Genomic DNA, 72089 nt, shown 5'->3' on the forward strand with positions numbered 1-72089 from the left:
AGCATATTATAGATTTTCTTAGGCATAACGGAAATACTTGCACCAAGATCACATAAAGCATTACAATCAAAGTCATTGATCTTCATCTTAATGATGGGCTCCCAACCATCCTCTAGCTTCCTAGGAATAGAAGCTTCGCATTCTAGTTTCTCTTCTCTAGCTTTTATGAGAGCATTTGTAATATGTTTCGTGAAAGCCAAGTTTATAGCACTAGCATTAGGACTCTTAGCAAGTTTTTGTAAGAACTTTATAACTTCAGAGATGTGGCAATCATCAAAATCCAAACCATTATGATCTAAAGCAATGGGATCATCATCCCCAATGTTGGAAAAAATTTCAGCGAGTTTTATCACGGGCGGTTTCAGCAGTTTTAGCAGGTTTCGAGGCAGTTTTTCGCGCTTTGCATTAGAAGTGGAAACATTGCTAACAACAATTCTTTTACCATTATTAGTAGGAGGTGCAGCAACATGTGGAGCATTAGCATTGCTAGTGGTGGTAATAGTCCAGACTTTAGCTATATTATCTTCTTTTTCATTCTCTTCTCTTTCCCACCTAGCACGCAATTCGGCCATCAATCTTATATTCTCATTAATTCTAACTTGGATGGCATTTGCTGTAGTAACAATTTTATTATTATGATATTCATTAGGCATAACTTTCGATTTCAAAAGATTAACATCAGCAGCAAGACTATCGACTTTAGAAGCAAGTATATCAATTTTTCCAAGCTTTTCTTCAACAGATTTGTTAAAGGCAGTTTGTGTACTAATAAATTCCTTAAGCATGGCTTCAAGTCTAGGGGGTGTGTTCCTATTATTGTTGTAAGAATTCCCATAAGAATTACCATAGCCGTTGCCATTATTATAAGGATATGGCCTATAGTTGTTACTAGAATTGTTCCGGTAAGCATTGTTGTTGAAATTATTATTTTTAATGAAGTTTACATCAACATGTTCTTCTTGAGCAACCAATGAAGCTAACGGAACGTTATTAGGATCAATTTTAGTCCTATCATTCACAAGCATAGACATAATAGCATCAATCTTATCACTCAAGGAAGAGGTTTCTTCGACAGAATTTACCTTCTTACCTTGTGGAGCTCTTTCCGTGTGCCATTCAGAGTAATTAATCATCATATTATCAAGAAGCTTTGTTGCTTCACCAAGAGTGATGGACATAAAGGTACCTCCAGCAGCTGAATCCAATAGGTTCCGTGAAGAAAAATTCAGTCCTGCATAAAAGGTTTGGATGATCATCCAAGTAGTCAGTCCATGGGTTGGGCAGTTTTTAACCAAAGATTTCATTCTTTCCCATGCTTGTGCAACATGCTCATTATCCAATTGTTTAAAATTCATTATGCTACTCCTCAAAGATATAATTTTAGCAGGGGGGATAATATCTACCAATAAAAGCATCCTTGCATTTAGTCCATGAATCAATACTATTCTTAGGCGAGAGATAGCAACCAATCTTTAGCTCTTCCTCTTAATGAGAAAGGAAACAATTTTAATTTTATAATATCACCATCTACATCTTTATACTTTTGCATTTCACACAATTCAACAAAATTATTGAGATGGGCAGCAGCATCATCGGAACTAACACCGGAAAATTGCTCTCGCATAACAAGATTTAGTAAAGCGAGGTTTAATTTCAAAGAATTCTCGCTGTAGTAGCAGGTGGAGCAATAGGTGTGCATAAGAAATCATTATTATTTGTGGTTGTGAAGTCACACAACTTAGTATTTTCAGGAGTTCCTATTTTAGCAATAGTAAATAAAGCAAACTAGATAAAGTAAATGCAAGTAACTAATTTTTTTGTGTTTTTGATATAGAGTGCAAACAAGTCAGTAAATAAAGTAAAGCTAGCAACTAATTTTTTTGTATTTTGATATAATACAGCAAACAAAGTAGTAAATAAAGTAAAGCAAGAAAAACAAAGTAAAGAGATTGGGATGTGGAGACTCCCCTTGCAGCGTGTCTTGATCTCCCCGGCAACGGCGCCAGAAATTTATGCTTGACACGCGTACAGCACGCGACCGTTGGGAACCCCAAGTGGAAGGTGTGATGCGTACAGCGAGTAAGTTTCCCTCGGTTAGAAACCAAGGTTTATCGAACCGGTAGGACTCAAGAAGCACGTTGAAGGTTGATGGCGGCGAGATGTAGTGCGGCGCAACACCGAGGATTCGGCGCCAACGTGGAACCTGCACAACACAACCAAAGTACTTTGCCCCAACGAAACAGCGAGGTTGTCAATCTCACCGGCTTGCTGTAACAAAGGATTAGATGTATAGTGTGGATGATGATTGTTTGCGAGAAAACGAGTAGAACAAGTATTGCGGTAGATTGTATTCGATGTAAAAGAATGGACCGGGGTCCACAGTTCACTAGAGGTGTCTCTCCCATAAGATAAATAGCATGTTGGGTGAACAAATTACAGTTGGGCAATTGACAAATAGAGAGGGCATGACCATGCACATACATGATATGATGAGTATAGTGAGATTTAATTGGGCATTACGACAAAGTACATAGACCGCTATCCGGCATGCATCTATGCCTAAAAAGTCCACCTTCAGGTTATCATCCGAACCCCTTCCGGTATTAAGTTGCAAACAACAAACAATTGCATTAAGTATGGTGCGTAATGTAATCAATAACTACATCCTCGGACATAGCATCAATGTTTTATCCCTAGTGGCAACAGCACATCCACAACCTTAGGGGTTTCTGTCACTCCCCCAGATTCAATAGAGGCATGAACCCACTATCGAGCATAAATACTCCCTCTTGGAGTTACAAGCATCAACTTGGCCAAAGCCTCTACTAGTAACGGAGAGCATGCAAGATCATAAACAACACATAGATAGATTGATAATCAACATAACATAGTATTCACTATTCATCGGATCCCAACAAACACAACATATAGCATTACAGATAGATGATCTTGATCATGTTAGGCAGCTCACAAGACCCGACAATGAAGCACGATGAGGAGAAGACAACCATCTAGCTACTGCTATGGACCCATAGTCCAGGGGTGAACTACTCACTCATCACTCCGGAGGCGACCATGGCGGTGAAGAGTCCTCCGGGAGATGATTCCCCTCTCCGGCAGGGTGCCGGAGGCGATCTCCTGAATCCCCGAGATGGGATTGGCGGCGGCGGCGTCTGCGGAAGGTTTTCCGTATCGTGGCTCTCGGTACTGGAACTATTATCGACGAAGGCTTCTTATAGTCGGAAAGGTAGGTCAAGGGGCGACGCGAGGGGCCCACACACTAGGCCGGCGCGGCCAGGGCCTGGGCCACGCTGCCCTAGCGTCTGGCCGCCTCGTGGCCCCATTCGTATCATCCCCGGTCTTCTGGAAGCTTCGTGGAAAAATAAGATCCTGGGCATTGATTTCGTCCAATTCCGAGAATATTTTCTTACTAGGATTTCTGAAACCAAAAACAGCAGAAAACAGCAACTGGCTCTTCGGCATCTCGTTAATAGGTTAGTGCCGGAAAATGCATAAATATGACATAAAGTATGCATAAAACATGTAGATATCATCAATAATGTGGCATGGAACATAAGAAATTATCGATACGTCGGAGACGTATCACCCTACCAAAGCACTCACAAAAGTGAGGTGCGTAGTGAAAGAGTATGCCCGTCTACCTCGAACGGGCAGTTCTTGACCATTTTTTGAGGTAGCTAACTTGAAATGGACTGAAATTTGGCATAAGGGTGCATCAACATGTGGGTAATGACGCTAGCATGCTATCTTGGCAGTTTGGTTTGAAAATTTTCAAAAATTCATCCCCTAAACTCAAGAAGAGGCATCACTTGTGAAGCATGTACATCTTAGGGTATTGGGAAAATTGGGAGCACGTGTTGGTCTGATTTGGCATCACCACATTACCCTAGAACAGAAGTTTCAGTTTGAAAAAAGTTTGACAACCTCTTAGTACAATGAGGTCAACCTAGGTTTTACCAAACACTCAAAATTCCAGCCCTAATCATGGTATGAAATTCTTAGAAATTTGAAAGAATTTACATACTCGATTCATTTTTTTTATTTCTTTCTTACTTTCTTCGTATGGAGACTCCATGTTAAAGGTGGGAAAGTTTTGTAAACAAATATCCTTCACTATGTGTGATCACTAATTCGTATTTCAAATATTTTATAGTTTTTAATACCCATACTGAAAATTCCGTGCCTGCCCATCCGTCATGCGTGGGACCCATGTCAAAGTAATGTGAAAGTGGACTGACTACATGCAGGAATCCACGTTTTCACACGCATGCGTCAGACAGAGGAACCCAAACGGCAGCACCTACTGTATATCCATCGGCCCCATCGTCTCTCCCACCCGCAACTTCTATTCCCCAATCTCTGGCGAAAAACCCTGCTTGCACCTCCACCAGCGCACCACCGACCTCCCCTTCCACCGAAGATCCCGAAGATGAAGCGTGCTCGCGGAGACGAGCCGGAGGCGAGTGCGGTCGTCAACGTTGACAGAGGCGAAGGCGATGCTCCGGTAGTAGTCGACGGCGCGGAGGCGGGATCTTCTTCCGGAACTGGAGCCGCTCTTCGCCGCGCCGTGACCGTGGAGGGCTCCGCCCAACCGGCCGTGGTCGTCGTCGCTGATGAGGCCAAGGGAGACGTCCTCGCTCCCGCGGCACAAGCAGATGACCAGGGCTTCGATCCGAATGACCCGTTCTACCGCCACTCCAAGCGATGCCGCGAGCTATATGGCCCCGCAGAGTGCGACGAGTTCGAAGAGGAGGCCTCCGACAAGCTGCAGCGAGGTACTCTACTATTCCGATCGATCCCCTGTTTTTCTTGATCTTACTGTTCACCATAGGGTTTGCTCATAGGGTAGATTGATTTGCCATGTCTGCTACTTCTTGTACAAATTGATGATTCTGGGTTCTTACCCATCTGATTTATGGTTTGTAGTTACTAGATTTGTAATATTTGATGCACATCTTGATTCAACTGTAATGATTCCTTTTGTGTGATGAATCATACCTGCTTAGTGTAATGCTCACTGCATTTCAAACTTAAATTCATCCGAATATGAATCATACCAGAGTGATTATGATTACAAGAATTATATTATAGGTACTATTAATTGATCTGATCCATGGATTTTATAATCACTATTTGTCTTAAACTGGTGCTTATTTATACGATGAAACCATAGTGTGTACATCATTTTTATTTGGGGAACAAATGAATTATCAGATGCATGTAATTTATGACCACCATTTTTCTTGAATTCCTGCTTATTGACGTCATGAATCCATATTGTTTTATGAATCAGTACATCTTCGAGGGAACAAATGATTGATCCCCGATCCATGAAATTTATAATCACCATTTTCTCTTAAATTGGTGCTTAGTTATATTACTTGAAATAATGATTGGACTACCCATGAACAATTTGTGACAACAGTTTAAATTGGTGCTTATTTATATTCGTGAAGTAATTATGTATGGTTGGATCTGGATCATAAATGTTGATTCTACATGATGATTAATTCTTAATAATGTTCATACAAAAATATTTAATGCTTGAATTGTATTTCAGTTAATTTCCTTCTCTCACTTCTTCTTTACTTTCAAAATCGCAGGAAGACTCTGAGGACGTTGACGGCGACAAGGAGGACCGGAACCGGAAGAGCCGCTTCGTTCGAAGAAGCCGAAGACCGGCCGGATCCCTTTCCGTCGGAACGGAAAGCCTAATTGCCCATTCTGCGGCAGGGTTTTCCCGAACGATGTCGAGTGTCTGATCCAGCACGCGACGGGAGTTGGAAAAGGTAGCAAGCACAAGCACAAGCCTGCTAGCAAGGCGAAGCACGCTGCCTTTGGCAAGTTCCTCAGGGACTACGTCAAGACTGGCCTCATCCCGCTCGTCGGTCCAGTACCGTTGGCCCTCATGTTCTCCACTAAATTTAGTTTCTGTTTAGTTGTTCCCCTGGAGGTTGATGGTTAAACTATGTCATGTTTCAAAGACTATGTTCTACTTTTGTTATTTGGAACCTGGGCAATCATACCCAGTTGGTTAAGACTATGTCATGTTTATATGTTGTTTGTTGTTGCAGAAGCATTACTGATGCACATGTTATCTCTTTTTTCATGTTGATGCACGCTGCATTTGTGTAGATGCTTTATTCTGTAGCTAAGCAAGTTTCGAGTTAATTTCGACTACCAATGTTTGGCTACACCAGAGTTGTGTAGATTACATATCCCTTTGTCCCACAAGGGTGCCAAATCTTGCCCCAATCCATGGTGGTTTGGTGAGTTTTTGACGATTTCCCCCTCTTTTCGTCCAAAAACCCCTCTTTCGACACATGTCCACCATGGGGACACCATGCCACCAACTCCAAAAAATCAAAACCCATAGCAACCAAGGTGTCATATCACAATGTGCACAACGGTGCCAAATCATGCCCCAACCCATGGTGGTTTGGTGAGTTTTTGGCGATTTCCCCCTCTTTTCGTCCGAAAACCCCTCTTTCGACACATCTCCACCATGGGGACACCATGCCAGCAACTCCAAAAAATCAAAACCCATAGCAACCAAGGTGTCATATCACAATGTGCACAAGGGTGCCAAATCATGCCACAATCCATGGTGGTTTGGTCAGTTTTTGGCGATTTCCCCCTCTTTTCGTCCGAAAACCCCTCTTTCGACACATGTCCACCATGGGGACACCGTGCACCAACTCCAAAAAATCAAAACCCATAGCAACCAAGGTGTCATATCACAATGTGCACAAGGGTGCCAAATCTTGCCCCAATCCATGGTGGTTTGGTCAGTTTTGGCCATTCCCCCTCTTTTCGTCCGAAAACCCCTCTTTCGACACATCTCCACCATGGGGACACCATGCCACCAACTCCAAAAAATCAAAACCCATAGCAACCAAGGTGTCATATCACAATGTGCACAAGGGTGCCAAATCATGCCCCAATCCATGGTGGTTTGGTCAGTTTTTGGCGATTTCCCCCTCTTTTCGTCCGAAAACCCCTCTTTCGACACATCTCCACCATGGGGAGACCATGCCACCAAATCCAAAAAATAAAACCCATAGCAACCAAGGTGTCATATCACAATGTGCACAAGGGTGCCAAATCATGCCCCAATCCATGGTGGTTTGGTGAGTTTTTGGCGATTTCCCCCTCTTTTCGTCCGAAAACCCCTCTTTCGACACATGTCCACCATGGGGACACCATGCCACCAACTCCAAAAAATCAAAACCCATAGAAACCAAGGTGTCATATCACAATGTGCACAAGGGTGCCAAACCTTGCCCCAATCCATGGTGGTTTGGTCAGTTTTTGGCGATTTCCCCCTCTTTTCATCCGAAAACCCCTCTTTCGACACATCTCCACCATGGGGACACCATGCCACCAACTCCAAAAAATCAAAACCCATAGCACCCAAGGTGTCATATCACAATGTGCACAAGGGTGCCAAATCATGCCCCAATCCATGGTGGTTTGGTCAGTTTTTGGCGATTTCCCCCTCTTTTCGTCCGAAAACCCCTCTTTCGACACATCTCCACCATGGGAACACCATGCCACCAACTCCAAAAAATCAAAACCCATAGCAACCAAGGTTTCATATCACAATTTGCACAAGGGTGCCAAATCAGGCCCCAATCCATGGTGGTTTGGTCAGTTTTTGGCGATTTCCCCCTCTTTTCGTCCGAAAACCCCTCTTTCGACACATCTCCACCATGGGGACACCGTGCCACCAACTCCAAAAATCAAAACCCATAGCAACCAAGGTGTCATATCACAATGTGCACAAGGGTGCCAAATCATGCCCCAATCCATGGTGGTTTGGTGAGTTTTTGGCGATTTCCCCCTCTTTTCGTCCGAAAACCCCTCTTTCGACACATGTCCACCATGGGGACACCATGCCACCAACTCCAAAAATCAAAACCCATAGCAACCAAGGTGTCATATCACAATGTGCACAAGGGTGCCAAATCTTGCCCCAATCCATGGTGGTTTGGTCGGTTTTTGGCCATTCCCCCCTCTTTTCGTCCGAAAACCCCTCTTTCGACACATCTCCACCATGGGGCCACCATTTTATGTTATTGTTCACCACTTTGAGATTTTTTCGATGAAAAATTTCAGAAAATGAGTAAAAGTCATAAAGAAAATTTGAATCACAATTTTTTGTGATTTTTACGTCTGGTATGTTTTGATTTTAAAGAACTCTCCTGCTCTGAACATTTAGTTTACTAGCACTTTGAAGTACTAGGATGTACACAACATAAAATTGAAACCTCCCAGGACAATTGTTGACATATCATGGCAAAAACTTTACAGTTTCAAAAGAACGGACTACTAGCCAAAAGCACCTCACGCAGGAGGGAGACCAAACCAAAAGATCAGGGGGTCATGCAGGAGAACAGATGATCAATCCACCATCAGCGGGACTCTGTCGACCACGATCTTGCGGTAGAGCTCGTAGGAGACCCAAGCATCAATGGCTGCATACTCGATGTTCATATTTGGAAGTGGGAAGTCCCCCCACAGTCTGTGCCGATGGTGGTGGAACTTCTTCTTCATATCACCGTACCATGAATCAATGAGTCTTGCTGCCATGGTAGCCATGCCAGCCCTCGCATGACCAGTGTACTTGAAGTACTCGTCCTGGAGATCGACGTAGTACTCACAAGGAATCTCCATGTGCCATGTCCTCCACAGAACTCTCTTGTCACCACGGATGTCAACACTCGCAAACGTGATTCCTTCTCGAAAGAAATCGCAGATAGCCGGAGACTCCCACCGATCAAGCATCTGCGATAAACAAAGTAATGTACTAGTCATAGATCAGTTACAAATATGCAAGAACATACAGAGGAGACGAAGATGAAACAAATTAATAAATCGGGAACAATGTGTAGCAGATTTAGATCGGGAATGTAATGCTTTTCGGGAACAATGTGTAGCAGATTTAGATCGGGAATGTACTGATTTTTGGGAACAATGTCTAACGAGAGTCAAAGAGAGACACAACGGCGGCAACTAAAAAACCCCAATCGAAAGATTCAAAAAGGGGATTAGTTCTTACGCTGCGTAGTGGAACACCAGCACATGTCGACGCATGCAGAGTTGAACCACGGCGATCTTCTTCTCGTCCTCGGCTCGATGGTTGGTGTACTCGAAGTCGAGGCCGACGAACTTGTGCTCGTCCTCCTTGAGCCACTCCGTGTACATGTCGAGGACGCGGTGCACTTCCCAGGGGTCGTTGGTGTAGACCACCTCCAGGTCCTGGCCGTCGTGGATGTGGACTGCGCGCGTGCTGGACCAGTAGTACATTTGCTGCTCATCCATGTCCATGGCGACGCGGCGGCGGGAGACGAAGATACTGAGGGAGCGGAGACGACGAGAAGTGTGGAAACCAGGAAGCGGTGCGAATATTGAGACGGTAGGGGAGGGGGAAGGGGATAAATATCATCCCCATTAATTACTCCGTGCGAATATTGAGACGGTAGACGAAGAGAATACTGACGCGGGTCTAGTCCAACTGACGTGCAGTCCAACTGATGCGCATTCGATCGTGTTGTCACGTCAAAACGCAGCACCGCCCATTTGCACTCCTCTTGACCTACCGAAATTTACTCCACGATATAACTGGCCATCATATCACGACCTCCTTCAGCCGCCGCCAAATCTCGCCACGTCTCTCGCCGCCACAACTCGCCACGTCTCTCGCCGGCAAGACTTGTAAGACTCTCGCTCCGTGTCGAGACCAAGGATGGCGCCTACTAGTGGAGTACGTAAATAACATGTACGTCTCGCGATCGATCGTTGTTTCCGATTTGTAATTTTTCTTCATATTTTTTGCAGTGTCCAGTTTGCTTTGACAAGAAGGGGATGTGCGGCGGAGGGGGAGTCGCGTTAGGTTTTTCCGTGCAAACACTACAAGAGGGTTTTGAGGAGAAGACGGTACATGCACTTATAAGTTTAAAATTCATTCAGATGTTTTATTAATTCACTGCCACATCAAAGTTTAACACGTGATCCTAGTAGTTATTGCTAGTTTAGTACTATTATTCAGATGTGTGTAATAATTGTTGGTCACCATATGTATTAACCGCTTATTTATGGTTGAGTTTTAGGATAGTTGTGATAACTTTTACGTTCATATGAGCTTTACGATAGTTGTAGCTGTTAGAGATAGAGGTATCGGTAGTTCCGTCCTATACCGATAGAAGTTCAGATATGTGCTGATAGAAGTTCAGATATGTGCTGATAGAAGTCCAAGATCTGAGACTCGGTGATTATCCGAGTAGACGCATAATTCTACCCGATCATTAGATTTTACAGTAGCTACATGCAATTCGTGATTCTTCAAGGTCCTAATATGACACGATGTGTAACATTCACATGTTTCTATCTTATTGAATTTTCAGAATAGTTAACTTACTTTTGTATTAACTCTACTGAATTTAGGACATCCCTTGCTACTATAGACCGTATTTCCTTAAGAAGTATGGTGTCCAGACCTTCCACAGGACAACTTTTGAAGCTGCACTTAAAACCAAAGATGGCCATGCATTTGTTGTTAATGTTACCAACGAAGTTGGCGAGAACCTATATCAACGGAAGATTTTGGAGACGAATTTGCTAGAGTGTACAATTTTAAGGTTGGCATGGAGTTAATTTTCGAGTTAACTCATCCGGTCGGGATACTCTTGTAATAACTGGAGCTCGAACCACTAATCCATCCAGGTAATTTTCCACCTTTGGACGGAATGATTGATCATATTAATTATTCCATCTTATGTCGATTATTTTAATTATGCAGCTTACTACCGGTTGTCCCGTACGAAGCGTGACATTGTTGACTCGCTCGGTGAGTAGCGATGGAACAATGATAAATTGGAGGATGATGCATACGCGTCATTCTTCGGGTGGACAACTTGGACTACCTTGTTGAGTACCACAATGCTTGGAGATTATGATCAAGGAGCACTAGTTGTCCCAATGCTGCATACTCCGAATTGGACAAACGAGCGAAAATTACAACAAACACGTGGTAAGCGATAGATCATATCATTTCATTAACTTTGCGAGCTACATTACGTACAAGTGTTAACTAAACTATGTCTCTACTTGTTGGAACAGAAAATCCCTAGCCGTTTGGTTCATAAAGATATGGAACAATATGGTGCAATCGGTATTGTGTGCCATCCCGGTACTTTGGTGCGTGCGCCCTACGCAATTTCTTCGACGATGGTCGTCTCGCGTCGGTGGGTGGAAGGAGCTCATGGACAAGGAAAAGCACCTTCGGATGGGTGACAAGATCTTGTTCTTGCTTTACCAGGAAATGCGGGGGTTTACTTGTTTGCTACCCATGTGCACGAAATCGATCCGGAGTAGCTAGTCGGTGATTCATGGTGCCCGTGTGTCCAACTATGCAGCCCCTTTAGGTTTAAATTAAGTTGTAAGACTCTTTATGCGATTGTCGATTTTGCTTCGTTAAAACAATATTTAGTCATATCGTGCTTGCTGCTGGTTGTAATCGTGTCAAGTGTCGATTAATTAAAACCATTGTCAAAGTTATGTTACCGACATGTTGGCTTTTCTTATATCTGTCCATATTTTAGCTTATATTAATTTGCTCTTAAACCCTTATGGATAATTGAATGACATGTTCGAGATCGTAAACATCTAAATAAGAACATTTCAAATGTTTGGAACAAAACATATAGTTGTATGCATAACATGTTTCTATCAATCTACATCACTATCTTCTTCTGAAGTTTTTCCCTCGTCATCATGTATGTTCTCTTCCAATATGAGACTATCTTCCTCATTCTCTAGTTCATCTTCGCTCATATCCATGTCAACATTGGGACTATCTTCCTCATTCTCTATTTCACGAATTGTACGAGCATCATGAATATGTACAACTTCATCGACACGATGATCATCCTCCTCTGCCTCCACCTCTCGCTTCCTCGTCTAGGTCGACAACATCATGAAATGTATGGTCGGCCGAACCTTCATCCTCCTGGTATGCGTCTTCATTCCGTACAAATGCATCATCGTTACCATCTTCTAATTCTGGAACGTCGTACACGTGTCTATGGCTGAATTTCCGCACCACTTTCCACGGATCACCAAACTTTGTATCCTCCAAATAGAAGCATGTTTCGAGCTTGGTGACCAATATGAATGGTGAATTCTTGAACCATAGGACGAAGTGTTAACGCTTTTAAAATAACCATCATCTTTTATCTTGGAACCCCTGCCGCAAGGTCGAACCGATCGCAACGAAACAAGTACACGGACTGTCACCGTGCTTGTTAGTCCCGTCTTGCGGTTCAAGAACTTCTTGTAGAACACCATAGAACTCGGTCTCATCCGCATCACCAAAAGATCCCTTAGTCGCTACGCCCGAATTTTGAGTCTTCGGGTCTTTATCCCGAGTAAGCGTGCGAAACCTCGCACCCTTTACGTTGCAACCAGCGTATACTACTACACGCCGGTGCGGCCCGGCAGCCGGAGACTTCAAATCTTCGATGCATTGTCCAAGCTTGTCTCACATGGTTTGCAAATCAACTTGCAAACTCTCTACGAACCGTCTCCTCGATGTCACGCACACCCCTACCTCCCAATTCTTGTCGGAATTCAACTGAAACATAGAAAAAACACATATGAAATACGGGACAATTATGTACGCAACATTGAGAAGTAGTTATTAAAGTGAAGCTAACTACTTACTTGATATAACGTTCTACATCGTCACGGTTGTTCGAGCACATACCAAACCATTTTGTCAAATTCCTTGTCAAAATGTTTCAAAATGGATTTCCCAAGACCTTTAGCTCCAAGCTGAAAATACTTCCATCTCGTCACGATCGAGTTTTCTCCGTATGTCTTGGTTCCTATCATCTTTGTTAAATCTTGTTTACGTGCCATCCTTGAAAAATCTAGAGCAAAAAATCAAACACTCATCAACAATGTAGCCCTCTGCGATAGAACCTTCGGCCTTGCTTTGTTACGGACCGTAGACTTTAGATAACCTAATCTTCTCTCAACTGGATACATCCAACCATAATGAACAGGACCCCTCAAAAGAGCCTCCTCGGGAAGATGAATAGCTAAGTGCACCATTACATCAAAAAAAGCTGGGGGGAACGGCTTCTCAAGTTTGCATAGGATCACAACAATTTCAACCTTCAATCGATTCGAGCACATCAACTTTCGGGGTTTTGGCACACAGTTCCCTAAAAAATCTTCCTAGCTCTGCAATAGCCACATACATTTCCTTAGATGCAATTCCCTTGAGCCCAGTAGGCAACACTCGCTTGCGAAGTATGTGGCAATCATGCGTCTTCATACCGGTAACCTTACAACCATCAATATTCACACATCTTCCCCATCTTGCGCAATAACCATGCGGGAACCTAGTGTTTGCCAAATACCTACACAAATGTCTCTTCGTTCCTTCGAAAGCGTCCACGGTGCGGGGGCTTCGCATAAGTTCTATCTTTGCATCATCATCATCCTTCACAATTTTCTTCAACCAATACTTCTCCCGGATTTTGAATTTCTTCAAATCAATTCTAGCACTAACGAGTGTCCTTATTCCTGCCCTCAAGTTCAAGTAGTGTACCAACAATATTGTCACATATGTTCTTCTCAATATGCATCACATCTAAGTTGTGAGCTAACTTAAGTTACGCCGATACGGTAGATGATGTAAGCTGACTTTCGAGTGCCATGTTGGTTCACCGGGTACAGTTGCACGCTTCCACTTTCTACTTATTGGATTTTTCCCATGTTCAAAATCCTTAACCCTTTCTACCTTCTCAGCTATCTCTTTGGGTGTGTACTTCCTTGGTGGATCTCAAGTCTCAGTTTTACCATTGAAAAGTCTGCTTCTCCTATATGGGTGACCTTTATCAAGAAATCGCCGATGCCCAATATATCCAATTTTGTTTTTCAAAGATTCATAGCAAGGATTCTCATCGCAATGCACACACGCATGAAATCCTCTTGTGCTTCGGCTCGACATAGTGGCATATCCGGGATAATCATGAATAGACCAAAGAAACGCGGCATGCAATGGGAAATATTCCTCTGTGCATGCATCAAATGTCTGCACACCACTCCATAGCTGCATCATATCTTTTATCGGTGGCTGCATAAATACATGAAAATATTTCCACGGGGAATACTTTCCGGGGATTAGCAATGCCATCATGTAATTCGATTGATCCATGCACATCCATGGTGGGAAGTTGTAAGGAATGACAAAAACTGGCCACATACCGTAAGGATTACTCATACTTCCAAAGGGACCGAAGCCGTACGTGGCAAAACCTAGTCTTATGTTACGAGGATCTTTAGCAAACCAATGAAACTTGGCATCAAAGTGCTTCCATGCCTCACCATCGGCGAGGTGCCTCGGTACATTGGGCTCATCAACCCTCTTATCTTTGTGCCATCTAGTATGTGTCGACATTTCCTTTTTAACAAATAGTCTCCGCAACCTTTTAATTATAGGAAAGTACCTTAACACCTTGTGAGGGATTTTCTTTTTTGCGATTAGGGTCTCTATATCTTGATAATCCACAAACATGGCAGTGCGTATCGTCCTTGTGATCTCCCCAAAATAAAGAACAATCAAACTTGCATACATGAATTATCTCATAACCAAGCCCAACATCAGAAAGAACACTCTTAGCATCAGCATATGATTTGGGAAAGTCCACACGTGGCAAAGCTGTACGTAAAAGGTGAAGTAAGAGATCAAATCCTCTGTTTGTTATCCGGCTGTATGATTTGACATGAAGGAGCTTAATAATGAACGACAACCTAGTGAAAGTGGTGCATCCCTCATGAAGTTCTTTTTTGGCTGACTCAATTAGATTAGCATAAATATTTGGCGAGGTTAGGACCTTTATTTCCGGACTTCGCAGGTTCATCGATCATACTAGACGAATCATCAACATAACAATCACCATCGTCTTCGTCTTCATCATTGTCACTATCATACGCACCATCATCGTTTCTATCCCGCCCTTCGTCATCACTAAAACCTTCCCCATGTCTAGTCCATCTTGTATACGTCATGGACATACACGAACAATTGCGGTGATCCTCGACTTGTTTTTATATCCCGACGTATCAGATTTAGGCGAGTCCTTGCAAGGGCACAAGATTGGTTCATCTGTATTGTCCAAGTGTTCTCGCGCAAACTTGATGAAATCCCTAACACCTGCCATGTACTTTGTTGTGAACTTCTGGGTGACATCAGTTATCCAACTTCGATCCATTGCCTACAATTCAGTTAAGAATATGCCAACGTTCTTCAGAACAGATCTTGACAACTGATTAAAAAATCTAGACCTAGCAAACAATCAGGAGAACTCACCGATGATGCGTCTCGCCGCCTCCACAATGGAGCCTTCACGGAATTCTTCTCACCTCGACGAGAACCCTAGTCGATTCGACGGTTAGCAAGATCATCTAGATAGGCCGTGTCTGCTAGCGGCGCGACTTAAACGAGGCACCCGCGGCCGACATAAATATTAATAAGGAAATTATTATGTCGTAACATCTACATCACACCATTGAAATAAATATGTAGAATAGACTAGTTACGGATTCAGATCAAAACTCCATATCTACCTTAGCGGTAACACTCCGCGTCGGTCACGTCAAAGCCCTGGTTCGATTCTTCCAAAACACAATTTTTACTTAATTAAATATGTTCCTGGCAAGTGGGTCACGCATGATATATAAAACTAATAATATTTAATAAAGTAACTTAGTATTATTTACCTGCTATGTGGGTCCGTTGTATATGCAAATCACGGTTTACATACACCACGATCTTTTTGATTTCGTCACCTATTAACAGACACGATGGAAGCCCTTCCCGGTTGGGTAATGGGTGACGATTTTTTGTTGACGAAAAATCATACCGTCAAGCATTACCTTAAATGCATGACGAAAGATGAATTCGTCACCTATAAGAACACATCCATAACGGTATGCATTTTTGTCACCAGGGTTTTCGTCAACAAATATCCCATTTCTTGTAGTGTTTGCTGATCACTAAATGGGCGGCGAATATAAGTTAATAAAAGAGAGACATGTATACATGCGCTTAGTACAGACGAATCTGGATAAATTTAAGGCCCTGATCCAAAATCGTCATCGGTCAAACCTCAAGTCAATGTCCAGAGCGTCTTGGGCCTGTTTGTTTGGGCTGTGGCTGGCTGGCTGGCTGTGCAGGAAAAGCTGCTGCACAGGAAAAGCTGCTGTGAGGAGAAAGCTGCTGTGAGGAGAAAGCTGCTGTTTCGAGTTTTACTGTTTGGCAACCTGGCTGGCTGTTTAGGTGTATACTAATTTTTTTCCGAAATACCCTCCGATATAAGTGTACCAAATAATTCATCAGATATAGCTTTTGTCCAAAATTCCAAAATGCATATCCATGCCATTGTACCAAATGTACTAATTCAATGTTAATTATAGTTGTGCAACAAGGCAAAGTAATAATCGTATGCATATCCATGACGAGTACTTACTACTAGTGCAACAAGGCAAAGGAATAATCGTATGCTGTGTCCTAATCACGAAGTGGAAAAAGAATACAAACCAGGCAATGGCTATATTCTAATCACTAGCTCGGCTACTTTTCTAATCAGCTGACAAAGAAAACGTACAGATGGTTGGCATGGTGTAGCCTAGTGATGCCGGTTGATTGATCGATTGGTGTTCAAGCACATGGGAAGTACGAGATGGGTCGGAGAAAGCCGGGTCTGTAGCATGGTCTCGGTGGCAAATGGCCGTAAATAAGCTAAACAAAGAGGACAATGGTTTATACCGTTTCGAGTTTGAGTCACAAAGCTGCGGGAAGCCGGCGAAAGCACCTCCGGAGGTGCTTTCTCCTCGCCTATTTCGCTAGATGGCTTTGGCAAAGCCTATAGCGCAGCCGCACTGTTTGGTTGGTTTGGGTGGCTTTTTTCAGTGGAAAGCTAGAAAAAACCCAAACAAACAGGCCCTTAAGTGGCAATTTCATACAACAAACTTCCAACGAATCTTGTCTTTATAATTATCTTCACTGCATAACAGACGATCGATATTGTGTCAACATATATAGCTATAGGCAGGAATTATTTTGACCAAGTAATCGATCAAGGCTGCAGTTTCAGGATACTACTACCTGCCTAATGACGGGAGTAATTAATACAGTGATGTACACCAGTTCCCCACGGCGAAGGCCATCAGCCGTTGAGCACAAATTTTGAACCATTCGTCCATTGTTATTTGTTAACCCCAGGCCAGGGCAGTGACATGGGCAAACCGATAAAATTCAGCCGTATTCGGATCCTTTTAAACGCTGATGTATCACTCCACTATCTTGTGATGGAGCTTTTTACTGTGAAATCTTAAGCCTCCAGTAGCTGCCTTCCTCTCCTCGTCCCATTTTTTTTTTTGATAAAGGATGCTTTATTACTTATAATAAGCAATTACATCCAGCCTCTGCATAACCAGGATGCACACAGCCGTTTATGAGTCCAGAAAAGATGTCAAACAAAAAGCAAACTAGGCGGAATACATATCGGAACGATGAATCATATAACGCCTAAGGTGTGGGAGGGGCTTCAATCCGTAGACTATGCTGCCACCCATGTAGGGAAAAAGTATCCTCGCCGTAGCCTCCAACCGTGTACGGACCTCCGTAAATAGGTCGCGGTTCTCCATGCGCTCGAAGAGGTAACCACAAACGGAGAATACCCGTACATCCGTAGATGACCCGCAACAAAGAGCAATTTTTATCATTAAAAATCTTGTCATTCCTACTCAGCCACAGCGCCCAGATAACTGCTAGCGCCCCCACCCTAAGAAGCAACTTGAACCTTGAATCTATAACATGAAGCCAATTGCCAAAGACATTGGCCACACTAGTCGGAGGATACAAGGTAGACGCTACTTGGATGACCGACCAAATAGATCTCGCGAATCGGCACCTGGAAGAAGAGGTGTTTAATAGATTCATCATGATGACAAAAAACACATCGCTTACTTCCTTGCCAATTCCGCTTAACAAGATTGTCTTTGGTGAGGATGACACCTCGACGAAGATACCATCCAAATATTTTTATTTTTAATGGTATCTTCATCTTCCAAATTTTCTTATTATTATCAACTGGTAAATCAGAATGAAGTATGGCATTGTATAAAGATTTGACCGAGAAAGAGCCATCTACATGTAGGTTCCACCAAAATTCATCTGGACCAGGTGATAGATTAATATCGCCCAGCCTTTGAATTAAGGTATTCCATGCCAATAGCCTCTGTCCTAGCAAAACTCGTCTGAACGTCACATTCGGTGGAGAGGTAGCCATTACTGTAGCAATGGTATCTCCTTTGCAATGAACGATGCTATACAACGCAGGATACTGTTCACTTAGAGGTGCATTGTCTAACCAAGCATCTTCCCGTAACCGTATCTGTGTTCCATTCTTAATTGAGAAAGTTCCATGACGAAAAAAGACATTTTTTGTCGCCATTAGACCAGCCCAAAAATGTGAATCCCCTGGTTTCCAAACCACTTGAGATAAAGTCTTGGAGCCGATATATTTTCTCCGAAGAATAGTTTGCCAAATCCCATCCTCGGTAAGGAGCTTAAAAAGCCATTTACCCAGCAGAGCTGAATTCTTGACCTCCAGGTCATGAACTCCAAGCCCACCTTTATCTTTGGGACTACAAACTATACTCCATTTAACCAGATCGATATTTCTTTTTCTCACTTGTCCCCTTGCCAAAAGAATGCGGATCGATAATAATCGAGTTTATGCGAATTCCTTTTGGCAATAGGAAGAATGATAACATATACGGTACCATATTTGTCGATATCGAATTAATGAGTACCAATCTTCCTCCCGAGGACGATAATTTACCTTTCCAACTACTAAGGCGCTTCGTAATCTTTCTTCAACTATTTTCCATTCAGCTATCGTAAGTCTCCGATAATGAATCGGAATACCCAAATAGCGAATAGGAAATTGGCCTTGCCCACAACCAAACAACTCTGTGTAAAGAGCTGTATCATCTTGGGCATCACCGAAACAGAACAATTCACTTTTATGGAAATTGATTTTCAAACCCAACAACTGCTCAAAAGCCGCCAAAATTAATTTCAGGTTGTGAGCTTTTTCGAGATCATGATCCATAAACAGAATTGTATCGTCAGCATATTGAAGGATAGATAAACCACCATCAACCAGAAGTGGAATCACACCTTCAATCTGACCATCAGACTTGGCCCGCTCAATGAGTATAACCAGCATATCCGCCACAATGTTGAATAACATTGGTGATAACGGATCCCCTTGGCGTAACCCTTTTCGTGTTTGGAAATAATGGCCGGTGTCATCATTAACCCGAATAGCCACACTACCTCCATACACAAAATCATTTATTAAAGCGCGCCATTCAGGAGAAAAACCTTTCATCCTGAGTGTCTGTTGAAGAAAAGACCATTTGACCTTCTCATATGCCTTTTCAAAATCTAATTTTAAAATAACCCCATTTAATTTCTTAGTATGCATCTCATGTACTGTCTCATGCAAAACCGCCACTCCATCAAGGATATTTCTTCCTTGCATGAAAGCAGTTTGTGATGGCTGAACGACATGATCCGCAACCGTATTAAGTCTAATGGTGGCCACTTTCGTGAAAATCTTGAAACTTACGTTTAAGAGGCAAATAGGTCTATATTGTTGAATTCTTTCTGCCTCATTAACTTTCGGTAACAAGATTACTTCACCAAAATTTAGACGAAATAGTTCTAGTTGTCCAATATGCGAGCACCGAACAAATCTAGAAGATCCGCTTTAATTGTATCCCGAGAAAGTTTGATAAAACTCCACTTGGAAAACCATCGGGACCCGGTGCTTTGTTGCATTCCATTTGGAAAATAGCCTTCTGCACTTCTTCCTCAGAATAAGGTGCAGTTAGTAAGCCATTTTCTTCAGCAGAAACTTGGGGTATATCGGCTGTTAAGTCCTCATTTAGAGAAAATGAACTTTCATCTGGAGGACCAAACAAGCCTTTATAATAATTAGTAATGTAAGATTTGAGTTGCTCATGGCCTTCAATCAACCCTTCATCTTGAGTAAGAGAGTGAATACGTTTTTTTCGATGTCTCCCATTGGCTAAACCATGGAAATATCGCGTATTTGAGTCTCCTTCCAAAATGAATTGGGCTTTGGAACGTTGATACCATTTGAGCTCCTCTTCGCGAAGGAGACTCGCCATCTGCGCATTGGACTGATTTTTAAGTTCAATCTCATGCGGAGACAACGGTCTCACCTCAGCAACCGCCTCTAGCTCATCAATCAAATTTGATAAGCGAGCCTTCTCTTTCTTAAGAATGCCAGTCATATGGGCAGCCCAACCAGAGAGATGTCTGCGCATTGCGCGCATCTTATTATTCCATCTCAAAATGGGAGTGCTACCGCCAACTGGCCTTTCCCACACCTTCTTAACCATCTCATGAAACCCATCTCTCTGTAGCCAGCCAAGTTCAAATTTGAAAGGCCGCTTACAAACAGGTCGGGGATTACCAGTGGTTAGTAGGATAGGAGCATGGTCAGACAATTTTTCAATACGTTCTAGTGCACGGACAGACACCATAAGGTATTTATCTTCCCATTCGGTATCCATCAACACGCGATCTAGCTTTTCGTATGTGGGTTCAGGCAAGTTGTTGGCCCAAGTAAACTGTCGACCGGACATAAACACCTCTCTTAAGTCAAGGCTATCAATGACAGCATTAAACAAGAAAGGTCAATGTCCATCAAAAAGACCTTTACTTTTTTCATGAGGAAATCTTAATAAATTAAAATCTCCACCGATCAAAATCGGATAGGGATTATCTTTAGTAAGATTTACCAACTCACGTAAAAAGTCAGCCTTAAAAGCGTCTTGGGCAGCACCATACACGGCAACCAGACTTCATATAAAACCGTCAGCCTTATTCTGAATGTCGAGTTTAATGTGATACTCACCTTCAGAATTAGCTATAACAGTCATTGTGTCTATGCGGACGCCAAGTAAAATACCACCAGACCTACCACGAGGCGGGCGAGAAAACCACTGAAAGTTAATCCCGCCTGATAAACGGTCGAGGAAACTCTGTGAGAAATTCCGCCTACCCGTCTCTGATATTACAAGAAAATCTAAATCATAATCTCTACAACCGTCGGCAATGTGAGAATGCTTAGCCAAGTCACCAAGACCTCTGCTATTCCGAAACATGCCATTCATTGAGAAACAATTTTAGATTTAGAACTCTTGCAATATCTACGAGACTTCTTTCCAGGAGAAGACCGAGAACCTCGTGCTGAAGCTTTTAGATCATAGACTGAACTAAGCTCCGAGTGTTCTAAGTCAACTTCTGAGATATTACCAATGATAGTCGAGAGAAGCTGACCATCTAGGATGTCATCCTCTTCATCATCGTCTATCACGGAGTTTCAAGCCCGATGGAGACGTTCGGAACAACCGTTAAACGGTCAAGTTCCGTCTGTCTCAACACATTAGCCGAAACCGAGATCTCATCAGATGTATTACCCAATGAGACCCCGAGACTACTCAAATTAGAAGAAATACGTGAATCTGAAAAAGAAGTAAATGACTTGGAAGGTTGTTTCGTACCAGCCGTGTCGAGGTTTATCTCCGCCTTGCGTCGCATGGCTCGCTGCATGACGTCCTCGTCCGTCGCCCCCGACCCATCCTCCGCAAGCGCGTACCTCCCACTCCGCCTCACCGTCGGCTGAACGACAGGAGGAGGGACAGCGGGAGGAGGCTGCTGCAAGGTGGAGACCGGCCATAGCAATTCCAGTTGTTCATCATCATCGTCTTCGGCCTCCTATTTTCCCTGCACGCCAGTGTGTCGCGGGGCAACGGACACCATGTCAGCTGGGCAGGTACCTACTCTCCGGCAACGGCACCCTTGGCCATTTTGCGACCAGTGTGTCGCTGGTCTGTTTGGCTATATATCAAAATGATATTGTAAGTATTTGGTAAAATAAAAATGAGTGTCCATTTCTGTAGAGGTTATGTCTTGTGCGCTGATTGATATTTCAATCATGGTCTCTACGCTGCAAGCCTGCAATGACAAAGGAGAAGGAAGAAATGGCAATGCCGGGTGGGTCAACAGTTAGAGCTGATGGCCGAAGAAGTTAAGAAATTACGGCCCAGCGTAGATGTCAGTCACTTAATGGGTCAACAGTTAGTGTGCATTTCATGTTGTCCCTCCATCACAGACACCGCTTTCATGCAAGGAAGGAATATCCTAGATGGAGTTGCGGTTCTGCACAGTACATGAAATGCACACTAAAAAATTACATGGGGTTATTTTAAAATTAGATTTTGAAAAGACCTATGATAAGTTCAAGTGGTCTTTCCTTCAACATACGCTTAGGATGAAAGGTTTTTCTCCTGAGTGGAGAGCTCTTATCAACGATTTTGTGTATGGAGAAAGTGTGGCAATCCGGGTTAATGATGACATCGGACACTATTTCCAGACACGAAAAAGGTTACGTCAGGGGGATCCGTTGTCTCCAATGTTGTTTAACATTGTAGCGGATATGCTGGCGATCCTGATAGAGAGGGTCAAGTCTGAAGGCCATATTAAAGGGGTGATTTCACATCTGGTAGATGGTGGCTTATCTATCCTTCAATATGCCGATGATACAATTCTTTTTATGGATCATGATCTCGAAAAAGCTCGCAACCTAAAATTAATATTGGCGGTTTTTGAGCAATTATCGGGATTAAAAATCAATTTCCATAAAAGTGAATTGTTTTGCTTCGGTGATGCCCAAAACGATACGACTTTATACGCAGAGTTGTTTGGTTGTGGGCAAGGCCAGTTTCCTATTCGCTATTTGGGTATTCCGATTCATTATCGAAGACTCACAATTGCTGAATGGAAAATTGTGGAAGAAAGATTACAAAAGCGCCTTCGTAGTTGGAAAGGCAAATTATTGTTCCTGGGAGGAAGTTTGGTACTAATTAATTCAGTACTGACAAACATGGTAATGTATATGTTATCATTCTTCCTAGTACCAAAAGGAATAATGCATAAACTCGATTATTATCGATCCAGATTCTTTTGGCAAGGGGACAGCGAGAAAAAGAAATATCGATTGATTAAATGGAGTATAGTTTATAGTCCCAAAGAGCAAGGATGGCTTGGAGTTCATGACCTGGAAGTTAAGAATTCAGCACTTCTAGGTAAATTGTTGTTTAAGCTTATTACCGAGGATGGGATATGGCAAACTATTCTTACGAGAAAGTATTTGGGTTCGAAGACATTATCCCAAGTGGTTTGGAAACCAGGGGATTCACACTTCTGGGCTGGTCTCATGGCGGCAAAGAATGTCTTCTTCCGCCATGGTACTTTCTCGATTAAGAATGGGGCACAGATACAATTCTGGGAGGGCACTTGGTTAGACAATGCACCCTTAAGTGAACAGTATCCTGCTTTGTATAACATTGTCCGTCGCAAAAGTGATACCATTGCTACGGTAATGGCTACCTCACCTCCGAATGTGACGTTCAGGAGAGTTTTACTTGGGCAAAAACGGTTAGCATGGAATACCCTGACCCACCGGCTGGAAGATATACACCTATCACCAGAACCGGATGAATTCAGGTGGAATCTTAATGCAAATGGCTCTTTCTCGGTAAAAACACTATACAATGCGATTCTTCATTCTGATATACCGGTTGATAATAATAAGAAAATTTGGAAGATGAAGATACCACTAAAAATTAAAATTTTCGGATGGTACCTTCGTCGAGGAGTATCCTCACCAAAGACAATCTTGTTAAGCGAAACTTGCATGGAAGTACACGGTGTGTTTTCTGTCAACACCTTTTCTTCAGGTGCCAATTTGCGAAATCTATATGGTCAGTCATCCAAGTAGCGTCTACCCTGTTTGCCCCGACTAGTGTGGCCAATGTCTTTGGCAATTGGCTACATGGTGTCGATACAAGGTTCAAGTTGCTTCTTAGGGTGGGGGCGCTGGCAGTCATCTGGGCGCTATGGCTAAGTAGAAATGACAAGATTTTTAATGACAAAAATTGTTTCCTATTGCAGGTTATATACAGATGCACGGCTATTCTCCGTTCGTGGTTACCTCTTCAGCGATTGGAGAACCGAGACCTGTTTACGGAGGTCTGTACACGGTTGGAGGCTACAACGAGGGATACTTTTTCCCAACATGGGTGGCAGTATAGTCTACGGATTGCAGCTCCATCCACACCTTAGGTGTTTTATATTTTATCGTTCCGATATGTATTTTGCCTACTTTTTGTTTTATCAGATTGTTCTTGGACCTATAAACGGTTGTGTGCATCCTGATTATGCAGAGGCTGGATGTAATTGCTTATCAAAGTAATAAATCATTCTTTATCGAAAAAAACTTAATGGTCTACTACTTTGCCTGTCGTGGTCTAACATGCTCGCAGACAAACCTAGCTAAATTGCAGGCCTTAATCTGAAGTCGTCATCGGATAACCGAGAATCTTCTTACCTACAAGTTTCTAATAATGCAGGCGACTGCCATTAAGACTCACCACATAACAGGCGACTGAGCCGTTGCTGCAATGGACGTCACCTGTGCAAGACTAATTTAACCAGTAAGCGATCAAGGCTTTAGCCTAAAGATACTACATTTAGGTAGGTGTGATTAATAGAGTGATGGGTTCACAACAGGGTGAAAGCAATCGGCCGTTGAGCAGGTCCATTCCTGGCCCAAAGAACACGGCAGTACGATGTATATATCCTTTAAGAAGAACTATATTCCACAGTCACATAGACAATTGAGGTGTCGCCTGTACGCCTCAGTCTTATTCGGCATTCAACGGCAGCCAGTCACTGTGCCCCAACGGCTGCGTACGTATCACTCCACTGTCCTATGATGCAGCTGCAGCTGCAGCATTTTAATGCCAAACCTCAAACCCAGTAGCTGCCTTCCTCATGATGCTTCCTATTTCTCTGTCACATATAGTAGCTGTCCACTCCTCGTATCCTCACGCCCGAAGCAGCAATCCACCCTCTCCAAGTCCAAAGTTAAAGCAGCTGCAACTCCCCATCTCCAAAGCTGAAGCAAGCAGAAACTTCGGTAGTTCGCCATGTCGAACATGATGATCATCTTCTTCGGCCTCCTCTTTTCCCTGCATGTAGGCGCGGAGGCGAAAGACACCATCACAGCTGGGCTGGGACTATCCGGCAAGGACACCCTTATCTCCAGCAACGGCAAGTTCGCGCTTGGCTTCTTCCAACCGTTCAGTAAGTCCTCCTCACGCGATGCTTCCAGCTGGTACCTAGGCATATGGTTCAACACCGTCCCAAAGTTCACTCCAGCATGGGTTGCCAACGGAGATAAGCCTGTCGTCAGCCCCACCTCGCCGGAGCTCGCAATCTCCGACGATGGAAACCTAGTCATCATAGACCAAACCACCAAGTCCATCATCTGGTCCACCCGAGCTAACACCACAGCAAACAGCACCAGGGCCATGCTACTGAAAACCGGTAACCTTGTCCTGCAGAGCACCTCCAACTCTTCCCAGATCTTGTGGCAGAGCTTTGATTACCCAACCGATACCCATCTAGCCGGCGCAAAGCTTGGGCGGGACAAGGTCACCGGCCTGAACCGTCGTCTTGTTTCCAGGAAGAACTCGATGGACCCTGCTCCCGGCATGTACACTTACGAAATGCACGAGAAGAATGGCTCTGCCCGGTTCGGCCTTGCGGCGCACAACTCGTCCATACCATACTGGTCCAGCGGAGAATGGAACGGCCACTTCTTTGGTTCTATACCGGAGATGTCAGGTCGCCAGTTGATTGATTTTACCTTCATCAACAATGAAAAGGAGGTGTACTTCACTTATACCTTGCTAGATGAAGCGACGATTATGCGCTTTTCCCTGAATGTCTCCGGTCAAGTTAAGATACTGTTGTGGGTCGAGCGTGCACAGGAGTGGGTAACAGCCTTCAGCAACCCCGATGACCAATGTAATGTATATGGCGTTTGCGGACCTTTCACAACGTGTGGACAGAACAAGCTTCCTCACTGCAGTTGTATGGAGGGCTTCTCCATAAGATCGCCTGATGACTGGGAGCTAGAAGATCGGACAGGTGGCTGCATCAGGAATACTCCATTAGATTGCGGTATCAACAGCAACACCACAAGCATGCAAGACCAGTTCTTCCCTATGCCATGTGTCTCTTTGCCCAACAATGGCCACAAGATACAAGATGCTACGAGTGCAGCTGGATGTGCAAAAGTTTGTCTGGGCAACTGCAATTGCACTGCATATTCCTATGGTAACAGAGGATGCTTTGTTTGGGATGGTAAATTAACTAATGTGAAACAACAACAATGTGGTAATGGCAATAATAACCAAGCTCCTCTTTATCTTCGCCTTGCTGACAAAGAGGTGCAAAGGCTGAAAAGCAACAGACGGCGAAGAATCATTGGGATTGTCATCGGTGCAAGTTTTGCTTTATTTGGCCTTTTGTCACTCCTTTTGCTACTGATGAGTAGGAGGTTGTGTTCTCACAGGATGAAAAATCTTCAAGGTGGTGGTGGCATTATCATGTTTAGGTACGCTGATTTGCAACGTGCGACAAATAACTTCTCTCAGAAGCTAGGGACAGGTGGTTTTGGTTCTGTATTCAAGGGGTTTCTGAATGAGTCTTCTGACATAGCAGTTAAAAGGCTTGATGGTGCTCGGCAAGGCGAGAAGCAATTCAGAGCTGAAGTGAGATCAATTGGAACCATTCAGCATATCAATTTAGTTAAACTAATTGGTTTCTGTACTGAGGGAGACAGGAGGTTGATCGTCTACGAATATATGCAGAATCGTTCTCTTGAAGCTCATTTATTTCAAAGCAACGCTACAGGCTTGAAATGGAGCATCAGGTATCAGATTGCTCTCGGGGTAGCTAGAGGACTGGTCTATTTGCATGACAATTGCCGGGATTGCATTATACATTGTGATATTAAGCCAGAGAACATACTCCTTGATGCATCATTCGTTCCAAAAATCGCAGATTTTGGACTGGCAAAGTTTCTTGGAAGGGATTTTAGTCAAGCTCTCACTACAATGAGAGGAACAATAGGATACCTTGCACCCGAATGGCTCAGTGGAACTGTTATTACAGCAAAAGTTGATGTCTACAGCTATGGCATGGTTCTGTTGGAGATTTTATCAGGAAAGAGGAACTCGGGTAGACAATGTACAACTGGTGATGATTACGACTATTTCCCTGTGAAAGTCGCAAATAAACTACTGGAGGGGGGTGTGGGGAGTTTAGTGGACGACAAACTACATGGTGATGTCAATTTGGAGCAGGTGGAAAGAGCTTTCAAGGTTGCATGTTGGTGTATTCAAGATGTTGAGTCTGATCGACCCACAATGGGTCAAGTTGTTCAATACCTTGAAGGTTTTGTTGAAGTCGACATACCCCCAATGCCAAGGCTACTTCAAGTTATTGCAGAGAATGCACTAGCAAAATGTAAGGAAGACTTTATTTACACAAACATATTAATTTGAGCACAACTTGCTGTACATCCTAGAAGATAAGCAGACATGATAAGCTTATCAGGTTTTTTCTCAAGTGCATTTTGTATAATACTGATAAAAGACTATGGCATGTAAGATATATTGGTAGCATGCCTAACTGTGTTTACTTTTATATGTGCATATAGCCGATTGGTACCTGGATCCAGTATCACAAGAGGCGGGGAAACTTGAAGATGTCGAAGGCAGCGCACAGCACCAGGTGGCTCAACCTTGACATGAAGACAGGTTGATGCAGTCATGGAGTAGAGTTTCCCTTCAGTGATTGTCTAAATCCTGGAATACAAGTGCCAACTTAGCATGTGTTTTGTTAAACCGCTCTGTATGAACTGATAAAAGGAGCTTGCTTCTTCCTAGTATTAATTATTTCTATTAGGTTCTGTGACTCAAGCTTACTGTTGCTGTTTGTAAGATAGAGAGGCAATTGTAAGATTTGATGTAACTTTCAATGCCACGCAATATGGCATACATGCAAAGTTTTAAAAAAATGCTAGTTCTTGTGCAGTTGCATCCAATGAGCTACCTAAGTTGTGCCCAATGCGGCAATGCCTAATAATAATGTAAGAAAAAAGTATGTGCTAATATTGCAAAGTCTTACGATGGCGGGGAAGTTTATGAATTAATTAGGTCAATCACATTACAGTGGATGGCAGGTAATTGTATATAACGCATTCCATCCTGTCAAGGGTTTTGCACAGCGACAAGATGGTTGCAGAATTTTATTTCCAGGGAGAGTTAACCACAATTCAAACCTATCCCAAAGGAAATCACAAATATCAAAAGTATTTTTTTTTCTCGAACACACGCCTAAGCGAGTGTCTTTGTATATTAGAAGGAGCCGCAAAGAGGCGGAAAAAAGTACAAACTGTAGCAGCGCTACAAGAGAAAGGCAGAGAAACAAAAGAAAGGAACTAAAAGACAAGGACAAAAAGAAGAAAAGAAGAAGAAAACTATACATGGGTTAACATTTGTTAACCCAACGGCCAGGGACTCAGGGAGAGTCTGGAGGTCGAGCATGGAGAGGCCCCCAGTATATTAAAGGATTAAAGGATTAAATATAACATTTCAGATTGAGTGGAGGGCCCCAGTAGAACGCGCTGCCTCTCACACAAACATGTTGCATATGAAGGTTATCGAGAAGTTGCAGAGCAGCAAAGAGTCATTGTTCCAGACGCCGCCGTTCCCACAATTGTAGTGAGTTAACATTATCCAATAAAATTATCCAAAAACTCTTGAGTTTAAGAATTTGCTTTTTTAGAGCAATGTACAGGAGCTAGAGTTTGTAATGAGACCTGTGTCCCACTGGTAGCTCTGTGTTACTTATGGAACAATGTGATAGCTACATCACCTTTTCACCACATCATACAACAGAACTGGACTGCAGGGTGAAGTAGTTATCAGTGGAAGGTCACACTGCATATCCTCTGACTGTCTAACAAGCCGTGTGGCAAGTAAAGTGGTACAGTAAGAGTCCACTCTTGCTCACTCGCCACTCGTGACTTCCATTGCCAGGGCTGTGCACAGGGCATGTCAGGACCGTACATGTAGACGAGATGGGCCTTGCCGCCTTGGGCCGTGCTGGGAGGCTAATGGATGCAACGGAGTATATAGAAGAGTGTTGCTGCATAGGGAGGGACATCGGAGAAGTCTGAAGAAAGGAACAGAACCAACTCTCCTCGCTTCCTCTCTCTGTTCCCGGAATTCAGGCGTCGACCATGCCTCATGTCGGCAATCATACCGGCAAGGGGGCGGGGTGTGACAATTTGGTATCAGAGCAAGATTCCTTCCACAAATTTTCCTCCCCAAAATCCCACCCAGAAAATTCCCCTTTTTTTTATTAGATTTGGTTTTCAGTGGAGGTTGTGGAGGCAATGGGTGAGGCGGAAGCAACGATGGAGGCGAGACTAGCGGCAATCACAGCAAGCCTCAATGAGTCGCGCAGGTTGCTTGCTTCTTCTGCTCAGCGATTGGGAGTCAAGAAGCAGGACATCACGTCTCTGTTTGCCACCACCAACACATCGTTGTCCGCGGCGGATCAAGTACCCAAGCAGCCAGGGATCAAGCATTCGCCTCCCTTGCTTATCTCCATGCATCAGGTCGTAGGTGCTGGTGTTCCACATGCGGGTGCCATCTTCGTTTCTGCCATGCCCACAAGATGTTTGACATCAAGCTTGGCCGTCAAAGACAGCAGCAACCATTCTGCAGTCGTGGTTCCATCCTTGGGTACCACAGAAGCAACGGCCCTCATACCAGCTGAGCTCTCGCTGGACAAGCAGCTGCAGTCAAGCATCGACCTCAAGTTCAACCCTGCGTTGGGTTCTCGCCAAACGATCGGTGGCTTCGACCATGCTGTCATGACCCTTACCACTGGGCTTATCTCTGCGGACGTCATTGATCCTTCGGAGACCTTACCTATTCGTCAACTGCAGCCGCTAGCTGTCCTTAATCCTGAGAAGCGAGCATTCACCATGTGCTCAACAAAATCAGATGGTGTTTCCACTGCTAATCATTGTTGGCCTCTTGGAAGCAGTAGCAATGAGAAAAATGACATGTCCTGGCATCAGCGATTACAAGAACCATGCAAGTGCAGGACTTTATGTTCATTCTTTTATGCGTCAAGCAATGTTGAGTCGCAATGGGATCCTGGTATCCACCAAAAGGGGTTAGAATGCTTCTTGAAGCAAGATCAACAAATACACACTGGGCTAGCTTTGCTGGGAGGCTAATGGATGCATCGGAGTATATAGACGAGTGTTACTGCACAGGGAGGGACATCGGAGAAGTCTGAAGAAAGGAACAGAACCAACTCTCTCCCTCCCTCTCTCCCTCCCTCTCTCCCTCTCTCTCTCCCTCCCTCTCCCTCCCTCCCTCCCTCTCCCTCCCTCCCTCCCTCCCTCTCGCTCCCTCCCTCCCTCCCTCCCTCCCTCCCTCCCTCTCTCTCTCTCTCCCTCCCTCCCTCTCTCTCTCTCTCTCTCTCTCTCTCTCTCTCTCTCTGTTCCCGGAATTCAGGCGTCGATCGTGCCTCACGTCGGCAATCATACCGGAAAGGGGGTGGGGTGTGACAGGGCAACAGGGGAGAGACTATTTACTGGTTCCAGTTAGGCTTCCACAATTATACCGAGTTAATGATAGCAACAAAACAAATTGTATCCAAGTGGTAGGTTTGACACCATAACGGACATTAGGTTGCCAAAAACGCCCAAAACACGAAGCTGCTAGAAGTGGAGAATAACGTTTTTTTAGATCAAGTGGAGAAGAATGTTGCCCACAAGCTGAAAAAAGTCATATTATAAGTACTACCTCCGTTATATATGAAATGAAAGGGATTTGCAAGGTGATAGCAATGATACCATTTATACATTTTGAATCCATATAAGTTGGTAGATATTAGTGGTCAAAGTTGTGCATCAAAGACCGTGCAAAAAAAGGCGTGCCTTATATCTTGGGACAGAGGAAGTATTATTCATTATACACCGCTGTTGTTTCTGCAGCTGATTGAGTCTTCTAACATGCATGTGTTCCCACCCATCACAATTCTTTATTATATGTCCAACTTTCTGTTTGCACAGTTGCAAACATGAGACGTGATGAGGGTCAGTCTCCGATTCCCATATACCATATCCAGTCACCAATGCAAGAGCACGAGTGGATAAGAGCACGATCTTGGACGAGGTCAACGAAATGGAAAAAGTTACAGTGTTAGCCATCTTGTTACAAGCAGGCATTATTATTATTTTCATCTAGGGTGTAACATGTGCAGTCATAGAGAGGGCTACCAATCAGAATCATTGACAACACCTACTACCTTTCACACGTATATTTTCTTTTAAGTACTGGATTTTAGAAAACATATCAGACCACTTGATTAGTAAATTAGGATATCTATCATTGTCATAAGAGGAGTGCTTGACTGTGCTACGATGGGTTGGTGTTGCTTAGTGTTTTATGTACCCAGTTCTAACTAAACTTAGCATCCATCCCATACTTCTCGACTCTGCTAGCTCTACAAGCTGTTCAGCATGCACCTCTTCCTCACCCTTCTCGGATGTTTCTTGTTTCTACACTTACTTCAGTGTTGTGCTGCCATGGACACCATTACATCCAGGCAAGCACTTGTCGGCAACGACAGGATCATCTCCAACAACGGCAAGTTCGCTCTCGGCTTCTTCCAGACAGGCAGTAAGTCCTCCCGCAACACCCTGAACTCGTACCTAGGCATATGGTACAACAATGTCCCCAAGCTTACACCAGTATGGGTCGCAAATGGTCATAACCCAGTTGCAGACACCACCACATCAGAGCTGATAATATCCAGTGATGGCAATCTTGTCATCTTAAACCGAATCACAGCATCCATCATCTGGTCTACAAATACAAATACCACAAGCAACAATAACATTGCTACGCTATCGAACAGCGGAAACCTCATCCTAGAGAATTCCTCAAACTCATCAGATGTGTTATGGCAGAGCTTTGATTACCCCACAGATACCTTCCTCCCTGGAATAAAACTTGGTTGGAATAAGGTCACTGGTCTGAATCGCCGTCTGGTTTCTAGGAAGAATTCAATTGACCTAGCTCCTGGCAGATACAGTTCAGAATTAGACCCAAGTGGTGCCAATCAGTACATCTTGACACTGCTGAACTCTTCCATATCATATTATTCGAGCGGGCTATGGAACGGCCAATACTTTCTATCAATACCAGAGATGGCAGGCCCCTTTATTGTAAATTTTACATTCGTCAATAATGACCAAGAGAAGTACTTCATTTATAACTTACTAGACGAGAAAGTCATTTTCCGCTATCTGTTGGATGTCTCCGGCCGAACAAAAACGTTGATTTGGCTTGAAAGCTCACAAGACTGGGTGATGACCTTTGCCCAACCCAGAGTTCAATGTGATGTATTTAATGTTTGTGGACCATTCACAATTTGTAATGATAATAAGCTCCCATTCTGTAACTGTATGGAGGGATTCTCTGTAAGATCGTCTGATGACTGGGAGCTAGATGATCGAACAGGCGGCTGTGTGAGAAATACTCCATTAGATTGCAGTATCAATAAAAGCAGAAGTACGCAAGACAGGTTCTACCCTATGTCATGTGTTGTATTGCCCAATTACAGCCACATCATAGAAGATGCAACAAGTGCAGATAAATGTGCCCAAGTTTGTCTGGGAAACTGCACTTGCACTGCATATTCCTATGGTAACCATGGATGTTCTGTTTGGAATGGCGAAATAATAAATGCGAAACAGCAACAATGTGGTGATACTAGTAATACTAACAGAGCCACTCTTTACCTTCGCCTAGCCAACAATGAGGTGCAAAGGTTGGAAAGCAACAAAAGACGAATAACCATCGGCATCGCAATTGCTGCAAGTGTTGCTTTCTTTGGTTTATTATCACTCTTCTTGCTACTGGTGATTAAGAGGATCAAGAGATTGTCTGTTCATAGAATGGAAAACCTTCAAGTTGGTGAGGGCATCATTGCATTTAGATATACTAATTTGCAATGTGCAACAAAAAACTTCTCTGAGAAGCTAGGGGCAGGTGGTTTTGGTTCTGTATTCAAGGGGTTTCTAGATGACTCTACTGCCATAGCAGTTAAAAGGCTTGATGGTGTTTGTCAAGGAGAGAAGCAATTCAGAGCTGAAGTGAGATCGATTGGAATCATTCAGCATATCAATCTAGTTAAACTAATTGGCTTTTGTACTGAGGGTGATAGTAGGTTGCTTGTCTACGAACACATGCACAACAGTTCTCTTGATGCTCATTTATTTAACAGTAATGCTACAGATTTGAAATGGAGCATTAGGTATCAAATAGCTCTTGGGGTTGCTAGAGGGCTGGTCTACTTGCACGATAGTTGCCGGGATTGTATCATACATTGTGACATTAAGCCACAGAACATCCTTCTTGATGCATCATTTGTTCCAAAAATTGCTGATTTTGGGATGGCAAAGTTTCTCGGAAGGGATTTTAGTCGAGTTCTCACTACAATGAGAGGAACAATCGGATATCTCGCACCTGAATGGATTAGCGGAACTGATATTACAGCAAAAGTTGATGTCTACAGCTATGGCATGGTTTTGTTAGAAATTGTATCAGGAAAGAAGAACTCAAGTAGAGAGTATACAGCTGGTGATGATTATGTTTATTACCCTGTCCAAGTAGTAAAAAAACTACTGGAGGGGGATGTGGTGAGTTTGGTGGACAACAATCTACATGGTAATGTCCATTTGGAGCAGGTGGAAAGAGCTTTGAAGGTTGCATGTTGGTGTATTCAAGATGATGAGTTTGACCGACCCACGATGAGTGAAGTTGTTCAATGCCTTGAAGGTCTTCTTGAGGTCAACATACCCACAATGCCAAGACTACTTCAAGCTATGGCAGGGAGTCCACACTCAACATGTAAGCACGGCTTTATCTATGGAAACATCTTAATCCGAGAAAAAAATTGTTGTAATCAAGAAGAGAAACAGAGATGTGCTAAGCACACCGGGTTTTGTCACGAATACTACATTTTTTACATTGCTGATGAAATCCTATAGAACATCAGCATTCCTTGCTATCAATTTCTAACTGTGTTTTCTTCTATCCATGCAAGTAGTTGATAGGAACTTGGAAGAAGCTTCACAAGAGGCAGGGACGCTGCAACATACCTGAGGCTGTGTGGAGCTTCATGAAGACAGGTTGCTGCAACGATGCAGCAGAGCTTCGCTGCAGTGATTGTCTAAACCCTGAAATACCAGTGGCAAGTTAGCATTTCTGAAACTATATGAACAGAGATAAGGCAAACTGTGTTCTTAAGCATATGTTGTTGTAGAAAACATAGCAATCATTTGGACTCTCGTGAAAAGTCAATGACACTCTTTAAGATGGAGGCGTGTAGAGAAACACATTGAATTTTTTAAACCCTTTTTTAAATAGGTTATTAGTTGTATACGTGCTCTTGCAAAAATGGATGCAGGCACTGATAGAGGAACGATTTGACTAGTGCCGGTTGCATGTTTTGTTTCCAAATCATTCGTCTTCTTCGGCTAGTGGCAAGAAATTTGCCGTTTCAATGAAGAGAGAAAATTGGCAGAGTGTGTACCAGGTGACGACTGCAGAAGGTTTGAAATGCTCATAAGAAAACCAACAGAAGACAGACAGGAATATGACAAAACAATAGCATCTAAATATGCTAGCACACAGCTTCTGGTAGCAGCATCTATCTTTATCTGCAATCTAGCGTCTGGGGCATCTTTACCCTTAAGAAACAAGGGATGAAAAGTGCCACAAACATACCAGAAAACTATTAATTCCATTTTCAAAAACTAGGCACATAGAACCAAAAAAAAAAATGTTCAGAAATACTTAGCACTTCCCCAATCCACTTCAACTCACACACATTCAGCGAAAAGTCAGGCGGCGGGACATCGCAGCCGGCCGAGTCCGGCATTGGCGCCATCGGGCATTCGTTGCAGGGGACGGCGCAGCGATGACTGATGGGTTAGGTTTCTGTGGATAGGGAGAGTCACACAGAGGTCTGACTGCTAGAGGCGGCGGATTGAGGACGAGGAAGAGGGTCAGCACTCACCGACTCAGGAACAGGAGCAGAGAGGTAGTCGGAGAGAGGAGGTTCCGCCGACGCCGAGGAGCTCATCGCCGGCGTGGCGAGAGGAGGGGTGCGGTGGGACCTAGCTGCAATGCTAGCAAAAGCGGACCATCGGAGGAAATCGGTTAGAACGGTTGGAACGGCGGAGCATCGATACGATATGTTCTGGTGCCAGATCCAAGTTCAATCTACAGATCGAGTAAAATTATGCACGGATGATGATCCAACTTATTATTCACACTGAAAATCTACAGGAGAGTGGGTATTCCGCGGGAGACTTAAGTACTTTTCTCGATGTGTGGATAGTGTTCGGCTTTGAAACTGTACATCATGATAAGTCTGCATACATTATAATATTGACAAGTCTGCATACATTATAATATTGACATTGTCAATACTTTTACAGAATTTAAGTGTTTCTTACTCGCTCTCTATTCTTAAATATAAGGCATATAAATTCAGTCAAAAACAAACAATTTTCTTCTAATTTTGAAGCTTTGAGAACAAAAAAAAATGAAAAGCTACAACAATATCAGTAGATCCGCCATATGCTTCCTCTCATAACCAAGTGTTGTGTTTTCCCTCACTTTTTTGCTGCAATAAATTTAGAGGGAGCACATTTGCAACAAAAAAGTAGTCTTCCTGCAAAAATATCATGTTGAAAAGAAAATGCGGCACAGTGAGTCTTGTAAGACAAACGACAGTTCAGATTAAGAACTTTCAAAGGTTAACTACACCTACATGTTCAACTGAGATAAGAAGCTAGATCTCAAAAAGTAACAGGCCAAAAGGTTGACAAGTAAAAAAAGCATCATAAAACGTTACAGCTCTGTTGGATTTAAAATGAACTAGTCACTCAGCCCTGTGTCGGATACAACATGAACTACAACAAAATCATCTGTGTACAAGAAAGAATGTACCTTAAGATTTAACAGCATATCCATAAATGGAGTATACATCTAGTGTCAATTGAAAGAAAAAAGAATAATCATGTCCCTGATAAAATCACGCGATAAAAAGGTTCATGTCCAAGGAGAAGAAAAACATATATTCATCAGACTAAACAATTACAACACCAGCAGCGCCTTCCAAAATTTTGCATGGCACAGTCAACACTCTGGGAGCTCGAGTAGTATGCTAAGCAGGGCCATCTTCAAGATCAGTCGAACAAGTGACATGGCTGGAACGAGTGGCAGAAGGCTCCAAGCATCAGACAATACTTGGCACATCTCCAACCCAGCTGCAAACTGCTCGTGGCCATCGAGTTCTTATGCAGTCTACTAATGGTGCATGCTGGCAAGTCTGAAATGGCGGAGCAAGAGAAAGAACACTATCATCCTTGCTACCGCTGGTCGAAGAGCTTACAACATCAGCTAGATACTCATCCTGAGTCCACCTAGGTGGGACGCTGACATTTAACTTGCATATCCTAGGTCTTTGTATTGGGGTCGAGCCTCCTATGTTTGCATTCCCATTCAGCACAGACTTGGCAATTCCATTGAAGTGGTAGATAGTGAATTGCTTCTTGCCCATCAGGCCAGTTGGATCCTTCATGCCTCCAGACCTTTTATCCAACTGTAGAAGTGCCTGCCAGAATTCACTCCATACTATAATGCCCGGATTACATAGATCCTCAAGCTTATCAGAAGGAAAATTTATGTCAGTGTCCCTGAGAACTTGTTGGAATCCCTCGACACTAATAAAGCCTCCACCTCCACTTTGATCTTGTGCATCAAATGCCCTCCTAATTTTGGATTCCCGCTCTTCCAGCTCATTCTCCTCTTGGACGTTGGGATTTAGGGCAAAAAGGACAGTGTAGTGACTTTCACTTCCAACCACCCATATAGGCCATTTCGGGCATTTTAGGTACTGACCAACCTTGCACAGATTTAGTGATTCCAGAAGGGTGAGGAAACCAACTTCAACATTATTCGGTATGCCTTTCAGGGACATGCCGCCGCCAAGGTCCATCTTGCCATCAAATACATTTGGGACAGCCTCTCCACAAAGCAATAAGTTCACAATTTCCTGCAGAAGACCACACCGGTTACATATGGCTTGACCTAATGTATAATATTAATTATTATATATTACTACTACTAACAATAATAAATGCCTTTTCAAAATTATAGTGTCCAAGTGAATTCAGCACTATACTGCAATAGTAAGCACAATGTGAACTGCTACGGAAAGGGTAACAACTCTGTAGTGTAGCCCAAAGAAGCTAACAGCCCAGTTCCAGCTCATGATGGAGCAGACACCCCACTCCCACTTTTGTCCTTACTTCATGTAAAAGGGTTAACCCGAAAGTGCTACAGATCGGCCCAAAACAGCGTTTATATGCAGGTGTAACTCCAGTTAAACTGGCAGTGTGGTACTAAAGAGCAGGGTGATACAGTAAGCCTGATGTGCTAAATACTGGACTATATGAAAATACTATGTACCTGAGAAGCGTGCCCAAATGGAGCTGTCACCAATGGTTGGCTTGGATCATCCCTGTCTGCTTGGATACATTCCTGAATTAAAAAATGAAGTTCAAGTACACCGATATGCTAGGTATTTAATCATGCGAAATAAAATTAGCATAATGCACAAAACGTACAGAACTTAATATGGACAAAGACATACCAATCCCCGCGAGAGTAGAGAAGAGATAAGAAATAGCATGGCTCCCAGTCGACTTTCAAACAGACGAATGTTTGCCAGAAGCAAGTGGAAAGCATCCTTCCTTGAGGTAAAAGTACTTATTCTAAGAACTTTTTGGATATCCATTGCTGATTCAACAGAAAGGCCTTCCAAAGCAGCATCGATTTCCTGCAGTAATTTCCGTAAGAGAATTATCGGCATTTATACATGGAAGTATGATCAATTTCGGAGCATCTCAAAGACTTGACTTATAAGCACCTTAGTGTTATCATGTCCACTTACCCCACGATTGACACCTCCAATCAATGCCACAGCAGCTTTTTTCCCAGCTCCACATAAAAATAGAATTTCCACCATAGCATGAACCAATGCTCTAACAAACAAATTAAAGAATTAACAGTCATTTGAATATTAAGAAAGTATAGGCCTGTATATTCTGCGTATTGTATATAATATCCAATATCTAGTCTAAACTGGTAATGATGGGTGATTAATAGATGTAGAAGCATTTAGATTCTCTAACTAATAAATGTCTAGATAACTGATGTTGTTTTAATAAACAAATGGCAAGAATTTCTAATAGTTCAATGAAACGCAATGTTTTGGTTGGTACATCAAGCAATCTGTCACAAACACATGAATAAAATACTAATTAAGAATGATCACAGGCTGAAATTCAGATTGTTTATCTCTCATGTAAGCTGCTATTTTCCTATTTTCACAATGATAAACAGTGATTTGGATGAATTATTGAACAGATAAATGGCCACAAGACAACACTAACGTCAGCATAGTTGTTAATGAACAAAAGAAACTACCTCGTCTTTCCATCCTCAGTTAGAGAAGAGAAATCATCCCTTGCAGCAAAAGAACTCTGATAAAAACGTCTTTGTCCCGAAGCATATGATGGATCACTGACCTCTGGGTTACCCAAATTATCAGAGAAAAACAAAAGATATTTAAGGACATATGCCTGCAAAACAGATCATAAAGAAACTTTTATCAGAAATGATGAGCTTGCTGAGAGCATAAACAACTGCACAGTAGCTACGAAAAGAAATAGTTAGACTTGTGACAGCAAAATTCTCCAACGGTACTACATATCTCTTGTGAAGATAAGTCTATCCAGGCTTGTGATCATCAAAGTTAGGGTTTGTTCATCAGGACAAATTAATGTAACAAAATAGGAAATAGGATTTAAAATCATATCAACGTGAGCTCACAGAGAAAGGTTGATTGGTAGAGCTATTCAGCTTTAAAAGCTTTTTGGTATAAAATTTAAAGTAACAGCAGAATGCACCAGCCTATCTCTTACTTAGATATGTCTGTTCCAACATTCATTTATCCAAGATATTGTGTTTTCATCATATTATCAGGATTGCTAGACAGTATGCCTGGGTTGTGTCAAGTTGTATGGTTCATACTGTTGAAAATGTTCACTCACTACAACTGAAATGACCCGGTTATTGTCGCTTCCAGTTGGCAAACTGGAAGTCCGCTTAGTTGCAGAAATGAAATTGTTTTCAGAATAGAGAATACATGTAGCAACTTATGGCAGCAGAAAAACTTAAAGACGCGAAGTAAAATCAGGCTGAAAAGTATTGAGCTGGGCTATAGGAAAGGAAATATGCAGAACTTCTACAGGCACTACTAACGAGGCCAAAAACAACATTCGACAGTCACATTTAGATAAAGCGAGGAAGATGTACCTGTACTGTAGCTAAGACACCACAGGGACCGCCTTCATGCTGTACCAGTCCCATAGTTGTTTCTGCATCAGAGCTAAACCTGAATCCATTTTGACAATAATTAAGACAGGGGAAATTATGTATTGCATTCATTTGAGTTACACAAGGTAATGATATGAATATATGAGATATGATATGATCAGAGACATGTTATTTCAGAAGTATATAGATTTAGTTTGATGGCACAAGCATGCAAATGCATGTTGATTGCCTCAAAGAACCTGGAAAGTTTCCTATTTCATAGCTAGAGCCTGCCAGCAACCAGAGTCATAATTCAAATTAATCCACACAATGTCTTTTGTTTCCTACGCAGGGTTTATGAAATGACTCTGCATCTCACTGGCACGCAGTTGTCACATTTTTAACTCCCAGGAAGCACCATTCTAACAAAGGCATACTTAATCTTATGTGCATGTCAGATGCAAAGAAACTTATCCAAACCAAAAGGTCCCCTTTAACAGTGGACAGTGAAGACTGAAGACATGGAAGCCAATATGGATTCAGAGGAACAAAAAAACGATCAAGCGATCAAGTCAATCCTAGGAATCTTAGACAGAAAAAAAAAAATGCTCATTTCACATCTGGGGCTCCTGAAGGGATGTGTTTCACCCAAAATACTTGAGCCTCCATACACTTGCTTGGCTTCTTGAAAGAGTCCCTTTACTAAATGTTTTCCCCCTCTTATCTATTTGTGGTTTTCTTGTAGAGTCTTATCTTTCTACGCTTGTACTACTTCAATCTTGTTGATCCCTCCTTTTTTGTCTTACTTTGTTACCTACATTAAATCTTAAGAGTGAATCCTTATATGTCCACACAAACAGATTAAACCATTATAACCCCCCACTAGTAACCGCTCAAAATCAGTTTCCAGACCCCGGCAGAAGCAGGAAGGGTAAAAGAAAATGAACCACGGTATTATCGTTCTAACATCCAACTTCAATAGTTCAATATGCTTCCACCAGATCAATATAATCTGCTCTATGCGAAAATCTACTAGTAATGACAGCTCGTGTAATTAATTTTCATTACAGTAAGGGTTAGGGTTTGTATAGTTCACTACAGAACACGACCAAGGCAATCAATTTTCATTGCTGTAACTGGACCTGCAACAGTATATATATACGGATTCTCATAATTGTCCTAGATAACGGAGAGATGCTAACCTTGTTATGTCATTAATTCAGAAGAGAAAGAGCAATAAGTAAATGGCAAGGAATTGAAAACATCACTAGAAAAATGGTGTGCCTCATATTTTGCTATTCATGGCGTATTTATTAATCACCAACACAGTTCTGATTTCCATATTGTTATGGCGATTTTTCATTCATATCCCTCATATTTTGTTATTCATGGTGTATTTATTAATCACCAGCACAGTTCTGATTTCCATATTGTTATGGCGAATTTTCATTTATATCTGAGTAACCACGGGGCCTCGTTCTATTAGTCTCCTACCTTGATTTTATCCTCACAGCTAAACATACCCACGTAGGATCTCTTTGAATCATATGCCAGCAGAAACAATTACGCTATACAATTTATGTATGCATTCACAACAGCTCGTCTTCACGGAGCACTAAACCCTAGAGTGACACCCAAAATCCTTGAGTATTCAGGGACACAAAAACCGACAATCTCATAAAGACAATTTTCAACTTAGATGTCCATCCTCATGCCTTTCTGAACCATAAATGAGAGCGCTCATGTGACAGACCAACAACATCATCAAAATAGAAACTTACTGATAGTACAACGGAAGCTACCAACTCACCGAAAGCCATCTTGTGCTAAACCATTTTTGTCCGAGTCGGAGGCGGACACGGACAGTGTAGGGTTTTGAATACGAATGCATGTCGTATTGGTCACAGGGCTACTAATCGAACAGTGCGTCACAACATAAACTATATATGTGGTAATATAAAGATGAATCAATCATAAGATTTTCAAATTGCAACTATATATGGCAGTTGAACAAGGAAGTTTGACTCGAAAGTGTATCGCTTCCGCTTGTGGTTCAATCAGGTGATTGATGTAGAAGGCACTGGAGTACTACGTACGCAGAAGCTAGATTCAAAGACAATACAAAATTAACCTATCGAGCGCAACTTTCTTGGATACCCTAGGATCAAATTATCCATGCAGTTATAAAACCCCAGATAGCAGATATGTGTTGTTCATCCCATATCATATCCCCCTGCTAGCCGGGGTCGGAACCAAACATGGCATGGATAGTGCCAGATTTTCAATTCTCTAAACCATATCCGCTCCATGAGACATCAAGTGAACATATGAATGTAACGTTAGCCCGCAAAAAAGTCTCACCTGATACCCTGGTTGGTCCACTGCGCCAGCACAGCCTTGGAAACCCCGATCCCGAACACCATAACCCAGAGCTTCTCGGCCACGTCCGGGGGCAACTCGTCCCCTTGCACCTCCACCTCCACCGCCATCTCCGCCTCCTTCACGTCCTCCATGGGCACCGCGGCAGGTTCCGGCTCCACCTTGGCGGCCTCCGGGGTCGGGGGCGGCGGGGGCGGCGAAACGGCGGCGGCGGGCTGGGGCGAGGGGAGGGAGCGGAGGCGCTTCTCGGCGGCGGCGGCCATGAGGTCGCGCTGCTTGCGTCGCGCGGCGGCCTCCGGCGACTCCCCCCCGGCGGGCAAAGACGGGGGCTTGCTGCGCTTGGGGTCGGGCTGCGCGGGCGGCGAGCCGTGCAGGCTCATGCGCAGCGCCATCTGCAGCTCCTCCTCCTCGTCCCGATCCCCCATTGGGAGAACCCTGGCTGGCCGGATCGATCCGGCCCCGAACCCAAACCCTAGGGCGGGGTTTGGCAAGCCTGCCCGCTGCCGGGGGTCAGACGTCAGAGGCTTGGAGCTTGGGAAGCGGTTCTTGGGATTCGGGGCTGGGGCATCGGGATCGGAGAAGTGGCGGCGGTGGTCGGTGTATTTGTAGGGCGGGGGCGCCGTCGCGGCGGCGGTGCGACGGGGAGGTGGGTGGGCGTGTCTGTGTCAGAAACGGAAGTACTCCCAGGGGACTGCTCTGTGCCGCTCGGGTGGGAGCCGATGACTTGTGGGGACCGGATAGAGCGTGGCCCACTTGTCATGGACTAGTACTCGGTTCGGGTAACTGGTTGTACGGCGTGGTGGTCTGGGTCCCTACTTTCGGGAGTGGACAGTGCGGCGCCAGATCCGCCTTCATTATTGGTCTACGCCAAGTTGAATGCGTTTTCAGGCCTTTTCAGAATGATGATTTTTTTCGTTTTTGTATAAATTCTCATGGAATTCGATGAAGTGTGTATAGTTTTAGATTCAGATAACGAAAAAATTAACCAAGTATGTGGAAAAAGAGTATGAACTTCTAGATACATCATCGTTTTTATTTTTTATATGGCATACATTTGGTGTTGTAGATATACCCCCTCCGCCTAAAAATAGGTGTCTCGCTTTTGCCTAAATACGGATGTATCTAGATGCATTTTAGCTAGAGATACATCCGTGTCTAGATAAACTTGAGACACCTATTTTTGGTGGAGGGAGTATATAATTTTCTAAATAAAACTTGGTCAAACTTCATATCGTTTGATAACTTTTTAAAAAAATTATATGCAACTACATTGTGTGAGGAGGGAGTATATCATAAGTTGGATCGAAATCTTTCATCGGCCCCTTTCATAAAATCAGGTCATTTGATTACCAATAAGCTAGGCTATATGGACTATATTTGGTCTTACGCATGAACCCCCGCTCTCTTTAGATTTTGTATCATGTTCATATCTAGCGTCCGGATAATTAAATTTACAAAAAGTAGTAGTTTTCATGCGGTATTGTCTTTTCGTTATTTTAATGCTACATTTTGTTTGTGACTTTAGAAACATGTGTAGTAAATGGACTTTGGGTGGTGTCGGATCGCAACATGATTTGTATGTATGATCAATGATTTTCCTTATGATTTGTGTAGACGATTAGTTGTACGTATCAACATTCTCAAACTTACTAGTTTTGCAACTCTACCTCCGAACATCGTTATTCTATGGCACTAGCTAGTGATAATGTTGTTCTCTACATGGACAACAAAAATCCCACAATAAATGCTCAATTCGCTTCACGAAATTTACAAAATAAAATCATGTAGGATTCAAATTTGTTGTTCTGATGGTATGCATGCTTCTCTGTCCTCTAGAATCATGTGTATTAAATGAACTTTCAGTGGTACCAAGACGCACCAACACGATTTTATGTATGATGATTTACATGGCAGTCATGTAACCGGTTAGTTGTATGTGTCAACATAAACTTACTATTGTTTTTGCAACTTTGCCTCTCAACATGGACATTGCTATTTTATGGCATTGGTGATAATTTCGTTCTTCTAAATGGACAAAGATCCATGAACAAATTCTTGATTTACTTCACGTGAACTCCTTTTTGCTTGCCTTGTAAATTTATCCCTTCTTGTATGTGTGCTTTGGTTACTCAGCATAAACACATAATCGTGTGTTCATAGTTTGTGCATTAATTATCGCTCGCATGGTACACGAAGACATCGATCCCCTAAGCCTAAGTGGGTCACCTTTAGGGAAATTCAAATGCATTTTGTAGAGGCGTAAGTGTCAAGCATAGGCGCTCATGGTTGGCATGCATATATGCCATAAAAATCAGAGGGTAGGAGTTATATTGCACAATATCTTTTAAGGTTAGTAAACATCTTTGTGTGGTCCAACTATATTTTGGGTAATTTCGAGCGGCAATGGTGAGCTCATGGTGGAGGAGTCCGAAAGAAAGAAGAGTGAAACCTAATGTTAGTCCCACCTAGCATGAAGCATATGAGAGAGAGAGAGTCATGTAAGACATACATGGCATTTTTGCCCATCTTTGAATATGCCATTTTTACACTACTAAAAAATTTGTTGCACATGTGACGAACTTGCCCGGCGATAGTGGTTGATCGCAATACTTTTTCCCCTCATTTTGGAGGCCCTCTGCCGTCATGGATTTGAATAAAAGTGCATGGTGGATTGTTGGCTGGTGCGTACTTGATGTCAATTTTTCGATTTCGATTGTGAAGTATGAAATGATAAAGATGGTAACCTAGAGGGTGGGGTGAATAGGTTCTACAATTTTCTAAAATTATGTTGCAATCGTTTGCAAGAAATGTAAGTGCTCGTAATGCAAACTAGGTGAGGCAACCTAGATAATGATACAATGTACTTCAAACATGAAGGTTGTCAAAAAGGTGAATAACACAAGTAAAGTGATCGATTAAAAAAATGAAGCACATAGAGACGAAGATGTATTCATGTGTTCCCTTCCTTGGGAGGAAGGTACGTCATATTGGAGAGGCGTGACATCCCACGAAGAACTTTCCGATGCCACGAAGGCTCACCTTCTTCTCTAGAGTCTATCTGACGAAGGAATAGATCACTCACTTGTGGTAGACTTTAAAGTAGTATCCAAACGATCACAAATTTCTTCTCGGAGCAAATCCTCAAAACCAGATGCTTCTGGGTGACCCTAGCCGCCTAGGGTTTCCCACAAACCCAGGAGCAACAAGCTTGCTCGATAAACTCAAGGGGAATGATGTTTGTCTTGTTGGAATTATAGATCGGGGCCTTCTCTTGCTTTTCTACCTACGTGATTTGGATTTAGTAGGGTAGAATAGGAGATCCTCAAGAATTTACGTTTAGACAATGGAATAAGAGAGAGATAGAGCACAAGGATATGAAATGAATGGTTGAACTAACCTCCTCCAGGAGGAACAAAGCGGTATATATAGTCCAAGGAGAAACTAGCGGTTTGAACAAGCCCATGTGCAGCATTCTGATGGTTAGTCGATGCACGCACCAGCCACCAGACAGACTGGTGATTAGACCGGCGACTCTGGCTCCCAAGCCAATTTGGCATGCAGCTAACTGGTCGCCCGCTGACTTTATATCGTTTAACTTTTGAAAACAAACTTATATGAAACTGCATTGTGTAAGGAGGGGGTATCATAAGTTGGATCACAAAAAATCTTTCGTAGGCTCATAAAATCAGGTCACATGATTAAGAAGAAGTTAGACTATATGTACTATATTTGGTATTACATGAGCCCCCGTTATCTAAAATTTGTATCATACTCATATCTAGCGATCGAATAATGAAATTTACAAAAATCAATAGTTTTCATGTGGTATTGATTTTTTGATACTTTAATGCTATGTTTGTTTGTGTCTTTAGAAACATGTGCATTAAATAGAATGTGAGTGGTATCGGATCGCGATATGATTTGTATGTATGATCAATGATTTACTTAGGATTTGTGTAACTGGTTAGTTGTATGTATCAACATACTCAGTGAACTTATTAGTTTTGCAACTCGGCCTTGGAACATCTTTATTTTGTGGCATAACCTAGTGATAATGTTGTTCTCTACATGGACAACAATCCAAGAATAAATGCTTGATTCACTTCATGAAATAAAAAATAAATCATGAAATTAATAATGTCCATTTAACAAACCAATAGTAAGATTTGTTTGCTTGCCTTGTACCTTTGTCCCTTCTTGTATGTGTTTTTTTGGTTATTCGGCATAACACACAATCGTGTGCTCATAGTTTGCATATCAATCATGACTCGCATGGTACATCAAGACATCAATACCTTAAGCCTAAGTGTGGGGTCACGTTTATGCAACTTCAAATGCAATTGTATAGGTGTAATATCAAGCATTAGCGCTCATGACTGCCATCCATATGTGCCATAAAAAATCAGAGCGCGGGAGTTATAATTGCATAATGTTTCTTAAGGTTAGTAAACACCATGGTGTGGTTCAACTATATTTTGGGTGATTTCGAGTGGCAATGGTAATCTCATGGTGGAGGAGTCGGAAAGAAAGACCAGTGAAACCTAATGTTATTCCGACGTAACATGAAATAGAGAAGAGAGTCATGTAAGACATGCATGGCATTTTTTGCCTATGTTTGAATACTCCATTTTTACACTAGCGAAAAAGTTGTTACGGGTGACGAACTTGCCCGACGACGGTGGTAGATCTCAATTTTTTCTCATTTTGGAGGCCCTCTACCATCACATATTTGGAAAAATGTGGTAGATTGTCGGGCGGTGTGTGCTTGATGTCGATTTTTTGATTTTGTGTGTGTAGTCAACCCAAATCAGCACCCCATGAGTGTTCTGAAGCTTGTGGGCCAGTGACAGTTGACTTTTCACGGTAGCACCCTATGTTTAGACCTAGTTGACCTTGCTCGATGAAGCCGTTTAAGGATTTGGCTGATGGGTCCCCGATGCCAACCTCTCTTTACAAAAATGTTTCCTATCTTGATTATTTTTTACATGTGATTTATGGATACTTAAATTTTTTACTTTCGAACCCGGGTGTATAACTTTACTTTGTTAAAATCGATGGGAGATACAAGCTGGTCGGTCTCCGAGGTCAGCCTCTGTAGAAGAAATGTGTTTCATATTGATTTATCCCTTCCGTCAAACTTGACCTTGTTAAGTTTGATGGACCCATGCATGTAAAATGCATACATAGACTTTGTAGTTTATTGATGCATATTCCCATATATTATAAGTTTATATAATATTATATCCATGTTTTATATTGGTTTGGGGGATGTACCGATGATCCTCTTTACTTGGTTATAACTCTTGCGGTGACCCAACATACCACTACATGATGTAGTACGCAAGTCGTTGACACAACAGTTTCGAAGTACCAATCCACAAATATTACATCCCTCGGAGTGATACAATAGAAACATAGTTGGTCCTTTATCCAAACACTTAAGATTACAAGCATATATGCACATCATAGTTGAGCTCCTCCTAGGTCTAGAGAGCATAACTCGGTGACTCTAGTTTGACTCTAACTAGCTTACGAACAAGCGGTAAAAGTAAACTAAGTGCCATGACTACTGGAGCAACTTTATACTAAAGGGATCCAGAGGGACGCTTGAGCTACAAATCTGAGCCTTGGTAAGAATGATGGTGGAAATTTACATCATGGACATTTAATGAAGCATTTTTAATAAAAATATATTTAGATAGTAAATAAAATAAAATGTTGAGGGGTTTATTTGTCTGTTTGTATAGCCCCTCCCAAAGGGACTCCTAGTACAAGGGGCAAGACGTACCTCAGTTGAAGCTCGTTTGGGACTGCGTGTCTACAATGACAAAACTTCCTAGTAGTGTTTCCCCTTCACCGGAGGCACCGGTGCAGCAGGATCTACCCTCTCCCGGAGTAGGAGAGGACTTTCGCCTCCGCCGCCACCTCAATAAATCTCAGAAAAATGTGGCTTAGGTTTTTAGGCGAAACAGAGCTTCTGGTATAAAAGGGGGGCGAAATGATGCTCGAGGTGCGAACGACCTCAGGTGGCACGCCCTACACGTTCGGGCGCGCCACCTGGGTCCGTTTGACCCTCATGGCTCCCCTCGCGTCATTCTTTCGCCCACTGTCCATCTCCGAGTAAAAACTAATCAGGTATTTTTCCCTCAATTTTTTACGATCTAGAAAGTTCTGAAACAAATAAAATACGAAAAATAAGGTTTTCTGCCACTACAACAAAATCAGCATATAGCCACAGTTTAAGAGAGACGGGTTAACAAAGGCGTGTTAACCCAATCCTACCAAATACCCCACGTATCTCGTAAAGACGAGAACATGCCACGGCTTGATGCACCGTCTCTAGCTTTTGCATTTCAAAGACCTTACTTTTTTTAAGCTATGCGTTCCGCGAAACTGAATAGGAATTTAACCAAACTATAGATAGAAAAGATACGGGAAAAGCCCATCTCTAGCGAATTCCCATGGCGCGCGTCACAGTGGAGGAAAAAGTCGCGCCAAGGTAACTTTCGCACGATGGAAAGCTTTTTTTGAGTATGTTTGGTTCACGCCCCAGTGCGCCCTACCAATTTGCGGGCGTGCCAATTTATTGGCGAACGAATCGCCCGCCCGCATATGGCCCATATTTTGGCTAAAAATATATTGTGCGCACCTTGCGAACTAGGGCTCGCCAACAAATTGGAGGCAAACCAAACAGCGGCTGTGGGTCACGGGCTTGCCAAATTTTTGGTCCGGCCAGCTTTGGCCAAGAACCAAACGCACCCTTTTAGCGCCTAATATTGGGGCAGTTATGATCTAAAAATCATTTATCTCAGAGTACCTCGAACATAGCTTTGTTTCAGAGCAAACTTCTTCCCTATTTTATCGCCACCGCCGCCCTCACGCCACCACCCGCCGCCACCCGCCAAGGCCTTCGCCGATCTGCAGCGACACCACACCGTCGCAGGACCGGGACGATCCTACATTTAACAAGCTCCCGCAAGCGAACCCTCCCGTGCCTGCGCCGGAGCCACGACTTTGCGCCCGGCCGAAAGGAACCAATCTAATTCAACCTCTTCCGCAAATCATCCAACACGAACTGGGATCCTCCTGCATATCCTCCCTTGTAAGTTTGATCCACATCGCTGCCCCCCTCTGATCCCACCATATCTTTGATTAATCGTTGCACCCCAATTCGCAACCTAGAGGAAACGCAAGGTAATGCTGGCACAGCTTGAAGACAACGTCCGTCGATTTATTGGTTTCAGATTTCTTCCTTCTCTGCATTCTAATTATATCTGCACTAGTATATTTGCTAGTGCACACCAAGTGTTTGATACTTGTTCTCTTTGTATGGTTTAGAAATTATAAAGGGAGTTGTTTCAGATCGGAATAATCTTCATCAAGGTCTCACCTTACCCTCTACTGCTTTTAAATGCTTTTATGTCACCTTTTATTTCCCAAAGTTTGGTACTTGTTCTTGTAGATGGTGTCCCTTGGTTTAGTCAAAGTTTTTTTTAGATCTGGTAGCAAGTGATTTTGAGAATGGAAGTGCAATTCCAAATCTAGGTCCAAGCACAATGCTTAATTACCTCAACTAATATTTTTGACCAGGTCCACGTGATAAATTTAAATGATATGAACCTTTCTTTGTCCTGTATAACAGTTAGCAAGATTAAACGACAGAGTTTAGTTTGTGTATTATGTGTTCTCTACAATAGATTGGACCTATAACAGTGTAGCGCCTGGCCTGGCAGCACTGGCTAGCGTTTCAGGCATGTCTGGAATCCTTGTTAGCTTGTCTGTCAAACGTACGTGCATCTATTGCAAGTGACTGTAAACCTCTTGCTGAGATTAATATATGAGGGGCTGTTGATCCATCGAAAAATAAAATCATAAACTATTTTGTTGTAGGAAGCCAGTTTTTCATAGAATAAGTACAAAAGAATGCTTCCTAGAGAAAACCTTTTTTTTAATCCAAACAACACAACTCCCATCTTTTTGTACACAAACTAATTAATATTCCTATGTATATATGTAGACCCTGATGGACGCATTAAGAGACGACGTGGACCTACTAAACTGGCCCATCTTTCAAATCTTCCAGAAGGGGTTAAAATTATTGTCAAACTTGACCGCTTCAATGCGCCTATCTCAAAATCTGCTGGACTTCTTGGGTCCTATTTAGGAACTTTAGTGAAGAAGCCACATCTAGCTCCTCTAAATGTTCTTAAGTGGAATGATGACATGTTTAAAGATATATATCATGATAAATTGCTCGCTGCAGTAACGGTACAGTTCCCACACTTATGATGTTGCTACTAAATTTGGTTGCATTGATATTATTTTAACTCCATCAACTTTATGTTCTCTGTCAGAGAGGAAATTTGCAACTGGCCCAAAATCAAGGGATTGGCTTCTCAACCAGTTAGGTAACAAATGGAGGCAGTGCAAGGCAAAGCTAAAGAAAAAACATTATAAGGCTGAGTTGCCTATGGAGCGTGTCATGGAAAATGCTCCTGAAACTGTTGAGGAAACTCCGTGGAATAATACACTTGTTTCATATTGGTACTCAGAAGAGGCTAAGGTAATGTTATCTGGGTCATTTCAATATTAATTAGTAAATTTTCCACACATAGAGTGTCCTATTAACACATATTGTGATGAATGTCCAGGCAATCAGCAATAGGAATAAAGATAATTTAAAGAACATCAAGTATCCACACACACTAGGACAAAAAAGTTTTGCTAGGAAGTGGTAATTACTGATTTCATAATGTTTTTTCTTTTCTCTCCTTTCGTTGCATACTTTGAAAATTATATTGTTGCAGAAAGATGCTCTTGGAAGAGAGGTGGATTGATACGTCTCCAACGTATCGATAATTTCTTATGTTCCATGCTTGTTTTATGATGATACACACATGTTTTATACATACTTTATGTCATATTTATGCATTTTTCGGCACTAACCTATTAACGAGATGCCGAAGAGCCAGTTGTTGTTTTCTGCTGTTTTTGGTTTCAGAAATCGTAGTAAGAAAATATTCTCGGAATTGGACGAAATCAACGCCCAGGGGCCTATTTTTCCACGAAGCTTCCAGAAGTCCGAAAGGGAACCGAAGTGGGGCGACGAGGCGCCGCCACACTAGGGCGGCGCGGCCCAAGGGGGGCCCGCGCGGCCCTAGCGTGTGGGCCCCTCGTCAGCCCTCCGACTCCGCCCTTCCGCCTACTTAAAGTCTTCGTCGCGAATACCCCAGTACCGAGAGCCACGATATGAAAAACCTTCCAGAGACGCCGCTGCCGCCAATCCCATCTCGGGGGATTCAGGAGATCACCTCCGGCACCCTGCCGGAGAGGGGAATCATTTCCCGGAGGACTCTTCACCGCCATGGTCGCCTCCGGAGTAATGTGTGAGTAGTTCACTCCTGGACTATGGGTCCATAGCAGTAGCTAGATGGTCGTCTTCTCCTAATTGTGCTATCATTGTTCGATCTTGTGAGCTGCCTAACATGATCAAGATCATCTATTTGTAATGCTACATGTTGCGTTTGTTGGGATCCGATGAATATGGAATACTATGCTATGTTGATTATCAATCTATTATCTATGTGTTGTTTATGATCTTGCATGCTCTCCGTTATTAGTAGAGGCTCGCGGCCAAGTCGTTACTTGTAACTCCAAGAGGGAGTATTTATGCTCGATAGTGGGTTCATGCCTCCATTAAATGCAGGACGATGTGACGAAAGTTCTAAGGTTGTGGATGTGTTGTTGCCACTAGGGATAAAACATCAATGTTATGTCTAAGGATGTATTTGTTGATTACATTACGCACCATACTTAATGCAATTATCTGTTGTTTGCAACTTAATACCGGAGGGGGTTCGGATGATAACCTGAAGGTGGACTTTTTAGGCATAGATGCATGTTGGATAGCGGTCTATGTACTTTGTCGTAATGCCCAACTAAATCTCACAATACTCATCATAACATGTATGTGCATGGTCATGCCCTCTTTATTTGTCAATTGCCCAACTGTAATTTGTTCACCCAACATGCTATTTATCTTATGGGAGAGACACCACTAGTGAACTGTGGACCCCGGTCCATTGTTTTCCATTAAATACAATCTACTGCAATACTCGTTCTACTGTTTTCTGCAAACATCATCATCCACACTATACATCTAATCCTTTGTTACAGCAAGACCGGTGAGATTGACAACCTCACTGTCACGTTGGGGCAAAGTAATTTGGTTGTGTTCTGCAGGTTCCACGTTGGCGCTGGAATCCCTGGTGTTGCGTCGCACTACACTCCGCCGCCATCAACCTTCAACGTGCTTCTTGACTCCTACTGGTTCGATAAACATTGGTTTCTTATTGAGGGAAACTTACTGTTGTACGCATCACACCTTCCACTTGGGGTTCCCAACGGTCGCGTGTTGTACGCGTGTCATGGATCGAGCAACTTTCTTTGATGAGTGCCATAAAACTAAGGATGGTGTGTATGTGAATGCCTTAACAGAGGAAAAAATGGTATTGGCTCTTTTCTACCAGATAACTATGCACAGTTTAGTATTGTCTAACATTTCTACAAAACTAATTCTGATAATGGCGGCGAAAGTATGCAAATAGTTGCCCATATATATGTTTTCTTCTGGTTCCGTGTTATGCCTTGTGAGATGGCTCCTCTAATCTCATGTGTCATCTTATTGAACCATAAATCTAGCGTAATTCCCTAATTCCAAAGATTTCTCTGTTTCACATATTGTACTATCGAAATTTAAGTAGAATGATGTGATATATGCTAGCAAGAATGCGAATATCCAAACTCATTATTAAAAGAACTAATCCTTGATGCTCGTTATATTTTTAGCACACTGATGTAGCTAACCTTTATTCTACACACATACACACGCGCCATGTTTACTCAGGAGCACAAGTATATGGCTCATCTTTAAATTGGTGTCTGCATAGAGTAGTTTTCTTACTACACTAATAGTAAACATGCGAATGATTATGCTATATTATTTTCTTGCTGGATTTGATAGTCTTGACACAACAAGGTTTGGATACATCTCTCGGATACTACATCATCACTATGATACTCCAAGAAACGTGAGTTATAGAACAATTTCATAACTCTCTTAGATGTTCACTAAATCTCGTAATTCAAATATTTTCACCATGATCCAATCATAGATATTTGACTTTTCTATTACGATGATTTCCACTTCATACTGAAATTTATTTGAATCCATTCAAATGTTTCAAACTTCTTCCTTATCGAATAAATATATCCACATATATATACTCAATTCATTGTTGAAAGTTTTCATGAAGTAGAAGAATCTTCCGCACATAACTATGCCTAGTGAACCATATACATCATCATGTATGTTTCCACTAAGTTAGTTGCCCGTTCAACTCTTGGCCTATGAATGGTATTTCAGTCATTCTCTTTACAAAAGATTTGCAAGCGCCAAATGATTCAAAAATCAAATAACTCCAAAAATCCATTTGCATGGAGTTTCTTCATGCGCTCCTTTCTAACATGACCTAAATGGCGGCTCCACAAATAAGTGGAATTCACATCATTTGCCTTATGCATTTTAGCGTCAGTGTTATGCATGTGTGTTTCACCATAAAGATTTATAATAACTTATCCATCGTACATGGAGTAATGTCATAATTTGAACAACTCATTGTTTTCATTTGACCAGAGCAAAATAACAATTATTAAGTTCTTTATTATAAATTCTAAGGGCTAGGTAGAATACCAACGACAAACATAATAACACTTTATTATGTTCTAGACATGCATTATTACCATATTCCTTATCAGTCACTTAGGCCATCGTATTCTTGTATTGCGTTGTATTGTATGACATCTCATACCAACCAATCTGGTACAATTACCCAAGAATTTTATTATGTGACCAAACAAGGAATACATCCATAACATGTATATCATCTATATACACATGAGCTAGACTTTCTAGTATTTTATTTTTTTCTGCCAAAATATCTTTTGTAGTTTCTCTTTTAGCTTTCCGCATTCTCAGAAAACACTTCACCTTCAATAACTTCTAGGTTTGTTGGTCAAATACCAATAACCTTGAGGTTCTTACTTTGAAGTTGATCATCATACGACAAGTGTTCCGGATTTCACTATTAGTAACCTTTTAATGTGATGAACAATTTCACTCATAATTTTTATCCATCAAATCATGACGACTTTCTGAGACCATGTCTGTACATGCTAGGCTCATAAAGTTTAACCTCAGTATTCGCACGTGCAAATCTGGCTTGCACCCGTTGTATGCACACGTAGAATCTATAACACCCGATTATCACGAGATGCTTCGAAACGACGAGTCTTATCAACGGTGCATACCAAGGACGATCATTTCATGGATATGCGAATATCGTTAGTGCCTCAATAGTTGGAGGATTGGGACGTCTGGCGTCTTCAACCTTCGTACATTCCCATAAAACTTATGAGTTTATGTAGTATCACCAAATTATATTCTATCACCTTGCAATAAGGTCTTAGATATCACATATATCTCATACCTCGCATATTTCTGAAAACAAAATTTTCAGCTCCTTACTTTTCAAACGTATTTGAACTTCAAGTTTCACGGAGACAAGATGATTTCAGGTACTAATTGAAACCATTGTTCTTTGAATCAATAATGTGAGGTTTACCAAAATTTTGCAATAGGACTTAATCATTTCTTGATTCTTTAATAATACGGTTCCAGTCCGTAAAGTTTCTTGTCAGACTTAACAACATTTCTATCTCAACTAGATGATACCCCACGCGTTGCTGCGGTAATCTATGGTACACAACATAATTTATTAAGCACCAATTACAAACTAATGGAAATCATTCTTAAATCATGTAACATTACATTTGGAAAATCTATTTTTGGAAAAAAGAGGATGAAGCCGATATGTAATTCCTAATTGTCATGTATAAAATCCACTTTCCCGAAGCTAAAAGAAAATCGAGAACTACATATTAAACCGGTGATCACATTGAAGATCCGGGGAATCCAAATTTTGTTAGTTATACATTTGGTAGTGTGAAGTGCCGGTTCCATCTGGAAGTAAAATACATGCATATTTGTCTTGGGCAGAAAGGTAGCAACGTGATACGATATCACAATTCATCTTTCAAAAAGACAACTGGCGAATGACATGTGAAAAAAATTCTATTACCAGATAGCACATGTGAAGAAGATATAGGTGGCTAAGTATGTAGGAGGGAGAACACATAAAATATTTTAACAAATGGAAATTATTTGTAAACAATAATATCTGACCATGTAAAGTCATGTAATAGGAGGATTACATATCTTACACGAATCCCTCAAACGACCAAATTACCGTGAGCAAACAAAGTTTGTTGGCCCAATCATATATTTAGTCTGAACATTATAAGAAGCATTAGAGGAATGTTGCCGAAGTTTCAGATGTGTAAAAATTAACTGAATGTTATCAGCAACATATCCAGAGGAAGAAAGGATTAGCATGTACCTGAAATCAAAGCTTCCTCGCTGCCACTTGTGTGTCCTTATGTTCTCTCGTATTGCTCAATGTTGTATATATCTGTTGCAAATAAAAAAAGAAAATTATTAAGGTTATGTCATTGGGTGAATGATATAATTCACATACACCCAAATAAGCGTAGCATGAGATCAAGTCATCAAGTTCAACTTGCTATAAGCTTTCAGATACATAGTAACCTAGTCCTTTGACCATGAGATCATGTAAATCACTTATACCGGAAGGGTACTTTGATTACATCAAACAGCACTGCATAAATGGGTGGTTATAAAGATGGGATTAAGTATTCGGAAAGTATGAGTTGATGCATATGGATCAAGAGTGGGATTTGTCCATCCCGATAACGGACAGATACACTATGGACCCTGTGGAATGACATCTAATTAGCTTGCAAGCATGTGACAATGTCACAAGAGATGACATACCACGATAACAAGTAAAGAGTACTTGTCGGTTGATGCGCGTGGTTGACGTATTGTCTTTTCGTTCGACACGCGTCCGTTGGGAACCCCAAGAGGAAGGTGTGATGCGCACAGCGGCAAGTTTCCCTCAGTAAGAACCAAGGTTCATCGAACCAGTAGGAGTCAAGAAGCACGTTGAAGGTTGATGGCGGCGAGATGTAGTGCGGCGCAACACCGGGGATTCCGGCGCCAACGCGGAACCTGCACAACACAAACCAAGTACTTTGCCCCAACGAAACAGACGAGGTTGTCAATCTCACCGGCTTGCTGTAACAAAGGATTAGATGTATAGTGTGGATGATGATTGTTTGCGTAAAACACATGTAACAAGTATTGCGAGAGATTGTATTTCAGTATAGAGAATTGGATCGGGGTCCACAGTTCACTAGAGGTGTCTCTCCCATAAGATAAACAGCATGTTGGGTGAACAAATTACAGTTGGGCAATTGACAAATAAAGAGGGCATGACCATGCACATACCTATTATGATGAGTATAGTGAGATTTAATTGGGCATTACGACAAAGTACATAGACCGCTATCCAAGCATGCATCTATGCCTAAAAAGTCCACCTTCAAGGTTATCATCCGAACCCCTCCGGTATTAAGTTGCTAACAACGTGACAATTGCATTAAGTATTGCGCGTAATGTAATCAGTAACTACATCCTCGAACATAGCACCAATGTTTTATCCCTAGTGGCAACAACGACATCCATAATCTTAGAGATTTCGTCACTTCCCGCATTCACGGAGACATGAACCCACTATCGAGCATAAATACTCCCTCTTGGAGTTAATAGCAAAAACTTGGCCAGAGCCTCTACTAATAACGGAGAGCATGCAAGATCATAAACAACACATAGACATAAATTGATAATCAACATAACATGGTATTCTCTATTCATCGGATCCCAACAAACACAACATATAGAATTACAGATAGATGATCTTGATCATGTTCGGCAGCTCACAAGACCCGACAATTAAGCACAATGAGGAGAAGACAACCATCTAGCTACCGCTATGGACCCATAGTCCAGGGGTAGACTACTCACACATCACTCCGGAGGCGACCATGGCGGCGTAGAGTCCTCCAGGAGATGATTCCCCTCTCCGGCAGGGTGCCGGAGGCGATCTCCTGAATCCCCCGAGATGGGATTGGCGGCGGCGGCGTCTCTGGAAGGTTTTCCGCATCGTGGCTCTCGATACTGGGGGTTTCGCAACGAAGGCTATTTGTAGGCGGAAGGGTAGGTCAGGGGGCGTCGCGAGGGGCCCAGGAGACAGGGCGGCGCGGTCAAGGGTGGGGCCGCGCCGCCTGCCCTCCTGGCCACCTCGTGGCCCCACTTCGTTGACTCTTCGGTCTTCCGGAAGCTTCGTGGCAAAATAGGACCCCGGGCGTTGATTTCGTCCAATTCCAAGAATATTTCCTTACTAGGATTTCGAAACCAAAAACAGCAGAAAACAAAGAATCGGCACTTCGGCATCTTGTTAATAGGTTAGTTCCGTAAAATGCACGAATATGACATAAAATGTGCATAAAACATGTAGATATCATCAATAATGTGGCATGGAACATAAGAAATTATCGATACGTCTGAGACGTATCGCATCCCCAAGCTTAGTTCCTCGCTCGTCCCGAGCATGTAAACGATAAACAAAGATAATTTCGGAGTGACATGCCATCATAACCTTGATCATACTATTGTAAGCATATGTAATGAATGCAGCGATCAAAACAATGTAAATGACATGAGTAAACAACTGAATCATAAAGCAAAGACTTTTCATGAATAGTACTTTCAAGACAAGCATCAATAAGTCTTGCATAAGAGTTAACTCATAAAGCAATAATTCAAAGTAAGGGCATTGAAGCAACACAAAGGAAGATGAAGTTTCAGCGGTTGCTTTCAACTTATAACATGTATATCTCATGGATATTGTCAATGTAAAGTAATATAACAAGTGCAATATGCAAGTATGTAGGAATCAATGCACAGCTCACACAAGTGTTTGCTTCTTGAGGTGGAGAGAGATAGGCGAACTGACTCAACATAAAAGTAAAAGAATGGTCCTTCAAAGAGGAAAGCATCGATTGCTATATTTGTGCTAGAGCTTTGATTTTGAAAACATATAGAGAGCAATAAAAGTAAAATTTTGAGAGGTGTTTGTTGTTGTCAACGAATGGTAGTGGGCACTCTAACCCCCTTGCCGTACAAACCTTCAAAGAGCGGCTCCCATTTTATTTTATTTTTGGGTGGCACTCCTTCCAACCTTTCTTTCACAAACCATGGCTAACCGAATCCTCGGGTGCCCGCCAACAATCTCATACCATGAAGGAGTGCCTTTTATTTTAGTTTTATTATGATGACACTCCTCCCCACCTTTGCTTTCTCAAGCCATGGCTAACCGAATCCTTCGGGTGCCGTCCAACAATCACATACCATGGAGGAGTGTCTATTTTTGTTAATTAATTCGGACTCGGGAATCCCATTGCCAGCTCTTTTTGCAAAATTATTGGATAAGCGGATGAAGCCACTAGTCCATTGGTGAAAGTTGCCCAACAAGATTGAAAGATAAACACCACATACTTCCTCATGAGCTATAAAACATTGACACAAATCAGAGGTGATAAATTTTGAATTGTTTAAAGGTAGCACTCAAGCAATTTACTTTGGAATGGCGGAGAAATACCATGTAGTAGGTAGGTATGGTGGGCACAAATGGCATAGTGGTTGGCTCAAGTATTTTGGATGCATGAGAAATATTCCCTCTCGATACAAGGTTTAGGCTAGCAAGGCCATTTGAAACAAACACAAGGATGAAGCGGTGCAGCAAAACTCACATAAAAGACATATTGTAAACATTATAAGACTCTACACCATCTTCCTTGTTGTTCAAACTCAATACTAGAAATTATCTAGACCTTAGAGAGACCAAATATGCAAACCAAATTTAGCATGCTCTATGTATTTCTTCATTAATAGGTGCAAAGTATATGATGCAAGAGCTTAAACATGAGCACAACAATTGCCAAGTATCACATTATCCAAGACATTTTAGCAAATTACTACATGTATCATTTTCCAATTCCAACCATATAACAATTTAACGAAGAAGAAACTTCGCCATGAATATTATGAGTAAAGCCTAAGGACATACTTGTCCATATGCTACAGCGGAGCGTGTCTCTCTCCCACACAAAGAATGCTAAGATCCATTTTATTCAAACAAAACAAAAACAAAAACAAACCGACGCTTCAAGCAAAGCACATAAGATGTGACGGAATAAAAATATAGTTTCAGGGGAGGAACCTGATAATGTTGTCGATGAAGAAGGGGATGCCTTGGGCATCCCCAAGCTTAGACGCTTGAGTCTTCTTGATATATGCAGGGGTGAACCACCTGGGCATCCCCAAGCTTAGAGCTTTCACTCTCCTTGATCATGTTGTATCATCTCCCTCTCTTGATCCTTGAAAACTTCCTCCACACCAAACTCAAAACAACTCATTAGAGGGTTAGTGCACAATCAAAATATACATGTTCAGAGGTGACATAATCATTCTTAACACTTCTGGACATTGTACAAAGCTACTGAAAGTCAATGGAATCGAAATATCCATCGAACATATCAAAACGAGGCAATGCGAAATAAAAGGCAGAATCTGTCAAAAACAGAACAGTTCGTAATGACGAATTTTATTGAGGCACCAGACTTGCTCAAATCAAAATGCTCAAATTGAATGAAAGTTGCGTACATATCTGAGGATCACTCACGTAAATTGGCATAATTTTCCGAGTTACCTACAGAGAATTTTGCCCAGATTCGTGACAGCAAAGAAATCTGTTTCTGCGCAGTAATCCAAATCTAGTATGAACCTTAATATCAACGACTTTACTTGGCACAATAAAACACTAAACTAAGATAAGAAGAGGTTGCTACAGTAGTAAACAACTTCCAAGACACAAAATAAAAACAAAGTACTGTAGTAAAAATATGGGTTGTCTCCCATAAGCGCTTTTCTTTAACGCCTTTCAGCTAGGCGCAGAAAGTGTGTATCAAGTGTTATCAAGAGACGAAGTGTCAACATCATAATTTGTTCTAATAATAGAATCAAAAGGTAACTTCATTCTCTTTCTAGGGAAGTGTTCCATACCTTTCTTGTGAGGAAATTGATATTTTATATTACCTTCCTTCATATCAATGATAGCACCAACAGTTCGAAGAAAAGGTCTTCCCAATATGATGGGACAAGATGCATTGCATTCAATATCCAAGACAACAAAATCAACGGGGACAAGGTTATTGTTAACGATAATGCGAACATTATCAACTTTCCCCAAAGGTTTCTTTGTAGAATGATCAGCAAGATTAACATCCAAATAACAATTTTTCAATGGTGGCAAGTCAAGCATATTATAGATTTTCTTGGGCATAACAGAAATACTTGCACCAAGATCACATAAAGCATTACAATCAAAGTCATTGACCTTCATCTTAATGATGGGCTCCCAACCATCCTCTAGCTTTCTAGGAATAGAAGCTTCGCGTTCTAGTTTCTCTTCTCTAGCTTTTATGAGAGCATTTGTAATATGTTTCGTGAAAGCCAAATTTATAGCACTAGCATTAGGACTTTTAGCAAGTTTTTGTAAGAAATTTATAACTTCAGAGATATGGCAATCATCAAAATTCAAACCATTATAATTTAAAGCAATGAGATCATCATCCCCAATGTTGGAAAAAATTTCAGCATTTTTATCACAGTGCGTTCAATAGCTTTAGCAGTTCAGCAGTTTTTCGCGCTTTGCATTAGAAGTGGAAACATTGCTAACACCAATTCTTTTATTAGTAATAGTAGGATGTGCAGCAACTTGTGTAGCATTAGCATTACTAGTGGTGGTAATAGTCCAAACTTTAGCTATATTATCTTCTTTTTTCATTTTCTTCTCTTTCCCACCTAGCACACAATTCAGCCATCAATCTTATATTCTCATTAATTCTAACTTGGATGGCATTTGCTGTAGTAGTAATTTTATTATGATGATTTTCATTAGGCATAACTTTCGATTTCAAAAGATCAACATCGACAGCAAGACTATCGACTTTAGAAGCAAGTATATCAATTTTCCCAAGCTTTTCTTCAACAGATTTGTTAAAAGCATTTTGTGTACTAATAAATTCTTTAAGCATGGCTTCAAGTCCAGGGGTGAATTCCTATTATTGTTGTAAGAATTCTCATAAGAATTACCATAGCCGTTGACATTATTATAAGGATATGGCCTATAGTTGTTACTAGAATTGTTCCGGTAAGCATTGTTGTTGAAATTATTATTTTTAATGAAGTTTTCATCAACATGTTCTTTTTGAGCACCCAATGACGCTAACGGAACATAATTAGGATCAACATTAGGCCTACCATTCACAAGCATAGACATAATAGCATCAATCTTATCACTCAAGGAAGAGGTTTCTTCGACATAATTTACCTTCTTACCTTATGGAGCTCTTTCCGTGTGCCATTCAGAGTAATTGATCATCATATTATCGAGAAGCTTCGTTGCTTCACCAAGAGTGATGGATATAAAGGTACCTCCAGCAGCTGAATCCAATAGGTTCTGCGAAGAAAAATTCAGTCCTGCATAAAAGGTTTGGATGATCACCCAAGTAGTCAGTCCATGGGTTGGGCACTTTTTAACCAAAGATTTCATTCTTTCCCATGCCTGTGCAACATGCTCAGTATCCAATTGTTTAAAATTCATTATGCTACTCCTCAACGATATAATTTTAGCAGGGGGATAATATCTACCAATAAAAGCATCCTTGCATTTAGTCCATGAATCAATACTATTCTTAGGCAGAGATAGCAACCAATCTTTAGCTCTTCCTCTTAATGAGAAAGGGAACAATTTTAATTTTATAATGTCACCATCTACATCTTTATATTTTTGCATTTCACACAATTCAACAAAATTATTGAGATGGGCAGCAAGCATCATCGAACTAACACTGGAAAATTGCTCTCGCATAACAAGATTCAGTAAAGTAGGTTTAATTTCAAAGAATTCTGCTGTAGTAGCAGGTGGAGCAATAGGTGTGCATAATAAATCATTATTATTTGTGGCTGTGAAGTCACACAACTTAGTATTTTCAGGAGTACCCATTTTAGCAGAGTAGTAAATAAAGCAAACTAGATAAAGTAAATGCAAGTAACTAATTTTTTTGTGTTTTTGATATAGCAAACAAGATAGTAAATAAAGTAAAACTAGCAACTAATTTTTTTGTATTTTGATTTTAGTGCAGCAAACAAAGTAGTAAATAAAATAAAGCAAGACAAAAACAAAGTAAAGAGATTGCGATGTGGAGACTCCCTTGCAGCCGTGTCTTGATCTCCCCAGCAACGGCGCCGTAAATTTTGATTGATGCGCGTGGTTGACGTATTGTCTTTCGTTCGACACGCGTCCGTTGGGAACACCAAGAGGAAGGTGTGATGCGCACAGCGGCAAGTTTCCCTCGGTAAGAAACCAAGGTTTATCGAACCAGTAGGAGTCAAGAAGCACGTTGAAGGTTGATGGTGGCGAGATGTAGTGCGGCGCAACACCAGGGATTCCGGCGCCAACGCGGAACCTGCACAACACAAACCAAGTACTTTGCCCCAACGAAACAGCGAGGTTGTCAATCTCACTGGCTTGCTGTAACAAAGGATTAGATGTATAGTGTGGATGATGATTGTTTGCAGAAAACAGTAGAAGAAGTATTGCAAGAGATTGTATTTCGAAGATAAAGAATTGGACCGGGGTCCACAGTTCACTAGAGGTGTCTCTCCCATAAGATAAACAGCATGTTGGGTGAACAAATTACATTTGGGCAATTAACAAATAAAGAGGGCATGACCATGCACATACATATTATGATGAGTATAGTGAGATTTAATTGGGCATTACGACAAAGTACATAGATCGCTATCCAGCATGCATCTATGCCTAAAAAGTCCACCTTCAGGTTATCATCCGAACCCCCTCCAGTATTAAGTTGCTAACAACAGACAATTGCATTAAGTATTGCGCGTAATGTAATCAGTAACTACATCCTCGAACATAGCACCAATGTTTTATCCCTAGTGACAACAGCACATCCATAATCTTAGAGATTTCTGTCACTTCCCAGTATTCACGGAGACATGAACCCACTATCGAGCATAAATACTCCCTCTTGGAGTTAATAGCAAAAACTTGGCCAGAGCCTCTACTAATAACGGAGAGCATGCAAGATCATAAACAACACATAGACATAAATTGATAATCAACATAACATGGTATTCTCTATTCATCGGATCCCAACAAACACAACATATAGAATTACAGATAGATGATCTTGATCATGTTCGGCAGCTCACAAGACCCGACAATTAAGCAAAATGAGAAGAAGACAACCATCTAGCTACTGCTATGGACCCATAGTCCAGGGGTAGACTACTCACACATCACTCCGGAGGCGACCATGGCGGCGTAGAGTCCTCCGGGAGATGATTCCCTCTCCGGCAGGGTGCCGGAGGCGATCTCCTGAATCCCCCGAGATGGGATTGGCGGCGGCGGCGTCTCTGGAAGGTTTTCCGTATCGTGGCTCTCGGTACTGGGGGTTTCGCAACGAAGGCTATTTGTAGGCGGAAGGGTAGGTCAGGGGGCGTCGCGAGGGGCCCAGGAGACAGGGCGGCGCGGCCAAGGGTGGGGCCGCGCCGCCTGCCCTCCTGGCCACCTCGTGGCCCCACTTCGTTGACTCTTCGGTCTTCTGGAAGCTTCGTGGCAAAATAGGACCTCGGGCGTTGATTTCGTCCAATTCCGAGAATATTTCCTTACTAGGATTTTCGAAACCAAAAACAGCAGAAAACAGAACGGCACTCTCGGCATCTTGTTAATAGGTTAGTTCCAGAAAATGCACGAATATGACATAAAATGTGCATAAAACATGTAGATATGATCAATAATGTGGCATGGAACATAAGAAATTATCGATACGTCGGAGACGTATCATCGGTAACGAGGTTGAACTAGGTATGGAGATACCGATGGTCGAACCTCGGACGAGTAAAGTATCGCGCGACAAAGGGAATCGGTATCGTATTTAAATGGTTCAATCGATCACTAAGTTATCGTTGAATGTGTGGGAGCCATTATGGATATCCAGATCCCGCTATTGGTTATTGGTCGGAGAGGAGTGATACATCTCCGACGTATCGATAATTTCTTATGTTCCATGCCACATTATTGATGTTATCTACATGTTTTATGCACACTTTATGTCATATTCGTGCATTTTCTGGAACTAACCTATTAACAAGATGCCGAAGTGCCGCTTGTCGTTTTCTGCTGTTTTTGGTTTCGGAAATCCTAGTAAGGAAATATTCTCGGAATTGGACGAAATCAAAGCCCAGGGGCCTATTTTTCCACGAAGCTTCCGTAAGTCCGAAGACGAAACGAAGAGGGGCCACGAGGCAGCCAGAGCATAGGGCGGCGCGGCCCCGCCCCGGCCGCGCGGCCCTATGGTGCGGGCCCCTCGCGCCGCCTCTTGACCTACCCTTCCGCCTACTTAAAGCCTCCGTGACGAAACCCCCAGCACCGAGAACCACGATACGGAAAACCTTCCCGAGACGCCGCCAACGCCGATCCCATCTCGGGGATCCAGAGATCGCCTCCGCACCCTCGCCGGAGAGGGGAATCATCTCCCGGAGGACTCTACGCCGCCATGGTCGCCTCCGGAGTGATGTGTGAGTAGTCTACCCCCGGACTATGGGTCCATAGCAGTAGCTAGATGGTTGTCTTCTCCCCATTGTGCTATCATTGTCGGATCTTGTGAGCTGCCTAACATGATCAAGATCATCTATCCGTAATTCTATATGTTGCGTTTGTTGGGATCCGATGAATAGAGAATACTTGTTATGTTGATTATCAAAGTTATATCTACGTGTTGTTTATGATCTTGCATGCTTTCCGTTACTAGTAGATGCTCGGCCAAGTAGATGCTTGTAACTCCAAGAGGGAGTACTTATGCTCGATAGTGGGTTCATGCCTCGCATTGACACCGGGACGAGTGACGAAAAGTTCTAAGGTTGTGTTGTGTCGTTACCACTAGGGATAAAACATTGATGCTATGTCTAAGGATGTAGTTGTTGATTACATTACGCACCATACTTAATGCAATTGTCTCGTTGCTTTGCAACTTAATACCGGAGGGGGTTCGGATGATAACCTCGAAGGTGGACTTTTTAGGCATAGATGCAGCTTGGATGGCGGTCTATGTACTTTGTCGTAATGCCCAATTAAATCTCACTATACTCATCATGATATGTATGTGCATGGTCATGCTCTCTTTATTTGTCAATTGCCCAACCGTAATTTGTTCACCCAACATGCCGTTTGTCTTATGGGAGAGACACCTCTAGTGAACCGTGGACCCCGGTCCAATTCTCTTTACCGAAATACAATCCATCGCAATACTTGTTCTACGTTTTCTGCAAACAATCATCTTCCACACAATACGGTTAATCCTTTGTTACAGCAAGCCTGTGAGATTGACAACCTCACTGTTTCGTTGGGGCAAAGTACTTTGGTTGTGTTGTGCAGGTTCCACGTTGGCGCCGAATCCCCGGCGTTGCGCCGCACTACATCCCGCCGCCATCAACCTTCAACGTGCTTCTTGGCTCCTCCTGGTTCGATAAACCTTGGTTTCTTTCTCGAGGGAAAACTTGCCGCCGTGCGCATCATACCTTCCTCTTGGGGTTCCCAACGAACGTGTGAGTTACACACCATCAAGCATATTTTCTGGCGCCGTTGCCGGGGAGATCAAGACACGCTGCAAGGGGAGTCTCCACTTCTCAATCTCTGTACTTTGTTTTTGTCTTGCTTAGTTTTATTTACTACTTTGTTTGCTGCACTAAATCAAAATACAAAAAAAAATTAGTTGCTAGTTTTACTTTACTTGCTATCTTGTTTGCTATATCTAAAACACAAAAAAAAAAAATTTAGTTACTTGCATTTACTTTACTTATTTCATTATGTTTCCTTTTAATTTTACCACAAAAGACATACCGGTAGGACATGGGTCTATAGTTGGGAGAAATAATATAGAAGAATTTTTCAACCATGTTAGTACCATTGAAAATTTTGAAGATAGACACTTGGTAGACCTTGCGCCTACTTATGAAATTGCTGCTGCGCATTTAGTTCGCTCGTTGGAAACTAAATTTGTTAATCTTAATCCTATAATCCAACACATGTTTCTCACACTTGGTGATATGGAAGAAGGGGAAAAGAAAGATTTTGTTTTAGAAACCCTTCTTAGAGAATTTGGTGGTCTAGCAAGAGAAGCTAGAAAGGTCTTTGCTAAATTTAATATGCTTGGTTCTCATACTAATTTTGTTAGTCTCCTTGAAAAGATGGACATGGATAGAATAAGATACACTAATAATATTGATGATGGTGGGGAGATCAAAGCACCAATACCATGTAAACTCTTAGCTATGAATGATGCACTAGAAAATAACTATGCTTGGCTTGTTCCTGAAAATTTGTTTGATGAGAGTAGCACGTCTATGACTAATGAAAAGGGAGATGCTAAAACTTATGTATCTAATATATTATGCCTGGTTGAGAAAACTCCACACCCCGCTGAGAATGCACCACCCTTTGATAATACTTGATACACACTTTCTGCGCCTAGCTAAAAGGCGTTAAAGAAAAGCGCTTATGGGAGACAACCCATGTTTTTACCTACAGTACTTTGTTTTTATTTTGTGTCTTGGAAGTTGTTTACTACTGTAGCAACCTCTCCTTATCTTAGTTTTGTGTTTTGTTGTGCCAAGTTAAGCCGTTGATAGAAAAGTAAGTACTAGATTTGGATTACTGCGCAGTTCCAGATTTCTTTGCTGTCACGAATCTGGGTCCACCTCCCTGTAGGTAGCTCAGAAAATTAAGTCAATTTACGTGCATGATCCTCAGATATGTACGCAACTTTCATTCAATTTGAGAATTTTCATCTGAGCAAGTCTGGTGCCATTTTAAAATTCGTCAATACGAACTGTTCTGTTTTGACAGATTCTGCCTTTTATTTCGCATTGCCTCTTTTGCTATGTTGGATGAATTTCTTTGATCCACTAATGTCCAGTAGCATTATGCAATGTCCAGAAGTGTTAAGAATGATTGTGTCACCTCTGAATATGTTAATTTTTATTGTGCACTAACCCTCTAATGAGTTGTTTCGAGTTTGGTGTGGAGGAAGTTTTCAAGGATCAAGAGAGGAGTATGATGCAACATGATCAAGGAGAGTGAAAGCTCTAAGCTTGGGGATGCCCCGTGGTTCACCCCTGCATATATTAAGAAGACTCAAGCGTCTAAGCTTGGGGATGCCCAAGGCATCCCCTTCTTCATCGACAACATTATCGGGTTCCTCCCCCGAAACTATATTTTTATTCCATCACATCTTATGTGCTTTTTCTTGGAGCGTCGGTTTGTTTTTGTTTTTTGTTTTGTTTGAATAAAATGGATCCTAGCATTCACTTTATGGGAGAGAGACACGCTCCGTTGTAGCATATGGACAAGTATGTCCTTGGTTTCTACTCATAGTATTCATGGTGAAGTTTCTCCTTCGTTAAATTGTTATATGGTTGGAATTGGAAAATGATACATGTAGTAATTGCTATAAATGTCTTGGGTAATGTGATACTTGGCAATTGTTGTGCTCATGATTAAGCTCTTGCATCATATGCTTTGCACCCATTAATGAAGAAATGCATAGAGCATGCTAAAATTTGGTTTGCATATTTGGTTTCTCTAAGGTCTAGATAATTTCTAGTATTAAGTTTGAACAACAAGGAAGACGGTGTAGAGTCTTATAATGTTTTCAATATGTCTTTTATGTGAGTTTTGCTGCACCGGTTCATCCTTGTGTTTGTTTCAAATAAGCCTTGCTAGCCTAAACCTTGTATCGAGATGGAATACTTCTCATGCATCCAAAATACTTGAGCCAACCACTATGCCATTTGTGTCCACCATACCTACCTACTACATGGTATTTTCCGCCATTCCAAAGTAAATTGCTTGAGTGCTACCTTTAAAATTCCATCATTCACCTTTGCAATATATAGCTCATGGGATAAATAGCTTAAAAACTATTGTGGTATTGAATATGTAATTATGCACTTTATCTCTTATTAAGTTGCTTATTGTGCGATAACCATGTTCACTGGGGACGCCATCAATTATTCATTGTTGAATTTCATGTGAGTTGCTATGCATGTCCGTCTTGTCCGAAGTAAGAGAGATCTACCACCTTATGGTTAAGCATGCATATGTTAGAGAAGAACATTGGGCCGCTAACTAAAGCCATGATCCATGGTGGAAGTTTCAGCTTTGGACATATATCCTCAAATCTCAAATGAGAAAATTATTAATTGTTGTTACATGCTTATGCATAAAAGAGGAGTCCATTATCTCGTTGTCTATATTGTCCCGGTATGGATGTCTAAGTTGAAGAATAATCAATAGCGAGAAATCCAATGCGAGCTTTCTCCTTAGACCTTTGTACAGAGCGGCATAGAGGTACCCCTTTGTGACACTTGGTAAAAACAAGTGCATTGTGATGATCCGTAGTCCAAGCTAATTAGGACAAGGTGCGGGCACTATTAGTACACTATGCATGAGGCTTGCAACTTATAAGATATAATTTACATGATGCATATGCTTTATTACTACCGTTGACAAAATTGTTTCATGTTTTCAAAATCAAAGCTCTAGCACAAATATAGCAATCGATGCTTTTCCTCTATGGAGGACCATTCTTTTACTTTCAATGTTGAGTCAGCTCACCTATTTCTCTCCACCTCAAGAAGCAAACACTTGTGTGAACTGTGCATTGATTCCTACATACTTGCTTATTGCACTTATTATACTACTCTATGTTGACAATATCCATGAGATATACATGTTACAAGTTGAAAGCAACCGCTGAAACTTAATCTTCTTTTGTGTTGCTTCAATGCCTTTACTTTGAATTATTGCTTTATGAGTTAACTCTTATGCAAGACTTATTGATGCTTGTCTTGAAGTGCTATTCATGAAAAGTCTTTGCTTTATGATTCACTTGTTTACTCATGTCATATACATTGTTTTGATCGCTGCATTCACTACATATGCTTTACAAATAGTATGATCAAGATTATGATGGCATGTCACTCCAGAAATTATCTGTGTTATCGTTTTACCTGCTCGGACGAGCAAAACTAAGCTTGGGGATGCTGATACGTCTCCGACGTATCGATAATTTCTTATGTTCCATGCCACATTATTGATATTATCTACATGTTTTATGCACACTTTATGTCATATTCGTGCATTTTCTCGGAACTAACCTATTAACAAGATGCCGAAGTGCCGCTTGCTGTTTTCGCCGTTTTTGGTTTCAGAAATCCTAGTAAGGAAATATTCTCGGAATTGGACGAAATCAAAGCCCAGGGGCCTATTTTTCCACGAAGCTTCCGGAAGTCCGAAGACGAAACGAAGAGGGGCCACGAGGCGGCCAGAGCCATAGGGCGGCGCGGCCCCGCCTCGGCCGCGCGACCCTATGGTGCGGGCCCCTCGCGCCGCCTCTTGACCTACCCTTCCGCCTACTTAAAGCCTCCGTGACGAAACCCCCGTACCGAGAGCCACGATACGGAAAACCTTCCGGAGACGCCGCCAACGCCGATCCCATCTCGGGGATCCGAGAGATCGCCTCCGGCACCTCGCCGGAGAGGGGAATCATCTCCCGGAGGACTCTACGCCGCCATGGTCGCCTCCGGAGTGATGTGTGAGTAGTCTACCCCCGGACTATGGGTCCATAGCAGTAGCTAGATGGTTGTCTTCTCCCCATTGTGCTATCATTGTCGGATCTTGTGAGCTGCCTAACATGATCAAGATCATCTATCCGTAATTCTATATGTTGCGTTTGTTGGGATCCGATGAATAGAGAATACTTGTTATGTTGATTATCAAAGTTATATCTACGTGTTGTTTATGATCTTGCATGCTTTCCGTTACTAGTAGATGCTTCGGCCAAGTAGATGCTTGTAACTCCAAGAGGGAGTACTTATGCTCGATAGTGGGTTCATGCCCGCATTGACACTCGGGACAGAGTGACGTAAAGTTCTAAGGTTGTGTTGTGCTGTTGCCACTAGGGATAAAACATTGATGCTATGTCTAAGGATGTAGTTGTTGATTACATTACGCACCATACTTAATGCAATTGTCTCGTTGCTTTGCAACTTAATACCGGAGGGGGTTCGGATGATAACCTCGAAGGTGGACTTTTTAGGCATAGATGCGCTTGGATGGCGGTCTATGTACTTTGTCGTAATGCCCAATTAAATCTCACTATACTCATCATGATATGTATGTGCATGGTCATGCTCTCTTTATTTGTCAATTGCCCAACCGTAATTTGTTCACCCAACATGCTCGTTTGTCTTATGGGAGAGACACCTCTAGTGAACTGTGGACCCCGGTCCAATTCTCTATACTCGTAATACAATCTATCTGCAATACTTGTTCTACTCGTTTTTCGCAAACAATCATCTTCCACACAATACGGTTAATCCTTTGTTACAGCAAGCCGGTGAGATTGACAACCTCACCGTTTCGTTGGGGCAAAGTACTTTGGTTGTGTTGTGCGGGTTCCACGTTGGCGCCGGAATCCCTGGTGTTGCGCCGCACTACATCCCGCCGCCATCAACCTTCAACGTGCTTCTTGGCTCCTCCTGGTTCGATAAACCTTGGTTTCTTTCTGAGGGAAAACTTGCTGCTGTGCGCATCATACCTTCCTCTTGGGGTTCCCAACGAACGTGTGAGTTACACGCCATCAAGGAGTCTCGACCATGTCACGCATAGTTCACGAACCGTAGGGTGACGCGTTTAAGGTTCGATGTCGCATAAGTAGATTCAGAATATGAGATGGAGACCGAAGTTTGTTCGGAGTCTCGGATGGGATCCAGGACATCACGAGGAGGTCCGGAATGGTCGGAGAATAAGATTCATATAAGGGAAGTTGATTTCTAGGTTTTGGAAAAGTTCGGGATTTTTCCGGTGAAACACCGGAAGGGTCTAGAAGGTTCCGGAGGGGTCCATGATACGCGTACAACACGCGTACGTTGGGAGCCCCAAGAGGAAGGTGTGATGCGTACAGCGGCAAGTTTTCCCTCAGTAAGAAACCAAGGTTTATCGAACCAGTAGGAGCCAAGAAGCACGTTGAAGGTTGATGGCGGCGGAGTGTAGTGCGGCGCAACACCGGGGATTCCGGCGCCAACGTGGAACCTGCACAACACAACCAAATTACTTTGCCCCAACGTGACGAGTGAGGTTGTCAATCTTACCGGACTTGTCGTAACAAAGGATTAGATGTATAGTGTGGATGATGATTGTTTGCGAAAAACGAGTAGAACAAGTATTGCGGTAGATTGTATTCGATGCAAAAGAATGGACCGGGGTCCACAGTTCACTAGAGGCGTCTCTCCCGTAAGATAAATAGCATGTTGGGTGAACAAATTACGAGTTGGGCAATTGACAAATAAAGAGGGCATGACCATGCACATACATGATATGATGAATATTGTGATATTTAATTGGGCATTACGACAAAGTACATAGACCGATATCCAGCATGCATCTATGCCTAAAAAGTCCACCTTCAGGTTATCATCCGAACCCCTTCCAGTATTAAGTTGCAAACAACAGACAATTGTATTAAGTATGGTGCGTAATGTAATCAACAACTACATCCTTAGACATAGCATCGATGTTTTATCCCTAGTGGCAACAGCACATCCACAACCTTAGAACTTTCTGTCACTGTCCCAGATTTAGTGGAGGCATGAACCCACTATCGAGCATAAATACTCCCTCTTGGAGTTACAAGCAAAAACTTGGCCAGAGCCTCTACTAGTAATGGAGAGCATGCAAGATCTTAAACAACACATAGATAATAGATTGATAATCAACATAGCATAGTATTCTCTATTCATCGGATCCCAACAAACACAACATATAGCATTACAGATAGATGATCTTGATCATGTTAGG

At 42.2% G+C, this 72089-nt stretch overlaps 3 protein-coding genes and 1 long non-coding RNA gene across 6 annotated transcripts; 2 read left to right on the forward strand and 2 right to left on the reverse strand.

Moving 5' to 3' along the window:
• Positions 1-24683: 24683 nt before the first annotated feature.
• On the reverse strand, positions 24684-34541 carry LOC124673792. Of its 2 annotated transcripts, none has more exons than XR_006992819.1 (3): positions 34311-34541; positions 27785-27921; positions 24684-26201 (listed from the first exon to the last, which is right to left on the reverse strand). It is a non-coding gene; the product is annotated as an uncharacterized LOC124673792 (long non-coding RNA). The 2 variants fall into 2 exon arrangements; XR_006992820.1 differs by lacking the exon at positions 34311-34541 and adding an exon at positions 32949-33150.
• On the forward strand, positions 25001-28035 carry LOC124673790 (G-type lectin S-receptor-like serine/threonine-protein kinase At2g19130). Its single transcript, XM_047209828.1, has 2 exons — positions 25001-27580; positions 27774-28035. The coding sequence occupies exons 1-2, from the start codon at positions 25192-25194 to the stop codon at positions 27860-27862; spliced, it is 2478 nt and encodes an 825-aa protein (XP_047065784.1). The 5' UTR covers positions 25001-25191; the 3' UTR covers positions 27863-28035.
• On the forward strand, positions 31665-34339 carry LOC124673791 (G-type lectin S-receptor-like serine/threonine-protein kinase At2g19130). The gene is made up of 2 exons (XM_047209830.1): positions 31665-34059; positions 34259-34339. Exons 1-2 carry the CDS (start codon positions 31665-31667, stop codon positions 34312-34314), a joined length of 2451 nt encoding a protein of 816 aa, XP_047065786.1. The 3' UTR covers positions 34315-34339.
• Positions 34542-36056: 1515 nt separating the features above from the next.
• LOC124674059 (ubiquitin carboxyl-terminal hydrolase MINDY-3) lies at positions 36057-42607 on the reverse strand. Of its 2 annotated transcripts, none has more exons than XM_047210091.1 (7): positions 41965-42607; positions 39604-39682; positions 38713-38867; positions 38153-38267; positions 37877-38062; positions 37693-37764; positions 36057-37276 (listed from the first exon to the last, which is right to left on the reverse strand). In XM_047210091.1, the coding sequence occupies exons 1-7, from the start codon at positions 42405-42407 to the stop codon at positions 36458-36460; spliced, it is 1869 nt and encodes a 622-aa protein (XP_047066047.1). In that variant the 5' UTR covers positions 42408-42607; the 3' UTR covers positions 36057-36457. The 2 variants fall into 2 exon arrangements, with proteins under 2 accessions (XP_047066047.1, XP_047066048.1); XM_047210092.1 differs by having other exon boundaries at positions 38177-38267; positions 41965-42605.
• Between the last annotated feature and the right edge of the window lie 29482 nt (positions 42608-72089).

This window comes from Lolium rigidum, chromosome 7, assembly GCF_022539505.1.
Source record: "Lolium rigidum isolate FL_2022 chromosome 7, APGP_CSIRO_Lrig_0.1, whole genome shotgun sequence".
Lineage (NCBI taxonomy): Eukaryota > Viridiplantae > Streptophyta > Magnoliopsida > Poales > Poaceae > Lolium > Lolium rigidum.

What these genes read in the sequence shown, in the direction of transcription:
- LOC124673790 (XM_047209828.1), top strand. Translation starts at nt 25,192, where the DNA reads ATGTCGAACATGATGATCATCTTCTTCGGCCTCCTCTTTTCCCTGCAT. An exon ending in AGAGAATGCACTAGCAAAAT is followed by an intron (nt 27,581 to 27,773) that starts GTAAGGAAGACT and finishes ATGTGCATATAG; the next exon opens with CCGATTGGTACCTGGATCCA.
- LOC124673791 (XM_047209830.1), top strand. Translation starts at nt 31,665, where the DNA reads ATGCACCTCTTCCTCACCCTTCTCGGATGTTTCTTGTTTCTACACTTA. An exon ending in AGGGAGTCCACACTCAACAT is followed by an intron (nt 34,060 to 34,258) that starts GTAAGCACGGCT and finishes CCATGCAAGTAG; the next exon opens with TTGATAGGAACTTGGAAGAA.
- LOC124674059 (XM_047210091.1), bottom strand. Translation starts at nt 42,407, where the DNA reads ATGGGGGATCGGGACGAGGAGGAGGAGCTGCAGATGGCGCTGCGCATG. An exon ending in GTGTCTTAGCTACAGTACAG is followed by an intron (nt 38,868 to 39,603) that starts GTACATCTTCCT and finishes TCTGTTTTGCAG; the next exon opens with GCATATGTCCTTAAATATCT. An exon ending in CATTTGGGCACGCTTCTCAG is followed by an intron (nt 37,277 to 37,692) that starts GTACATAGTATT and finishes GGTCTTCTGCAG; the next exon opens with GAAATTGTGAACTTATTGCT.